At 34.5% G+C, this 72089-nt stretch overlaps 2 pseudogenes; both read left to right on the top strand.

Moving 5' to 3' along the window:
• Positions 1-25765: 25765 nt before the first annotated feature.
• On the top strand, positions 25766-28121 carry LOC114760813 (geraniol 8-hydroxylase-like; annotated as a pseudogene).
• An 8578-nt stretch (positions 28122-36699) lies between these two features.
• Positions 36700-48654, top strand: LOC114760816 (cytochrome P450 76C4-like; annotated as a pseudogene).
• The last annotated feature ends 23435 nt before the right edge of the window (positions 48655-72089 follow it).

Genomic DNA, 72089 nt, shown 5'->3' on the forward strand with positions numbered 1-72089 from the left:
TATTTCAGGTCAAACAGGACCCAAAAATAAGCCCTCACGCTCCCTCGCGTGCCCCAATAATCATTCCCAAAATTTTTTAAAAAAAAACAAATAAGGGAGAGAGTCGCCCACTTTCAGGACCGGCACGTGTCATACACGCACCGCCTTTCCGGTTTCTCACCGTTACCTAACCCATTCCATTTGATTCCTCACGTCTTAAGGAGTCTATACATGTGCTTTTTATGACCAAAGGGGCCCTAGGTGGACCCTACGCGCCCACAAGGTGTGTCTTAGAAAAAAAAATTTCAAAAAACTTTTTTTTGGGTTGGGTCGGTCTACTGACCCGATTTCCATGGAGGATCAGGGTCAAACAGACCCGAAACGCAGTGTTTCACTTTAAGTGAAATGCTGTGTCTTGGCCAGTCCAAAATAACACCGTTTTGGGCTGGTCAGGTTGTCCCTAAGCTCTAGCCAGGTCGCCCCAAAGCCGGCTGGAGCTCCGGCAGGTCCGTCACGACCCACCAGTTTCGATCCTCCATATCTTCCACCTCCGAGCTCCGTTTTACGCATTTTAGGTGTCTATGAACTCGTATTTTCGTGCTCTACAACTCTATGGGTTCATTTTCTTTAAAAAAACATCATTTTTAAAGACCCAAAAACTGGTTCGTACGGCCGACATTAGAGCTTTTGAAAAATGGATTTCGATCACGTTTTTTAACCTCACAGCATTACAGATAATGTTTTCGAGCTTCAAATATATAGGCAGAGTGTGTATTCGAGTTTAAATCACAAGCATATCAAATTCGAATGATATACGGGCATATTAACAGTAGTGGAAAAAAAACGAATAATATATGCATGCATATATATATTGAAAGCCTTAAGATCATCGTGGCTCTGATGCCAATGTTAGAATAAATAGACAATGGATCAAAAATGTATCGGGTCAAATCTTAGCTCGGGTCGGTCGGATCTCCTTAGCTGACGCTTAAGTTAGACTATAAAAGTCTAAGCTTTTAAGTGCACAATAGAGCACCTCTTTGCAAGAAAGAAATAAGAGAGAGAGAGAGAGAGATAGTAGGAAAGCTCAACTAGTGGAGTGATTTGAACTGATGGGGGAAGCCTCTATTTATAACTTTTGTCAGGGGTATTTTGGGTAGCCAAAAATATCCACTGAGCCCATTAGATAAAATCTGAGATACGATATATAAATATATCATTATCTCATAACATCATGATATTTGAATTCAAATCCAGAATCAATCACAATTAATTCTAAATATATATACTTAATATATATTTAATCTACACAATATAAATTAATTAATTTATTATAAACTAATTAAATTTATATCGTAACCGAGTGGATATGATTCAAGGTGTTTGACCAAGTCAAACATATCACAATATCGCTTGGATATTTGACTAGTATATTCTCTTTATACCCGGTCAGATAATCCGGCCCATCAAGGGCAGATCCAAGCCCAAAATCCAATAGTGGGATTAAATAGTACCATACGGAGAGATGGTATTTGAAATTTAATTATAGGATTGGGATTTCTTAGGCCAAAATGCTATCCCTTCCCTTCAAATAACAAGAGCATTTTTTATAATAAGGTTGTTATTACGATATGTTTGGATAAAATCAAACCATGGTTTAGAAAATAGCTTCCGATAAAAAAGCTATTTTGAGAATAAATTTTGAAATAATAGATTTTATCAAAAAATTATTTTGATAAAGTTGAAGTATTTGGATAGATGCTATCAAAATCACTTTTTTCATATGAAAAATACTGAAAAAGACATAAGTTAATATGCTAATTACATAAAATATATATTTTAATTTATATTTTTATTTGAAGTAATAAATTCATTAATAATATATTTTTGCCAACATAATAAATAATATACAAAAATTTTAATTAATTAATAATTAACATGTGCATACATATTTATAAAATATAAGATTAAATTAGTTAAAAGTAATAAATAAGTTAAAAATATAATCTTATTTCTAAGTATGCCCTTGTAATAAATGAGAAAAAAGATGAAAGAGAATGTGTGAGGAAAATGTGATATGTAAGAGAACATAATAAAAGAAAGAGAATAAATAATTCAAGATAAAATTAGAAAAAATATAGTAAATGTTACAACAAACTCAAATTGAAACTTATAAAATGGACCACATCTATTTTCAAATTTGAAACTTATATATAAGATCAGAAGGAGTATTTTACCTTAAAGAGTTTAAACATAAAATTCCATAATATTTTTCTTTTACAAAATTGAATAAACATACGTAAAAGCAATTTATTAATTATATAATTAATTAAATAATCAAGTGCCATAATTGTGAGGTTATAAGTTATAACGATATATAGCATCTGTACAACTTGTACTTTTAACAACATATTACAATGTAAAAAATAAATAAAATAAAAAGACATGACTATTAACCTTGGCCCTTATGTATAATAAACAATTTTATCTCACATATATAATTAGCCAATCTCCAGAAAGTGAAATTTTCTGGGGATGTTTGAATAGAAACAAAATTATGATTTTAAAAGTGCTTTGCGGTATACTTTTAAAAGTAAATATATAGAAGAGTTTATCTCGATTTGTAAAAAAGTGCTTTTAAAAAAACTTTTAAAAATATTTTTACTTTTCATGAAATCATGGTTTAACTTGGCAAATTGTTTTGGGGCCAAACCATGGTTTTATGAAAATGTGGGGTGTTTGGCAACTTTTTAAGCTAAACAATGATTTGGGCACTAAAAGTGTTTTTGACTAGGTTGCCAAACACTCTAATAGTCTTTTTACAATTTGTAATTAATTTACAAATAACATTAAGGTAATTACTCTCTCCAAATATTACTTCGCATCAAACATAATTGTAAAGTTCAATCTAACTCCTAATCCCACTTTCACACTCTATCCCATCCCCATTCCTAATCTCTTAAAATTGAGACCCACGTACCAAACATGGGCTAGAGGTTCGGGAAGATGGACTTTGGAGGGGGGTGTTTAAAGGGTGAGTATAATAAGGAAAGGGAGCTTACTTCAGCCTTAACATTTAAATCGACAGCATCTGCTTTATGGAGGGATCTGGGGAAATTTTGAGACAAGCTGGAACATCTGAGCTGGAAGGGAATTGTAGACGGGGCTTCTACATTCAAGGATATAGGTGGATACATAGTGAGACTTACGGGCAGAGCATATAACTGGAGAGGAGAACGGAACGGATTTCAGCGAAAGCACCCCTTTGCAGAAAATGGCGGTAAAGATAAAGAATTATTAAAAGGAAATAGCAATTGTAATTTCACAGTGAGGAGTGCTTCCACACTCCAAAGCCAGTCTAGTTTCTAGAAGTTGATTTAGGGTATGTTTGGCTCAATAAGAGGAAGGGGAGGGGAGGGATTTTAATGGAGGGAAGGGGAGGGGAGGGGAGTGGAAGGATTTTAATATTATCTTGTTTGGATTTATAAAAAAAGAGGGGAGGGGAGGGAAAAATATTTTAATATGGACAATTTTGTTCTTATTTTATTTAAGGCGTGGGTATAATGGTCACAACATGACAAAATATAGACATAATGGTCACAACATGACAAAATATTACTCTTTCCCTCCAAATCCTCTCAATTTTGGAGGGGAGGTTGAGGAGGGGAGGGGAGGGAAAATTTTAAAAAATTTTCCATCCCCTCCTAAAATTTGTGTGTTGCCAAACAAAAGGAAATGATTAAAATCCCTCCCCTTTCCTCTCCTCCCTCCCAAATCCCTCGTACCAAACACACCCTTAGGGATGGAACGAACCACACAGGCTACGCCTTTTTTGGTGGTTAGCAACAAATGGGAGATTGCGTATGTATGATTTAAGGAATAAGTAGGCACATAGGTTAGGCCGAGGCTTTAGCAAAATAGACGTAGCCCAGCAATATCTAAGGTCCAAGCCTGGGTTTGGGTCTCCCTATAACCTTTTTTTTTTTTTTTAAAGGCTTGGAGTTGAGCTTTCGAAAAGCTTGAGAAGACGTAAAACCATTTTAAAAGCCTACTTAATCAGATTTATATATAATCTTTCAAACCTATTTAAAAACCACTGTCATATTTTAAAAATTTAAAATCCATTCTCACTTGCAATATAAAAGTTTAGTAAGGGAAAAAAAGAATGCATAGTGGCAATAGTGGTCCTGAGCAAGTAGGAATAAGAAAAACTAATCATATCTTGATTATAGAGATATATTTTCTAAATCAACCAGGTACAACAAATAGCATATAAAACTGAATTATACTTTTTTTTGGTTTTTCGACAAAAACCATGGTAAACTCTTCCTTCTGATATTATAATATTTTATTTAGGTATTACTAAAATAAATTTACAACCATTATTATATTTCAATGAAAAATGCAAATCAGGGTAGAGGGAGTGAGCCAGGGTGCCATTTTGAGTAACAAGAAAGGAAGAGATGCAAAGGTAAATTATTGATGATGAAATGGATGATCTTATGTATAAATGTTGTGATGTGAAACTTAGGGTCAAGCCAAAATTAGTAATTTTATAAATAATTTATTAAATTAATTTAGATTAGATTATATATAATAGTGAAAATTAAAAAGATCAAATAAGGCAAGAAAAGATGAAGATGGGAATGAAAGAAAAGAAGAAAAAGAAAAAAAAAGAATTGAAATTACAAACCTGGTTTCTTGTGATAGGCTCTGATGCCAATGTGTTGTGGACCCAATAGGAACTTGTCCTAGAAAATCCAATAATCACAAATTGACCAATGAGTCACAGAAGCAATTAAGAAATAAAATAAAGATAATAGAGATGAAAGAAACGATCGAGACACTAGAAATCCAGTAAACACATATTTCTAAAAACACTGAGTATCCGAAACCCAACACCCGAAGGAAACAATGGCTCAAGAACTCCAAGTATAAGAAGCACAATAGTTTATCAATCTCTTGTGTCAGATAGTGTCCTCACAAGAATACAAGAGAGCAAGTATGTTGAATAATACTTTATTGAATTCTGATATGAAGAGGAGGATACAATGCTTAACTTTTGAATAGAAAACATGACTCATCACATGTTAGAAAACCCTAAAAGCCCAAAAAGCCCAATATGATTAGATATGGGAGAGTGAGGTGACGTCCCCTTAATAATCTTGGGGGATTGGGCATGTCACTTTTGATGATGATATGGAAAGATATTGGATTTTGGTGAGATAATGGATGAATAACTGAAAATCATATTTTTGGGGTAAATGGATATTTGAATATCCTTTAAATAATTCAAATGGTGTGGTAAAATGGTTGGTATTTAAAAGATATGTTTATTATAATCCGTTTAAATTAGATTTGGTCAGATTTAAATGAATTCAATGGCTATTGTAGAATAATTGGGTTTTTTTAAGCTAATTCCTAAAAAGATAAGTTAATAATATCCTAATTTGCCTTATTTAATCAGTTAATAGCACCTAAGACTCTTAAAAATATTCGGCTTTAAATATTTTTAAAACTATTATTAAAATATTAAATTATAAAAATGAATAATAAATTAGAAACTCTATTAAAATTTAATTTTAATGGTTTGCAAATACATTAAATATTTTTAAAAAAATTTTATAAATAATTTATAAAAATTAAAATATAAACTGTTAAAATATGTTTTTTTTTCATACACGGGAAAGCTAAAAGAAGAAAAATAAAAGGGAGAGATTAGTCTCCAAGGTCTACACTTAGCATCTATTCTGTGGCAGTAGGACCGAAAATTTGCAGACCTTGGGCAGCTGATAGTCCACCTTTGGCGAGCATGTCTGCTCTCCTGTTGTCGTCCCTTTCTATGTGGAGAAAAGAGACTTTCCAACTCCTCTGTATCATATCTTTGACCTCCATTATTAATGAAAAGTTAGCATGTAGATCAGAAATGTTACTCTGAATGAGTTTTAAAGCTTCCTGAGAGTCGCTTTTAAGTAGAATATTGTGAAATCCTACATCCGAGGCCCTCTTAAGCCCCACTAGGCAGCCCCAGATTTCTGAAGTGAGGGCATCACCTAACTAAAGGCAAAGTCGAAAACCTTCCAGAATGTTGCCAAGCCCATCAGTCAAGATGCCACCGCAAGCTGCATACCGAGTCATGTAAGAGTATGCCCCATCAACTTCAAGACAAGCGTCATACTTCTCACTTGAAGGTCTACTAGGGTCAAGCTCAAGTCTACGGTTGTTAAAATGTGCATTTTTGAGCTTTTCACAGGCGTTCATCATGCTGGCCAAGATCGTCTCCCCTCTGGTAAGGATGATGCTGAGCTCAAAGTTTTTGTTAGAGTGAGTACGCTTGTTTCTATATCTCCAAAGTAGCCAGAGAAGAATGATGAAAAGGGGCTTCCAGTAGCCACTTTTGATGCTCACTTTTTGCTTCATATTCAAACGAACCCAGTCCATCATGGGGCCACTAAAGAAGATAGCGTGATAGGATGGTTTTATTGTTAATTCCCAGAACTTCTTCTTTTCTCCACTGTCTCTGAGAGCATGAAGCACGTCTTCGTCACAAGTATTACAGATATCACAGACTCCTAAGGGGTGTAAGCTACGTCGAAACTTTGCTTTATTAGTGGTGAGGCGTTCGTGCATCATAAGCCAAGCGAACATTTTACAGCGTTGGGGGAGTTTCAAACCCCAAATTTCTCTCCAACGTGAGTCAGGCATAACCGTGTTGGGGCTAAGTGATTAGTAAGCTGAGCGTACAGTAAATCTGCCATTTTTTCCCCCTTCCAGCGGGCACACAAAGTACCGCTTTTGTCAGGGACAATCTGAATACCTGTATTAATTCTTTCCCAGTTACTCTTGATGCCATTCCACACGTTAGAGCCTAGCTTCAAAGAGTTTATATAAGGGAGTAAATCAGTACCACACCCGTATTTACCACGAACCACATTAGCCCAAAGAGAATGGCGATCATTCACGAGACCCCAACCTAGCTTCATCATGAAAGCTGGGTTCTGTTGCTTAATATGTTTCATACTGAGGCTACTAACCTTCTTATCAGTGCAGACTCTATCCCAAGAGATTAGATGCATCCTTCTTTGTTCATCGTTTGAGCCCTATAGGAAGTCTCTAGCTTTCTTCTCAATACTTTCACAAGTGGCTACTGGAATGTTGGTTGTCTAGATAGAGTAGATTGGAAGAGCAGTGACAACTGATTTTATTAGCGTATCTCAGCCTGCCATAGATATTCTTGAAATCTGCCAATTTGTTAGATGACTTCTAACTTTGTCCAATACATAATTATAAGTAGAGGAAGTGACTCGCTCATAATGTAAGGGGACGCCCAAATATTTGCCTAGGTTTGTTGTGCTTGTAAATCCTAGCGCCTCAGTTAGATGCGTGCTTCACATGTGGTTGACCTTCCTTGAAAAGAAAACCCTCATCTTATTGATGCTAACTTTCTGCCCTGAGGCTTTGCAGAAAATCTCAAGGCATTTTTTGATCACCGTTACTTGCCTCATACTTGCCTCTGCAAATAAAAGTAAGTCATCAACAAAAAATAAATGTGAGATAGGGGGACCTTCCTTACCCAATCTTATGGGCTTCCACCGCTTAGCGTTAATTTCTATTTGGATTAGGTGAGCTAGTTTCTCCATATAGATGACGAAGAGGTATGTGGATAGGGGGTGTCCCTGTCTTAGACCACGTTTGGGGTGAAATTGTTCAGCTTTACTGCCCTCCCAAAGTATCTGCATAGAGGGGGAAGAAATACAAACATATATGGCATTAATTAAATTATTTGGTATCTCAAGCTCATGAAGGCAATTTATACCGAAATCCCAACGGACACAATCATAAGCTTTTTCCAAGTCAATTTTAAGAGCCATGAATCCTTTTTTCCCATGCATGTTCCTCATAGAGTGTATCACTTCCTGAGCAACAATAATATTATCAGAGCTGGTTCTCTAAGGGAGGAAACTACATTGATTTGGCAATATAACCTGCGGGAGAAAATTTTTAATACGATTAGATATCACTTTGGTAATGATTTTATAGATAACATTATAGAGACTAATAGGACGAAAATCCCGGATGGATTCCGGATACTCCCATTTTGGAATGAGAACAAGGAAGGTTTGATTTATTTTCCGGATAGTAGATGGGTCCACAAAGGCGTCCTTGACCACTTGATTGACTGAACTCCTTAGGACATCCTATTGATTTTGAAAGAATAGAGCGTTTAAACCATCTAATCCGGGAGCCTTTAGAGCGCCCATACTGAAAAGGGTAGACTGAGCCTCTTCATTTTTAATATCACAATGGAGCTCGTCGATCATCGAGCTTTCCAAATAGGGAAGGATCTGCAAGAAACTGGGTAAGTTGGCTCCTAGTCTTCATTGTGAAAGAGATCAATGAAGTAACTGGTCGCAATCTATTTGATTTCATTAACATCATCCGTCTACTCATTCTTATCATTTTTAATGGCTTTAATTTTGTTTCTACATCTTCTGCCATTGGCACGAGCATAAAAGTATGTAGAATTCTTATCCCCTAAAGAATACCTGTTGCATTTCGCTTTCTGAGCCCACATGAGATCTTCCTTAATAAGAATGTCCTTTAGCTCCAGCCATAACCTTTTCTGTAACTGGTCAATAGAAGAGGGGTGGTTGGTCAACCCATAATTTCGTTTGATTCCTTCGAGCCTTCCTAGGATACGGCTTTTGGTACATCTGAGGTGGCCAAATCCATTGTAACTCCATCTATAGGCATCCATCATAAACTTCCTTATATTGTCTTCACAAGAAGCATTATTGTCCCAAGATGTATTAACCAATCTAGGAAAGTCTTCATGAAGGATCCAAGAAGTAACAAATCAAAAAGGATGTTCTTGCCTCTGGCTATGGTTATGGATATGACTTGAAGCGGAGAAGAGCACCGGATGATGGTCAGAGCCAAACAAGGGGAGGTGTTTAACAATAGCGTCTTGAAAACACTCCTTGAAAGCATTATTTGCCACCACTCAGTCTAGTCAGCTTTTGCAACCCTCTCTCTTCCAGGTATAGAATGGACCGTTGCAACCCAAGTCATTTAGAGCTAGATCTTCATACCAGCGACTAAAATCCCTATCCACAGAGGTAGGGTGCAGGGTGTTCGATCTATGTTTATGATGAAATAGAGTAGCACTGAAATCTCCTCTAGTATCCAAGGAGTATCATCATCAACTTGGATAGCCTTAAGTTCTTCCTAGAGTTGTCTACGCTTATTAACATTAGTGCTAGCATATATAGAAGTAACGTAGAGTTTCTCCGTGCCTTTTTTAATTAAAACATGGATGAACTGATCAGACTTCATTTCCATATTCAAGGAGGTGTTAGTGACATTCCAAGCTATCCAAATGCCCCTGCTACTCCTATTAGCATCAATGACTTCAAATTTATCAAAACCTAGTTTTTGACAGCAAGAACAAGCTTGGGATCCACTGCACTTTGTCTCAAGAGCGCTAGAAATTCAATGGAGTATCTCTTCTTCAATTCATTAACCAGCCTCGGTAACGCTTTGGAGCACGTACCCCTGCAGTTCCAGAAGAGGCAAATCATAAGTGAGCATTATGTAGGGAGACGATGCTTATAGGTCCCCGGGGTTCAGTTTATAGAATCTGGTTTGGAGCTTCTGCTTTTTGTTCCTCCAATAAAAGCACGATAGTTTGAGGTTTGGCGTCCCCCTCAAGCCCAGTAATATTCTAATAGTCCGTTTCCGCATTATTGCCTGCTTCAGTGTGGGAGAGGTTGGATGTATTGAGTCGTTCTTCCATTGGGCTATCCCCTGAGATTTGATGTATGGCTTGGAATGGGTTGGGGGAGTTTAAGAAGTGCCCACTGGAAGTTTGGGCTGATGCATTTAGAGGCCCAGACCTTGAAGGGGAAGTTGCAAAAGAAATCTCTTTGCCATAGGACTTTCTATCATCTTTGACTAACATATGTTGGCACATCGGGACCCATTTCTTCTGGTTACTAATTTCTTTGCCGAAGGGTCTTGTAGTTTTGACATTAGTTGCTGAAAAGGACAGCTTTTACTCCACGTGTATTGGAGTTGTATTCGTCGTATCTTCTTTCTCTTATGATTTGCTCTCAATGTTATGGAGTACGGCACTATTCCTTGTTTCTCGTTCATCGTAAACCCCTCGCGTGATTTTTTCATTTAATTGATTTGCAGCTCCTATGATTTCGGGATTCCCTGATTTGCGTCTGTGTGGCCATTAGACGAGGTTCCAAGCGCAAAACCCATCCTTCTGTGGTAGAGCTCCACCTACCTTTGCTCAAGGTTTGTTGGTCATTACCCTTGATCATTTTTCACCATGTGGCTTGGTTTCTTGCACCTCGACAAAATCAGCCGGTTGCTCCTCATTCACCTTTTGTTGCTTATCCTTATCTGTTTTGTTCTTGTCTTTTCGCAGATTTGCCGCTTTTGTGGGTTGTGCCGTGTTGGTGTCATATGAGGATTCGTTCTCAGGACAAGCGTCCTTATGATGACTAAATTTTCCACAGCAAAAACAGATAAGATGCAGCCCTTCATACTCGATGCGTCTTCTTGTGCCAAAAATATTGACCGCAGATTTCAGACGTTTCTTGGGATCGACTTCGACACATATTCTAGCGTATTGTCCACGTTCTCTTGTGTAGGTGGCACGGTCAATTTTCAGGGTCTGACCTAACAAAGAACCTATCTTCCTTAAACTCGCAGCGTTGAAGAATTCTAGAGGTAGTAGAGGGAGCCTGACCCACATTGCAATCTTCTTTTGTAGTTCAGCGTTCCAAGGATCAAAATTCGATCACCATCTTTGCACCACCAGATATCTATCAGAGACCATCCAGGGACCATTGTGATATATTCAGTTCATGTCCTCTTCATCATCGAAAGAAGCAACGAAGTACCCATTGTCAATGTCCCTTATGGTGACAGGATTGGTTGTCTTCCATTGGTGGGCTAAGCTAGTTCTTATAGCCCATAAGGGTATAGTCTTACCAAGGAGCTTCACTATGAGTGATTTTCTCCACAGGCTGCACCATTCCTCGTACTCCTCTTGGGTCACTTTTAGTGTTGGACAATCCTCGTCGTCAAGGTCACCATTTTCTTTTGAGGCCCCACCCTTGTCTCCTTCTTTTTCTTTGATGAAGTAGTTTTGGAGACCAGCAATGTGCTCTGCCCAGGCCTCATCAAAAATGCTTCTGCCTCTTTGATCTGTCGACACTGATTCATTAAGCCCCAATAGTGTGTCTCTGAAAGTTTTTCCTTTTCCTTCTTCGTCATCCTCTTTGTTCTGGTCTTCTTTTCTTGCCTAGGACCAAGGTCTAAATTTCTCCCTTGATCTCCTTGCGTTGTCGCCGCCTTCATCCATTCCTCCGTCGCTCCCTTCAGAGCGTTCTTCCATTCTTTTGTTGAAATATGTTAATCCAATGGTAGAAAAAGAAGAGAGAAGATGATAAAAAGGGACTAGGATGGGAAGTTGATGCATAGAGAAATAATAAAATATTGTCTCCCCATTACATCAAGCACCTCAGACCCGCCCCATCCTTCATATGCACTTTCTGGAGCGTAAACAGAGTGACAAAGATTGCTTAGAGTCAATGACAAATTGCACTAGTGCCAGTGCTACACTTCAGTAATACACTTGGAGATGGGGAGGAACTAGAGACATCCAAGGAAATGAGACGAGGAAGAAAGAAAGTGCTTCCTTGTATGCAAACCTGAATCAAAGCAGAGGTAAGAAAGCAGCGTCTTAGAGAGAGAAAGTGGAAGGAACACACCTCAAGTCATGGTTAACGTATTAAGATGATAGAAGAAGCTTGTGGGGGTGATGAAACTCCTTAATCACATTTTGCTTGTATAAAATAAATGGGAGTTTAGAAAAATTTTAACTGGAATTAATAGAAAAAAATGATATTTTGAGAGCCTTAATATTGTTTCAGATTGCAATTTTTTAGGGGCAAATTGGGAAAGTACTAAGCCAATTTTGGAGCAGTAAAATGTGGAGTTTTTGAAGAAAATCTGAAAGCAATTGTGCTGGCCAGCTGTATACAAAATTCAACTTGCATTGAGGGACACATGGGTAGTTCTTCTTTGCCCAAGAATTCAAGTTGAAAATGAAGTGTGGGGATCGAATGGAATTGGACGGAAATTAAAGAAAGAAGTGGGGGACCGGAGGATCTATGAAAATGATATATTATTATTAAAGAAGGAGAGATACACACGGGGGAAGGGGGACCACACGGCTTGACTTCATTCTTTTTCTAATTTTTCTCTCTCTCGTTTTCGGACTCTCTCACCTTCTCCGCCACATCTCCCACTTCGCACTGGTTCATCAATGGCGAAGCAAACTTCAGAGTCTGCAAGAACCACGCGTACAACCATGAGGAGCTAAATCTTCTTCTTCTTTGGGAGATTCAACCAAAGCTTGAGTCATGGAGCTTGAAAGGGAGTTTGCTCAGATTATTTCTTTTGGATTTGGAAATACTCTTCTCTGTTCAGGACGTGTGATTTCTGATCCTATTAGCTGAGTTTATGTACTTCTTTATGATTGTTAAATCAGGATTTCGAATGTGCTATGTGTTTAGGTGTCTAATGCTCTTTGTTTCAGAGTAGATTCAGTTGTGATATTTGATTTGCCCAAATCGGATTGTAACTGAGTTGATTAAAAACTTAATGGATACTATTAGTATTCATCTAGGAGCTCGGAATGCATTTCATGTTCTTAATCTGTGAAGGCATATTCAGATTTATCTTTCTAATCAATGCAAACGAAATATGAATAGGCAATGAAGGCTAGGGAATTCTTCGAAGGAAGTTTCTCAATTTGTTGATTTCAATTCTATTCTTTTGATACTCTGCTTCTAATCATTTTCTTTCTTATTCTACTCTTCAAAGGAATTTCTGAACCAACAATTTGCATAGGATAACTTTTCTTCAACTTAATTTGTTGAACACTCTTTTAACTGATTTTCAAGGAATCTTAGCTCCTCAAGAGATCGACCTAGGACTTGCACAATTACTACATATTTTTTGCAAACTAGAATTTTTGATAAGCTCCTACGACAGAGTCTATCAACTGGCGCCGTTGCCAGGGAGCTTTGTCTCCTTGGTTCTCAGTTGCTAGAGTGTTTTGTAATTTGCCTTGAATTTTGTTTGGTTAATGCTCGTGTTATTACTGTCTGAAGTTTAAAAAAAAAAGAAATAATAATAATAGTATTTTTTTCCCTCTTATTTCATTTGTTGGTCTATAGAATTTTTGCTTTTCAATCTGTTATAAAAAAAATTTCTGGTTTTTGTTTTGCTGTGATTCTGCTTAGAGTTGCATTATTTTAGAGATTCTGATTTTGCTGTCATTTAGTTTCATTGCTGCTATTTTCGAAAAAAAAGGGGAGAAAAGTTTATGACCAGAAATAGGGAACTTTTACCTTTAGATCCAGATCTTAATAAGACTTTAAGGGAATTGAAAAAGAGCAAACACGTAAGAACTGTAGGTTTGGAAAATAGGGAGGAAACATCTCACATAACACCCACTAGCCAATCAAGTGATTCTAATAATTTTTTTGACTCAGATTCTACTGCAGGTGAATTTATAGACAACCATTTCATTATGGCTCAAAGAAACAATGCAAATGAGGATGATACTAGAAGCATCAGAGACATAAACAATACTGCTGCCCATTGTACTCTTAAAGGTTTCTATGCCAATGCTGCAAATTTTGAAATCAAGGGATCATTGATTAGTGCTCTTCCAAGGTTTTATGGCCTGGCTGGGAATGATGCTTATCAGCATTTGGATACTTTATATTCAGTGTGTTCAGCCATGAAACCTCCTGAAGCTAAGTTGGAAGATGTGCTAATGAAGGTTTTTCATTTCTCACTAGAGGGAGGAGCTAAGGAATGGCTTCATACCCTACCTCAACATTATGCTACACTCACATGGGAACAATTGCAGAAAACTTTCTTAGACAAATATTTTCCAGCTTCACGTATCTCAAAGCTAAGAAAGGCCATTTATGGGATTTCACAAAGAGACCAAGAATCTTTGTATGACTATTGGACAAGGTATTTGACTCTTATTAATCGCTGTCCAAATCATCAGTGTAGTAAGTCAAACCTTGTGCAATATTTCTATGAAGGTTTACTGCCCTCTTATAAGATGATTATAGATGCTGCTGCAAATGGCTCTATTTTTGCTCTTACACCTAATAAGGCCTGGGAATTATTGGAGACTATGGCTAACAGCAATCAACAATTTTACACAAGAGATGCTGTAGGTGTTAGTGAAGTTACTACAGATAACTCTCAAGATATGTTGGTTCAGCTGTTGTCAAAAATGGATAAAAGGCTAGAAAGGCTGGAAAATGAAAGGCAACCGAAGGCTTGTAATGCTGTGAATACTTCCCAAGCTCTAGTGGGACCTTCTTGTAGTCACTGTGCATCACCTATGCATACTAGTGAGACCTGTCCTGCACACTATGAAGACCTAGCAGCCATGTATCCAAATAGACCAAATCAGTTTCAACAAAGAAATCCCTTTTCCAATACATACAATGAAGGATGGAGAGATCATCCAAATTTGAGATGGAGAGAAGGAGGGGAAAGGGCATCTCAAGGGCTGAATAGGTTTCAAGAGAGTAGAAATTCTGCAGAAAATCAAAGGGCTGTGGTACCTCTACAAGGAGCTTCGTCATCAAAGAATGATGAGAATTTGACCAAGATATTGTCAACTATGGAAGAATTGGGGTCTAAATTGGATTGTACAAATGCAGTGAGTAATTCTAGGTTTGCTGCCTTGGAGAATAAGTTTGATCAGTGGGAGACAAAGTCATCAAATCTGAATACTTTTGTTACACAAATAGCTAATACACTCAATGAAGTTCAAGCAAAAATTGGAGGTGCACTACCATCTAATACTGTAATCAATCCAAAGTCCTTAAATGCTATAACATTGAGAAGTGGAAAGCAAGTGAAATTTGCCACTGATGACAAGGAGGATTATAATTCTCAAAATGCTGCCCACTTTGATGAAGGAGAGAGTGATTGTGAAGAAGGCTGTATGAAAGAGAATAGTGCTCAGGGACATTTATTAAAGTCTGAAAGTGGAAAGGAGAATCAATTACGATCAAGGGCAACAAAGAGGATAAATAAATCTGATATGGATGAAGTTGAAGATTCTGAACATCAAACTTGCACACATCACCACTTCAGTAAGGATGAGGGAACTGTCACAGAAGAAAAGGAGCAGCAACTGAAGAGGAAAAATAAGGAGCAATTAGACTCTACTGCATCTGAAGCTGTCCAGAATTTAGAAAAAGAGGTGAGAATTTCAGAACTTCCATTTCCTAATTCCTTTCTACTTAATAAAAAAATTTCAAATGAAAAATTAGAAAAAGAGGCTTTGAATTTGTTTAGCAAGCTAGAAGTCAATGTTCCATTGCTGGATTTCTTGAAAAGCATGCCTAAATACATGAGATTCTTGAAGGATTTGTGCACTAATAAAAGAAAATGTAAACCTAATGAGATGGTGCAGATTGGTTCTAGTGTTTCAGCTTTATTCAAGCCACAAATTCCTGTAAAGTGTGCTGATCCTGGAGCATTTAGTATTCCTTGTACCATAGGTAAATTGAACATTGCTAGTGCCCTTTTAGACTTAAGGGCAGCAATCAATGTAATGCCTATGTCTATCTACACATCTTTAGGCATTGATTCTATTAAAAATACTAGCATGATTGTTCAGTCAGACAGAACCACTAGAAAACCTTTTGGACTGTTAGAAGACATATTAGTAAAGGTAAAAGATTTGGTTTTTCCAGTAGATTTTTATGTCCTTGACATGTCACGTGAGTCAGTCTTTGAAGGACCTTTAATCTTGGGAAGACCATTTCTTTGAACAGCAAATACAGTCATTAGCATGAAGGATGGGTATATTACAATGGAAGTAGGTGATCATGTAATCAAATTTAATGTCTATGAAGCAATGAGACACCCTTTTGAGGATTATTCTCTTCTTGATCTAAGGGTTATTGATGTTTTCATTGATGAATCTGTTGCTAAACATGCATTGACATTGTGTGATGAAGATAATTTGGAAATAGTAGAACCGGAATTGACTACAACTGAGATTGATTCCTTCTTCTTCTCTGATTATTTTTTGGACAACATTGATGACGTGTGTAGTATTAGCCAACTCTCGGTTGATAGCTCACTTTCCATCTCGCAGTCTTTTTCTTTTGATACTACTTCTTTTATTAGTGCCACTAACTCTTTACTTTCAAGTGATGATTGTGGAAGACAAATTTTAGCTGAGTTTGCAGAGGCTGAATCTATTGCAAAGAATGAGTTGAAAGACTTTAAAGCCTCTTGTGATGAAGTTTTAAAAGATGTTGTCATGGATGATTTGGACAAGGATAAGCAAGCAATTGTTTCAACAAGAGATGATGTTAATGACAAGTCTACATTAGAGCTACCTCTAGCACTGTGTTTAGAGAAAACCCAATCTGATTTAATGCTTGATTTAAATTCTAAAGTTCATTTCAAACTATTAAACACTTTTATGATTTACTTTCTGAATTTGTTTTAGGTCCAGAACAGTTTAAGGAGCAATTGGAGTTTGCCTCTGATGAAGTTTATTCTAAGAAGCAAATCAGTAGCAGAGGCATCAATAAGAAAACTAAACAGGACCTGAATGTTTTAAATTGGTTACATTCATTTGAGTTTGATTCTCCTCTAGATCACTTACTTGCTGTTTCTGATCTGAACAGGGTGAAAAAGTTTCCAGAACAGATGAAGACTTGGGTAGGAGCTTTGGAACCGCAAGAACTGATTCCATCAGTCATCAAACCACCAGATTTGGATCTTAAACCTTTACCTTCTAATTTGAAATATGTGTTTCTGGCTGAAAACAATAAATTGCCTGTTATAGTAGCTAATTCACTATCTGAATTTGAAGAGCAACAATTAGTCACAGTTCTGAAAAAAAATATGAGAGCTATAGGCTGGTCTTTAGCTGATATTCCAGGCTTAAATGCTTCCATTTGTACCCATAGAATCTTATTAACAAAAGGTGCTAAGCCTATAAGACAGCCACAAAGAAGATTAAACCCCTTAATTCTTGAAGTGGTCAAAAAGGAAGTGACTAAGCTACTTAGTGCAGGAATTATATACCCTATTTCAGATAGTGAATGGGTTAGTCCAGTGCATGTAGTACCCAAAAAAAGTGGCATAACTGTAATAAAAAATGAGAAAAATGAATTAATACCCACTAGGGTGCAAAATTCATGGAGGGTATGTATTGACTACAGAAAATTAAATGATGCAACAAGAAAAGATCACTTTCCTTTACCTTTTATTGACCAAATGCTTGAAAAGCTAGCTGGAAAAACTAACTATTGTTTTCTTGATGGATTTTCAGGTTATTTCCAGATTCCTATAGCACCTGAAGATCAAGACAAGACAACTTTTACTTGTCCTTATGGGACCTTTACCTATCGAAGGATGCCCTTTGGGCTATGCAATGCTCCAGGAACATTTCAAAGGGCTATGATGGCCATATTTCATGAGTTTTTGGGGTCATCCATGGAAGTTTTCATGGATGACTTCACTGTGTATGGTGATGACTTTAATTCTTGTTTAGAAAATCTGGATAAGATTTTAGCTAGATGTATAGAGAAGAACCTCATCTTAAATTTTGAAAAGTGCCATTTTATGGTTGAACAAGGCATAGTGTTAGGGCATCTTGTTTCTAGGAATGGCATAGAAGTAGATAAAGCAAAAATAGAAGTTATATCATCTTTACCATATCCTAAAACCTTGAAAGAGCTTAGGTCTTTTCTTGGTCACTGTGGTTTTTATAGAAGATTTGTGAAAGACTTTAGTAAAATTGCCTCTCCACTATCTAAACTTTTGCAAAAAGATGCTGATTTCAATTTTGATGAGGAATGTAAAATTGCATTTGATAATCTGAAGAATATGCTTGTTTCACCACCCATACTCACTGCACCAAATTGGGACTTTCCATTTGAGTTGTCTTGTGATGCCTCTCATGCTGCAGTAGGTGCCATGTTAAGTCAAAAGATTGATAAACTGTCCAAAGTAATTTCTTATGCTTCAAAAACTTTAGATAATGCTCAAATGAATTATACAACAACCGAAAAAGAGCTTTTTGCTATTGTGTTTGCTTTGGACAAGTTTAGAGCTTATCTTATTAATTCTAAGGTGGTTATATATACTGATCATTCTGCTATTAAATTTTTGTTTAAGAAACCACAATCAAAACCAAGGTTGTTAAGGTGGATGCTTCTATTGCAAGAGTTTGATGTTGACATTAGAGATAGAAGTGGAGCAGAAAATACTGTTGCTGACCATTTAAGTCGTTTACCACCTGGAACTCAGGGAGTTTATGCTCCTGACATAACCTGTGATGATTTTCCAGATGCTGTTTTGCTTGCTTTAGCAGTTAAGGAACCATGGTATGCAACCATGGTTAATTACCTAGCTACTGGACTGATCCCATCTTCTTTGTCTCGTTTTCAGGTACAGAAAATTAAAAGCGAAGCTAAATATTATGTGTGGGATCCTCCTTTATTGTGGAGATTATGTAATGATCAGATTATCAGGAGGTGCGTTCCAGATGAGGAGTTTGAAGGTATCATATCAGCCTGTCACTCACTATCTTGTGGTGGTCACTTCAGTGGTAAGAAAACAGCCAGAAAGGTTTTAGAAGCTAGATTTTATTGGCCTACTGTTTTTAAGGATTGCTATGAGTATTGTAAAACTTGTGATATATGCCAAAGATTTGGTGGTTTAAGTAAAAGACATGAAATGCCCCTTCACCTATGTTATTTTGTGAAATATTTGAGGTTTGGGGAATTGACTTCATGGGCCCATTCCCTTCTTCTATGGGTTTTATCTACATCTTATTAGCTGTTGATTACCTCTCAAGGTGGGTAGAAGCTGTTCCAATTAAGAAAGATGATGCAGCCACAGTTTCTAAATTCCTCAAATCTCATATATTTACAAGGTTTGGAGTCCCTAGAGCCATAGTAAGTGATAGAGGGACACATTTCTGTAATAAGGTTGTGGATGGATTACTTGCAAAATATGGAGTTGTTCATAAAATGTCTACACCTTATCATCCCCAATCTAATGGACAAACTGAAATTTCTAATAGGGAAGTGAAGCAAATTTTGGAAAAGATAGTTAAACCCTCTAGAAAAGATTGGAGTAGCAAGTTAAATGATGCTTTATGGGCTTATAGGACAGCATACAAAACCCCTATAGGAATGTCTCCATATAGGCTTATCTATGGAAAATCTTGTCATCTCTCGGTTGAGATTGAACATAGGGCATTTTGGGCAGTAAAAGCTTGTAACATGGACTTTGAATCTGCTGCAACAGAAAGACAACTCCAGCTGCAGGAATTAGAGGAAATTCGATTAGAAGCCTATGAAAACTCAAGGTTGTATAAAGAGAAAACTAAGGCTATTCATGATAGGGGTATCCTAAGGAAACATTTCACTGTGGGAGATAAAGTTCTCTTGTTTAGGGCCAGATTTAAATTTAAGCAAGGGAAATTAAAAACAAGATGGGATGGTCCTTATAAGGTTACTAAAGTTCACAATTTTGGCATGATTGAATTGTTGGATGAAGAGAGTGGCAGGAGCATGAAAGTTAATGGACATTTGCTGAAGTTGTACCATGAGAATTTGGAGCCTCCTTGATTAGGTTGCTTCTTTCCCTCATTAACTTTTCTTTATTTCTATAATTGTTGTGCTTTGTGCTTGTGCTTTTGTTTTTGTTTTTTTTCTTTTCTGGAGATAAGTGTGGGGGGGAGAGAGGCAATACTAGTAGAAGGTAACATAGTTGTTATTACATCTGTGTGAACTCCTTTCTTGATTTTGTTCAGCTTTGGCTTTACTGATTGTATTGAGGACAATACAATAGCCAAGTGTCTGTATAATTAGTACAAAAGGAGTGAGTATTCATAGCATGAAAGTTAGTCCATTGTGCAATTTTCTCCTGTTAATGGGCTGAAAGGAATTACCTTCATGGAAGGAATTTTGGGCCTATAATTGCTTTTAAATATTGAGTGACACTCTCTAGTACTAAGTTTCTCTAGAACTTGTCCCAACTCTTGATTGAGGCCACATATATACATTTGATGAAGTGTAAATGACAGAGGCATTCTTTTTCTAAACCCATTCAGACCCAACACAAACTAAAAACACTTTAATCCCTTGCTAACCACTTTGAGCCATTCATTCTCCTTCTTTCTCCATAACTGACCAAATTGAGTTGATGGCATCTTATTTTGTTTAAATAAGAGTTAGGTGTATAACTTGAATTTAGTGGATTATACTTGGGTTCATGAATATTTGAAGTATAGTTAGGCATGCCGTGTTAAAAAAAATATAGAAAAAAAAAAAGAAAAAAAAAAAGAGAGAAAGAAAGAGAAGAAACAAAATAGAGAAAAAAATTGAAAAAAAAAAAAAGAAAAAAAAGAACAAAAAAAAGAAGAAGAAAAAAAGAGAGAGAAAAAGGATTCTGGAAATAGAAAGCAATAAAAATACTAGCAGTAGTGTGTTGTTAGTAAATACCCAAGTTGGAGTAATTTTGTAAAAAAAAAATGAAGAGAAAAATTGGTTTATTGAGATTTATATTTCCTTAGATTGCATATGAGCTTGATTTGGTCAGATTTGCAAATTGCTTCCATTTCCATCTTAGCCTTTCCAACATTACAACCTATCACAAGTCCTCTTGATACATGGATTTAATGTTTCAGGGTGGTGGAGATATTAGAGTTTTGACAAGCTTATAGTAGGACTTAGACTGTGAGAGAGGAGTGAAATAACCCTTATACAAAAGAGAGGAGAGAAACACTTTTCCCTTGTGAGTCCTGGATGCCCATTACTAGTAAAACCATTGCTCTTTAGACTGGTTATTACGCTGTGAATGGTTGCACCTTGGTTGCTGATTATTAAGGAAAGGATAATGTGGTTAATGAACTCATGTCTGGGAATGTCATTGAGTTAATCATTGAAAACTGAACTATTACTTGAGTTTGATTTGCCCAGGAGTGCAAAGCTTTAGTGTGGGGGAATTTGATGAAACTCCTTAATCACATTTTGCTTGTATAAAATAAATGGGAGTTTAGAAAAATTTAACCGGAATTAATAGAAAAAAATGATATTTTGAGAGCCTTAATATTGTTTCAGATTGCAATTTTTTAGGGGCAAATTGGGAAAGTACTAAGCCAATTTTGGAGCAGTAAAACGTGGAGTTTTTGAAGAAAATCTGAAAGCAATTGTGCTGGCCAGCTGTACACAAAATTCAACTTGCATTGAGGGACACGTGGGTAGTTCTTCTTTGACCAAGAATTCAAGTTGAAAATGAAGTGTGGGGACCGAATGGAATTGGACGGAAATTAAAGAAAGAAGTGGGGGACCGAAGGATCTATGAAAATGATATATTATTATTAAAGAAGGAGAGATACACACGGGGGAAGGGGGACCACACGGCTTGACTTCATTCTTTTTCTAATTTTTCTCTCTCTCGTTTTCGGACTCTCTCACCTTCTCCACCACATCTCCCACTTCGCACTGGATCATCAATGGCGAAGCAAACTTCAGAGTCTGCAAGAACCACGCGTACAACCATGAGGAGCTAAATCTTCTTCTTCCTTGGGAGATTCAACCGAATCCTGAGTCATGGAGCTTGAAAGGGAGTTTGCTCAGATTATTTTTTTCTGGATTTGGAAATACTCTTCTCTATTCAAGACGTGTGATTTCTGATCCCATTAGCTGAGTTTATGTACTTCTTTGTGATTGTTAAATCAGGATTTCGAATGTGCTATGTGTTTAGGTGTCTAATGCTCTTTGTTTCAGAGTAGATTCAGTTGTGATATTTGATTTGCTCAAATCAGATTGTAACTGAGTTGATTAAAAACTTAATGGATGCTGTTAGTATTCATCTAGGAGCTCTGAATGCATTTCATGTTCTTAATCTGTGAAGGCATATTCAGATTTATCTTTCTAATCAATGCAAACGAAATATGAATAGGCAATGAAGGCTAGGGAATTCTCCGAAGGAAGTTTCTCAATTTGTTGATTTCAATTCTATTCTTTTGATACTCTGCTTCTAATCATTTTCTTTCTTATTCTACTCTTCAAAGGAATTTCTGAACCAACAATTTGCATAGGATAACTTTTCTTCAACTTAATTTGTTGAACACTCTTTAATTGATTTTCAAGGAATCTTAGCTCCTCAAGAGATCAACCTAGGACTTGCACAATTACTACATATTTTTTGCAAACTAGAATTTTGATAAGCTCCTACGAGCATTTTTTTTTCATTGCATGAATGTTAATTTGATTTAAAGAAAGGCAGTTGTTGAATTTGAAATGTTTTCATTCGTTTTGTTTTTTGGGTTAAGATACAAATTTGCTTTGGAAGTTTTACTTAAAAGTGTTAGTCACTCAGAAGATTTTTTGGGTACAAATTTGTCTTGAAAGTTTAAAATCGTAGTAACATTGTTCCTTACCATTAAAAATATTAACGATTAATGTTACTATTTTAATTATTAACGTTAATTTTTAACAGTTTATTAGGAGGCAAAATTTTTACAATTTTAAATTTTTGGACAATTTTGCGCCCAAAAAACTCCTAGGTATCTAGTGCCTGCTCTTAAGTAAAATCTTTTGGGACAAATTTGCATCTTATTAACCTTTTTTTTAGGGGAGTTTATAGAGGTGTTAAAATGCTACAATAGATGAGGTATTTAAGTGTTAAATGAATTAAATGCTAACTTGGTGTAAAACATAAGTGTGATCTTGCTGTATGAAGATGAATACTTGTTGGTTTAGATGTTGGAAGCTTAAATTAAAGAAGATGCCATTGTTTTGGAGCACCATGATATGACACAAGTGTCTCAAATTATTAAATCATACATGATATATATATATATATATATATATTTGTGTGTGTGCGTGCGTGCTCTCTTAGAGGATTCTATATTATGTTTAGTAATATTTAAGTTTGGTTTAAAAGTTATTATCGATGCTCTAAATTTACATAATGAAAATGAAAGGCTGTTTGATATTTTAAGAGGAATTAAAGCGAACAAATGTTAATAAGGATTGCTGTCCGAATTTTTAAAAGGTTTTGGTAAGCTCATAAGCCAACTAAATATGTTAATAAGGACTGAGATTTTATATTTATGATTAAATTGAATGTCAAATTAGTTCTTAGATTAAGGATTAGGTCATAATATGGTTTTAGTTATGTTTAGTGTTTAAGGTTGGGCTGCTCATAGAACATAATTTCTGAGTGCAGAAATTTGAAGAAATGCCATTGTTTTTAAGTGTTTCTAACATGGGATAATTGTAGTTGATGAATCACAAACACGAGTGACTGGTGGCAATGAGATGATTAAATTTTATAAACTGTTCTCCTATATGCCCCCTTTTGGACAGCGATGTTTGGCTAAGAAAAATTAAGTTCCTTTCTTCTTTTGAATTTAAGCTTTTCATTGTTCCTAGAAAAGAAATTTGCAAGATAAAAGACAAAAAGGCAAGAAAATCGAAGAGAAAAACAAAGCTTGAGAGCTAATTGCAAGGGGCAATAACTTGGGGATATGAGAGAGATTTATTTTGTTATTAAAATATATCAATATATGTATGTTGACGTTCCCCTACACACATGCAATTTATAGATTTTGATTTGTGCCCAAGCCCCTTCAAGAAAGCAACAGGAAAGAACTCAAAGGGCAAAGTGTTTTGGTGGAACATCTCCATCCTTTCCTCTTCGCTCCTGAACTTTGTCATGGCGTTATCTGAACCCGATAGATCTGCAGATGTGTTGCCTTGACGTCGTCTTCATTGCCAGCACAAAACCAAGCCTTTGGGTCAAGTTTTTGCTAAGCATAGATATCTTCTTATTAGATGTAATTCTGTTTGAAATATTATTAGGTACTAAATATGAGCACCTCTTTTAATTAAAATTTGAACCTTGATTTACTACGTTATGGTCTTTTCCACTAGACTTAATCCCCCAAGGTGCCTTTGGGTCAAGTTAATTAATTGGAAGGTCAAAGCAGAAATGATGAAGAAGCCCAAGAAATAGGTTGGGAGAAGAAATTCGGGAGATAGGTGTGACATGGCATAAAAAAATGGCGCTCTGGTAGCTTGGGGATTGAATTGTTCTATTATTTTTAATATTTTAGGGGTAAAATTACACTTAAAAATATTTTAGGATGCCAAGTGTACCTCAAGAAATAATTTAGGGTGGTTGGGGCGTCTTAATTCTTATAATGTTTGTGTGTGGATGTAGTTCTAGATAGATTGAGTTGTTAGGATTTGATGAGATATTTAATTATGTAGATTTCATTCTATAGATTCTTTGAGATACGCACAATTGTGTGTGTGTGGGGGGGGGGTGTGGGGCTCAGCTCACAGTAAATGAAAGGCCTTGAATCATTCTTTTCAATATTTTATATACCTCGTTGCAACAAATATAATTTGAATTCTCTCTGAAACCAAATAGCGAATATTCATGCGCGAATTATATTTACATGAGTATTGATTTTTGACTTACTGTATTGGTTTTTTGATTTTTTTATAAATGAATCTAGATATTTAGTAAATTTAGTTGCATATCTGTTAATTTAAATAATTCCAAATTTTATTATTACATATCATTTCATGTCAATAAAATATGTGACATATATAATCCTTTTTATGAACAAGTAGTTGAAGACTTCAAATGAATCAAATTAATAGAGGCAGGCAAATTTTTTTTTTTTGGGTGAATGGCGTCTTCGCTCTTCAGTTATGACATCATTATTACACAAGGGTGATGGTAGGTTAGGTTCGGTGCTGATTGTCATGTGTTTATAGTTGTTTAGATTTAATGTTTTTAATTTAGGATTAATACAAACTTTGATATTTCAAGTTTGCTCTCATTTTAGTTTTAGTCCCTTAAGTTTTAAACTATAAATTTTGGTCCCTCTAGAGGCAAAATGGTCCAAGTTTATAATAAAATTTCATTATTAATATAAGAGCTGGTTGAGAGTTTATTTTGATCTTAGTTATCATATCTCAATCTATTTTGTCTTCCAAATCTATAATATTTCCTCAAAATACTTCTATTGATTGTAAGGGTTAGTTCTAATTCACATGTTTAAATGGAATGGTTTAAGAAAGTCAACACATACTATCTCTAGTCCTTAATATAATAATCAGTTAACTAATTTGGAGAGATTAAAAAAGTTACTAAATTATTTTAAAATATTTATTTTTATCTTTTTTCTCCAAACTAATCTACCTCACTTATAAATTGATATATAATCTACTTATACATATAAATATTTTAGAGAGATTATGTAACATATGTTATAATTAAATAATCTAATAACTTCTTTAATCTTTTCAAATTAATTAACTGGATTTTATATTAAAGACGGATGTAGTATTTGTTACAAAAAACCAACTTAACTAATTTTCTTAATATCATCAAATTAATTATCTAAGTGCGAGGCAGCATTGTATTTCTTGGCATGTGTTTATCATTGTTTATATTTAATGTTTTTAATTTATACTAGTTTCATTAAAAAAATAAAATTACTTTTGTGATTTTGTCGTTATTCCCTCTTTTTTGTGTTTGGGCGAGCCAGCGAAAAGACATCACAAAGAAATTTCCTAGTGGAATGAGGACCCTACGAAGAAAAGAATGACTCTTCTTTAAATAGATTAGTGGTTAGCCAAAGGAAAATAACTGAAGAAGCCATGGACAACCCATCAACACTACTACTCCTGATTCTAACTTGCGTTCTCTTTGCATCCTTTTTCATCTTCCTCTCATTCACCAAACTAGCAGCGTCTAACAAATCTCTCAAACTTAGAGAAGATCATTTAGACTCAGTTCACAAGCATTACTCAACTTCGTCTATCTCATCATCATCTTCACACAAGTTCCCACCAGGGCCTCGTCCCTACCCTATCATTGGAAACATCTTAGAGGTTGGCTCAACCCTCTCTTATCTATCACAAACCTCTCCAAATCTTATGGACCCATTATGTCACTCAAGTTAGGCACAAGAACCATCATAGTAATCTCTTCTCCAGAAGTAGCCAAAGAAGCTTTTCAAAAACACGACGTAGACTTCTCTAGTCGAACATTTCCAGACAATGCTCGAGCTCTCGACCACCACAAACTCTCTGTGGCATGGATTCCTATTTCATCTCAATGGAGAGCCCTTAGACGAGCTTGTGTTACAAATATATTTTCCACTGGGAAGCTGGAATCTACCCAATATCCACGTCAAAGTAAGGTTAGAGACTTAATCAATCATGTCCATGAATATTTCATTAAAGGTGAGGCTATAGATCTTGCTGAGGCTGCCTTTACCACAATTCTCAATTCAATATCCAACATGCTTTTCTCTATGGATTTTGCTTGTTATGGTTCTGATAAGAGTCAAGAGTATAAGAAGTTGGTGATTGGGATTGGGCATGAAACTGGAAGGGCTAATGTTTCTGATCTTTTTCCTGTTTTGAGCTTTTTGGATCCCCAAGGCATTCGTGCCAGGACAACATCCCACTATAAAAAGTTATATGAGCTTTTTGATGATATTTTGAAAGAGAGATTGAGTTTCAGAGGTTCAAACATGGAGTCCAAAGATTACAATGATGTGTTGGATTCATTTTTCGATCTCATCCAAGACGATTCTTCACAATTGAGCCGTGCTGATGTTATTCATTTATTTCTAGTAAGTATTATATTTAAATTTAATTTGAATAGTCATCTCCTAAATAAGTTAACTTCAATAGGTTTTTCTTTTCTATAACTCACTTTGAAAATAATTTTCTGTACATAAATGACTTCTTTTATCAAAATTGTTGAAGGTTGTTAAAAGAAGTAACATACATTACAAGATTGATTTGTTCATTTAGCATTTAATTTATTAAGAAAGAGAGAATGAACGAAAGTAATTTCTTCCCTTTCCTTTCGTATAATTATTTTATCATATAGTCTACGTACTCAGATATCATTTTATATAATTCCTAGTCAAACTATTATTCATATGACAAATTAAAACATCTTCTTGAGCAAGTTAAGTTTGTTGATCAAGGTGGTTCCAAAATTCATAGCGAGCTGTTAGCGATTGTTTTTTCAAAACGAAAGTGCCCTTTTAAGTAACTGCCTTAATTTTTAATTACACTTCTTGCACCATCTGTGGCATGAAAGTCAAAAGAAATAGAACCTTCGATTTTTTCTTTAACAAAATTGAGCGGGTAATACTTATCAAATGCTCATCCTCTTAAGCCATGCCAACATCTTATGAATAAAGAAAGACACAAAGTGATGAGTGAGTCACCATGTTTAATAATAGTCAATAATAGTCTAACTTAATCATTTTACTTGATATATTTTCAGGATTTATTTGTGGGAGGGATAGACACAGCATCGAGCACACTGGAATGGGCAATGGCAGAATTAATACGAAACCCTGAAAAAATGGCAAAAGCCAGAACAGAACTGCAACAAGTTCTCGGCAGAAATATTGTGAAACTTGAAGAGTCTATGGTCTCAAAGTTACCTTTCTTACAAGCAATAATAAAAGAGACCTTACGACTACACCCACCAGCACCATTTCTACTACCCCACAAAGCAGATTGTGATGTAGAGTTATGTGGCTTTTTAGTGCCAAAAAATGCACAGATTCTTACAAATGTGTGGGCAATGGGAAGAGACCCAAGCATATGGAGTGAACCTAATTTATTTCTCCCCGAGAGGTTTTTGGAAAGTGAGATTGATTTTAAGGGTAGTGATTTTGAGCTTATTCCGTTTGGTGCTGGAAGGAGGATGTGCCCTGGCTTGCCCTTAGGTTTTAGGATTGTTAGCTTTATGTTGGCCTCTCTTATCTATTACTTTGATTGGAAGGTCCCAGGTGGGCTAAAGCCACAAGACATGGATATGAGTCAAAACTATGGGATTACGGTACATAAGGCTCAACCTCTAAGAGCTATTCCTGTCAAAGTGTAGTTGTAATTTATTGCTTTCATCTCATGAAGATCAGATAATGTTGATAAAAAGCTTGTGATGCTTGTTGATGCAATAAATCATTTGTGTTTCTTGAGTCAGGGTGATCATGGAATTTAATAACTTGAGTTGTCAATATATATATTGCTTTCAATTACACACACAGACGTCATCAACTCCCCTAGAAATGGTTAGTTCTACTGTAAAATAAGCTTTCACGTCGCCTTTTATATATTGGCAAGATAAAAACGGTCTGGAAAAAAGTGATCGCATTATATTTTTGTAATTTGGTTGAAGTCTAATAACTCATCAAAGGTAAAAACGGATTAAAAAAGACTAACCCCTTGTTTGGATTGAGTTTTCTCTTGCTTGGATAGGAGAGAAAATATGGAAGCAAGGAAAAGTGGGAAAGAAAATAAGGTGGGCTCTATGCCTCATTTTTACTTCACATATAGAGAGATCTGGGAAAGAAAACAAGATTTTTGTAATTGCACCTCCTCTCTTTTTCTCTCTATACTTATTTTCTTTTATTATATTTAAAAAATATTCGCTTTTTATTTTTTATCTTAAAACAATATTTTTATTAAATAATTTGGTTTTAAAATATAATGCTAATTTTAGTATAATTTTTCTATTGTAATGTTTAATTTAATTTACTTTTAAATATGATATATTTTGATAAGGATATTTTAGTTGTTTAGATATTTGCTCATTTTCTTTCCTCATTATTTTCTCTCATCTATCCAAGTAAGAGGGATGATAATATCTTCTCTCTAGTTTTTCCTTCTCTCCATTTTTTTTCCTTCTATTTTCTTTTCTCCCAACTTTTCTTTCCATCCAAACAGAAAGTAACGAACAGTTTTTCAAATATGACTGTCTTCAATAAAAAGATATCTATGCGCAGCAAAAAAAAGCTCATTAGAATCACGAGCATTAGGGTGTTGATATCAAATTTTGATTATCCATATTAAATTTAAATACTAAGAGAGAGATACAAGGTCAGTTGTCACTATAACCATTGTAGTTTTGCTTTAGTGCATTGCTTTTAGTATTAACCGATGTAATAACTCAAAGTAAAAAACCTAACAAAACTGGGATTTTACAATTTCACAGTTTTAAAACTTCAATTTTCACTTGCATGGCACTCTCCTTTGCCGCAACCCCTCAAAACTCATTCCTTTGCTCATTATTAGTGATTCCTAGTTTTTGTTCCTATCTTCACCCCCTCATCACGCATCGTTGCAATTGGGTTTCTCGCATTACTCGCCGTACGTTGACCACGTAAGCAGCTCTCCTTCTTTCTTATGTTGCGTTCTTTTCATTTGTTGGTGGTTTATGCTTTTAAACTTGAATAGATGATATTTGGGTAACTTTTATTTGATTATTGAGACATGATTTTTGGCATTGAATTGGATTTTTTGATAGTTTATGTCTTTTGGAGATGTGTTTATGTGAATTTTGACTCTAATGAAATTGGGATTGGATTTGATTGTGGTTAATTGGCTTGGGAAACCTAATTATTTATTGTGGTGATGCTTGAAATGATTGTTGGAGCTTGAATATATGATTATATTTTGCAAGTTATATTGGTTTTTTTTCATTTCTGAGATAATTTTTTTTTAACTTTTGGGTTATTTTTGGCATGAGTTATTTGACAATTACTTGGGTAAGGAAGTTATTCAGTTAACAATTTTGGTTAAGAAGTAACTTACCCCTAAAGTTTCATGGCAAATAGATTGAAAAGCCCAAAAATCAAAGGGTAACCGGCACGAAATGTATATAAGAGAACTCATATTTTTTAAACTTTAAACATATAAACAAATGCGTGACATATTTTTAATAATAAAAATATTAAGCATTTTGTAGAAATTAAATTTTGGCGGATTGTCACTGTCCTTCATGAGTAGGACTTCCAAAAAGTTCTACGATAACCTGCAAGTTCAATACAACACACAATGGTTTACTCCACAATGGCATACACACACATCTAAAATAACAAAAGAAGGCACGTATCCTGCCTATGGCTCTTCAAGAAATTTGCAAGAGACTTGTTAAAGTTATAGGCTTTAAGAAAATCCCTTGACAAAACAAGTTGCAATCTATTATAGCCGCTAATGTCATTGCTGAAGATCTTATTGCATTGACTTTTTTTTTTATGTACTTCTGATCATATTTCTTTCTTTTCGAACCCTATTTTATAAAACAAGAGTTTATTATGCTGTATATTTTTAATTTAACTTATGAATTGCTTTCTATTCAAGGAAAATAAAAAGGGTTTTTGAATAAATAAGCAAGGCCTACAGTGACACAAAGTATTGAAACTGAACCTAGAAATAACTTTTTTCAAGTTTTACATTTAATATGAAATAATATTATTGGTGTATTTTATAATTTAAATTATCCGCTTTTGAATAAGTTGATGGGTAGCGAGGTATGTAGTGTGATCCTTTTTCATTTTAATAGAGATTGATTTTCCTTTGACAAAAGGTATTATAATGATTAATCCTTAATATAAGAGCTAGATAATTAATTTACGAATATTAAAAAAAATTAGTAAGTTAGTTATTTGTAATAAATAAGTATTATTTTCACTAGATACCCATATTAGTCATATGCATTGAAATCACCCTATCATGAAATTTTTAATATGTGTAATTACCATAGGAGCCACTTTGAGGAAAATGGATAAGAATAAGAAGCAAACTAAATTGAGATTTTATATTATAAATTGAATTGGATTTTCAGTTAGTTCTTATACTAATAGTCAAAGAGGTAGTATAAACCCGTATCTTGTTTCTTTGGACAAAATTTTTGTGATAGGTCCACAAAATCTTTGTGATGCTGAGAAGAATAATAATTCAAAGAAAATATCACAAATAAATCCAAACTCATATCATTCTCCCCAAGGCCCCTGATACAAGACGCCAACCAACATCCACATAATTAAGAACGCGTTGCGATCATCCTGTATACATTAAACACGCAAAGCTAATACTTTTAATTTTATGCTCTACACAGCCTCTTATCTTTATACACGCACGCAAACATTTACTCTTTTAACTTTGGATAATGTTTCATTTATTTCATTAATTTTATAGAGTATTTTTTTAGTCCTTTTATCCAAACATCGTTAACCAAAAAATTGATGATATTAAAATTTTAAAACATTGACAAAGCATTCTAAATACTGCATCATTAAATACTAATAGTGTTGATTGAACCTAATTCTTATGTGTTATTTCATATCCCTTTGGTCATAAATGTAAGACCCATTTTGTAGTGTAAATTAAACTATAAAATGAGGTTTACATTTAGAATTGGAGCAGTATCATTTTAAGGGTTTATACTAAGTTTTATAGGCTACATAGAATTGTACATATCTTGGAAAGAGTGCTGGCATGGAGTTAAGCTTAATTTAATGTTAAAATTATCATAATTAGTTATTAACTATATTTAATTGATTTCTAGAACAAGTATTGTTTCAAATTGTTGGTTTTCATTGCAGGACACTTGATAGCATACCATGAGGTGTTTAATATGGAGGTCATAAAGTTCATATAGCACTCGTTCAGTTAGAGACCCAACAAGCCTTCTAGAGTATTTAAGAAATTTATAACTTGAGAATGTTTATATGGAGGAGGACATGGATCATTGCTTGGATGATAACATAAACACATGCGGAGCTTAATGTGACACATAGAAGGCCATCTCGAAAGCCACCATAGCATGTGAGTCATTGGAGTATGAATATTTGGACCTTGAAGAAGACAAGAACACGTTCTAAGAGCCCAAAAGAAGCATTTGAAGTCAATTCCCACCTTATTAAAGGCCCAACACAATTATATGTGCATGAAGGAGCCTGTTGGAGCTATAATCTTTTAAATTGGGGTCCAACCATATTCAAGCCCAAATAAATATCTAAAAGGCCTATACTTGCTTATAAACGTGAATAGCATTTATGAATATCTATTTGGAAGGTTCAAGAAGATTCAAGAAGTATCAAGATCTTTTATGACATTAAATAGGATCTTGTTTGTTTTAATTAGTTTCTTATTTTACAATTTCCTATTTTGTATTGATTGTTTCTTGAAGGCAAAGACTTGCCTAATATGTATTTCATTAATTAATAGAGTCATATAAGATCCTTCTCATTAATGATGGGATCCTTCTAGGTAGTGTGTGATCTAAATTATTCTATCTTGACTAGTAAGTTAGAGTATTCTCAAATGTCTTTTGATTTTCCTAATTTTGTTATATTTTTGCATCTATTTTTGATGCATTTTATTTAGTTAGTGTTTTAGACTCTAATAGCTTATAATGGGCTTTTAGGGTTTTCATATCATATTCAATAGTTTTAGTTTATAAATAATTCAGTATGTACTCTTTTAAGAGAGAGATGATTTGAATAATTAATAATATGAGAATTTTATTTTTCTTTGTATGAGCCTTGCTTGCATCCTCGTATTCTTGTGAGAATACTCGACAGTATCAAAGGAGTGATTAATCTTGTGGTGTCTTTATGGCTATGGTTGTAAAAGATAAGTTCTCTTAAGGTTCTACCTAGATCAACCGTCTGTTCGTTACTTGATTCTGGCTAGTCCGTACGTCTGCCTCATATCAACATTTGAGAATTAGAGCCAATATCTAAGACCAAGAGATTACAAAACACAAGGACCAAGAAATTACTAAAAATTGAATTCATTAAGCGAGGGAAGAATGTTAAAAGTAAAGGATAGGTAAGTTAGGAATTATTGTAGTAAAAAAGGTATTTCCTCCATCTCTTTTTATAAGCAACAACTATCATCCCCTTCTTGTCTTCAAATATGAGAAATATTTGCAAATTGTTTTAAATTTTTTATAGCAAGTTTCCTATTTTGCCCCCATTAAGTACTTATTTTAATATTCAATATATTTATTATCTTATTTTCCAAACCATCATCTCTCTTTATCACACATTCTCTTTCTTTCATAATTCTCTGCATTATAATAATTTTTTATTCTTTCTTATACTTTCTTTCCTATAAATAAGAGTATTTTAGAGAAAGAACTTTCAATTTCTACCCATTTATTGTTTTTAACTAACTTTTTTATCCAGATGATGAAGTCCAAAGCTGCTTATAAAAAGGGACGGAAGGAGTAATGTTGAAGAGCAAATTGAAAGAGCTACATTTTGGGATTATGGGAGAGATGAATCATGCACCGAAGATGTATCAAATCAAAGTATGAGTATTTAATTTGTCCTCGTGCATGCGTGAATGAGAGATTATTGGTAGGTTTTGACATTTGCTATCAAGACAGAGGAGAAAGCAAAAAGTTGCTAAATTGGAAGATTATGCAACGGCAAGGTAGCTTGGCCTTTTATTTCGCATATACTCCCTCCGGTTCTTGTGCATGCTTGTTTGTGTCATATTTGATGTAGCCAAACCTGAGAACGTGTAAATTTCTTGCTCAAGACTTGTAGGGAGAAGTTTTGGTTCTAAATATAAGTTGCTTATAGCATATTTAATATTTTTTTTATATTTTATTTTTATTTAATTCTTATTGGAAAGAGAGAAAGAAGGGAGAAATATGAAAATAATTTGTAAATAGAAATAGAAAACTTTAGTAAGGGAAATTAGAAAATTTTATTAATTTTTTGTATTTTTTTTATGCGAAAATATGTTACAAATGACTTATATTAAGGATTAGAGTGATATTTAGAAGGGGTGCTATTATCTATGTTGTGACTGATATATATAGCATGCTTTAAACGGTATGTAATTAACCTCCATAACACTGCAAAAAACTTGATTTTCAGCGGTGACAAATAAAGTCGCCGCTAAAAATATGACTTTTAGCAGCGACAAGAAGTGTCGCCGCCAAAATGGTAGTAACCGCAGTTTTTATTGGTTCACTGTAGGTTCAGCTTTCATGGCTACAAAATCTGTTGCCGCCAAAAGGTGCACACTAGGGCGGCGACAAAGGTGGTCACCACAGAATGTCTTTTTAGTGGCAACAAAAATTCGCCACTGAATATTACTTTCAACGACAACAAATAGTCGCCACTGAATATTGCTTTCAGCGGCGACACTATTTGTCATCGCTAAAACACGCTTTCAGCAGTGACAAATAGTCGCCACTGAATCTTCTTTCAATGGTGAAACTGTTTGTTGTCGCTAAAACACCCTTTCAGTGGTGACAATTAGTCGCTGCTGAAAGTTTTTTCACGTTTTTTTACTATTTTTGATTTTTTGTAAAAGGTTTATATGATAATCTTTTATTTGTGTTGCCACTGAAAATGGTAATCAGCGGCGACATATCCAATTAGCATTTCAGTAGCGACATTTTTGTCACCGCTGTTGAGGTTTCACCGATGACAGAGATTGTCGCCGCTAAAACAAGTTTCAGCGGCGACATTAGTTGCCGCCAATCTTATGTTTCAGTGGTGACATTACCTAGTAGCAAACTCATCACCTTTTAGTGGTGACAAAATATCACTGCTGAAAGGACTTTTGGTGGCGACTTTTTGTTGCCACTAAAAATACACTTTTAGTGGCGACTTTTTAGTTGCGGCTAAAAATAGACTTTTAGCGGCGACTTTGTTATGTCACTGTTGATAAGTTTCAACCACGTCTACTAGGACAAGGACCTAGTGGCAATAAAATGTCACCGCTGAAACTTTTCAGCAGTGATTTTTGGACTTTCAGCGGTGACATTTATCGCCATTGAAAGTCAAATTTTTTGTAGTGTAAGGAGGAGATCGAAGAAGGGTTAAAATAAGCCCAAGGTAAGCGCCATGTGATAATCATGGTAGGAATGTGTGGAATTAGCTAGATAGAGTTATCATCATGTTTTGTGTGAGCATTCGATTAGATGATGCTGAGAAATCGTAAAAACAAGTTATCTAAATTCCCAAATTTGATTGAGGAATAGTAAACATCTTAAATAGCTTTAAAACATGTTTTAGGTCATTATTTTTGGATGTGAAATTTGATTTTTTAAGTCGACCCACAAATCTAGAAAATGCTTGCGAAAATCACTGTACAGTGTAAAATAGAAGTTTTGAGAAGAAGAGGGCCACAGATGAAGTTGAGTCTTATTTTAATTTGAAAAGAACTTTTCAAGAGCTAAAAATAGAGCTTTATATCACTATTTTTGGAATTAAATTGATTTAGTTGTTAATTTTCAAAGTTTCAAGAAAATTCATGTTCTTATTACCCAAGCTCTGAGAAAAAGTTGAGTTTTGGTCTTTTCAATGGCTGAGTCACAAGTGATTCTTAAATGAAGTGAATCTAGAGTAAGGAGTAATATCTTGTGCTGATCCCCTTAAAAGGGATTTTTAGTGCAAACACCCAAATGAAACATCACACACACACATATGTAAGTATGTATATGTATGTATATGTATGTAAGCTATATCGTGGCAAAATAACTAGTATGAAAGAATGAAGAGAAATAGATTAGATTCGTAACATCAAATCAATAACTTTGTTTTTCAACTTTTCTTTCTTCTTCCCAACTTTTCTCCCCAATCCAGATGGAGAAAGCCTCACACTTTTTTTAAAAAATTTTTTTCTAGTTTTCCCCCCTTATTTTCTCTCCACGGGGTTAAGGGGATTAGACCTTAACCTAACTAAAAAAGTGGGCCATATTTTCAGATAAATAAAATATATGGGTTGTTTTCAAGTAGTTTTGTCCTGACACGTAACATTACTCCGCTTTCAATTGCATTCCAAAAAAGCTACGTGTGTATTAGTATTTTTACCACAAACACAATGTAATCTACTATATTTAGAATGTTGACACAATCTTTAGAAATTTCTGACTAGCATTAGTTTAAACTATTTTGAGTCCTTTAGAAATTTTCGGCTAGCATTATTTTAAACTATTTTGAGTTAATTAGGAAATAGTTTTATGATGCATGGACTAGTAACGCTATATATCCCAATCCATCACGTATAGTCAATAACATGCGACGGTGACGAGTGTATGTTTCTGTGCCACATCTTATGTATAATATAGGGAAAATTAATTTGAAAGTCCTTATAGTTTTACTCCATTTTGAATTAGGTCCCTAAACTTATTTTTATTTTTATTAAATCCTTTAATTTTTTTACTGTTAAATTCATTACTCCCTACCGTTAAATATGAAGTAACACCGTTACAATTTCCGTCCGTGACATTGAAACATCTCCTTCTCTCTCCTTTTGCCATAACCTATGGTTGACTGAGCTCCTCTCTCTCCTCCACTCATTCCTCCAATTATATTGTATTCATTCCCTTCTTCTATGATTTCTTTTTTCACCGTCTATAATCCTCTTTCTCTTTTACATATGATGAAAGCCCATAAACACAGTGCAATTAAAGTGACGACAACTAAAATTAATAAAAGAAAGAAAACCCATCAGTATCAAAACTCCAAATGATCAACCCAAAAAAGCTTTCAAGGTTCTCTTCATCATCCATATGTACAGAATAAATCTTTTAGGAAGACCGATCATGAACTCCATCATTCAGCAGCACTCAATATACCTGAACACACATGATCAAATCTTAAGTTCTACTTCTCAGGAACTCATCAAGATTCTATCTACGCCAATTGAGCTCAGGTGGGGTGTGAATGGGTAGGGATGATAATGGTGGGTTTTGGCGTGAACAAAAGGATACAAATTCAGTTTTCTTAGAGAAAATTCAATGGCTTTGGATGAGGCAGGTTAAATAGTGGCTCTTGTTTCCATGGCTTTGGTCGCAAAAGAACTTACATAGGAAGTAGCATCTGTAGGTGACGGCAGCAGAATTGTTGGTGGCCACAAGAGGGACAGATGGGTCAAGTTAGTGGGTGGTAATTGCATGAAGGATCAGTTTAAATTAAAGTAGTCTTCAAAGCTCTCAGTTCTTGAAGCTCTTTGTGAAGCTTTCTATTCTCTTCAGTTTTAATGTCTCACAACACCTCTTCTAACACTACCTCTGTCTGCTTCAACTTCGTCCTACACATCTAAAACCCAGAAAACCAGTTTGATTATCTCTAGCACAAAAAGTTCTTTTTTTTTTTTTACTAACATGCTACAAACAATTTTTTGAAGATGATCTTGATGTATGTGCGCATAATAAATATAACTTGTTCTTCTATTTTGCAACTGGACTTCTACGACTTCGTGGAAGGAGAGAAGAGACCTTTCTGATGTCACTAACAGAAAATTGTAACACTATTATTGATATTTAATTGTGGGGATTAACAGATTTAACTGTAAAAAGTTAATGGATTCAATAAAAAGGAAAAAAAAATTCAGGGACCAATCAAAAATCAAGCAAAACTAGGAGGACCTGCAAATTAATTTTCCCTATAATATATTATAGTAGTGTGAATTGTGAGTATTTATCAATTCAAACCCTATAAGCATTTTAAAAAAATATTTTCGTATAATTCGAGATAAAACTCTTTTCACTTATTTACCTTGAATACCGTAAAATTATTTTTAAAAAAAAATCCATCAAAACTGTCTAAGTAATTATAAATAGTCAACCCCTATAAGCATTTAAAAAAAATATTTTCGTATAATTCGAGATAAAACTCTTTTCACTTATTTACCTTGAATACCGTAAAATTATTTTAAAAAAAGCTAATCCAAACTGTCTAAGTAATTACCTCCGGTCCTTAATATAGGACTCAATTTTTGAGTTGGTTTTGGTCCTAAATATAAGACCCATTTCTCATATTTATCAATTTTCTCTAAATTACCCCTATGGATACTCCCTCAACTATAATCAAGTAGAAGAGGGAGAGGTGGTATTAATAAAGATGATTATAGTGTTTTAGGAAAAATGTGTCACTTTCCTTATAATTAACTAACTTACCTAACTTCTTTAATCTAATCAAATTAGTTAAATGGGTCTTATATTAAGGACCAGAGGAGTATAAATAGTACTGGTTAGCCAAAGGAAAACAATGAAAGAAGCCATGGACGACAACACAACACTAGTCCTCTTTCTAACTTGTGTTCTCTTTGCAACGTTTCTCATCATCTATATCACCTTCATCAAACGAGTGTCGAACAAATCTCTCAAACTTTAAGAAGATAATTCAGAATCGAATCACAAGTGCACAATTACTTCTTCTGTCTCTTCTTCATCTTCGTCTTCACACAAGTTTCCACCAGGGTCTTGTCCCTACCCTATCATTGGAAACATCTTAGAGATTGGCTCCAACCCTCTCTTATCTATCACCAACCTCTCCAAATGTTATGGACAAATTATGTCTCTTAAGTTAGGCACAAGAACCATTATAGTAATCTCTTCTCCAAAATAGCCAAAGAAGCTTTTCACAATCATGACCTAGACTTCTCTGGTCGAATCTTCCTGACAGTGCTCGAGCTCTTGACCACCACAAATTCTCCATAGCATGGCTTCCTATTTAGCCTCAGTGGAGAGCCCTTTGACGAGCTTGTGTTACAAATTTGTTCTCCACTCTAAAGTGTTACAAATTTGTTCTCCACTCTAAAGCTAGACTCTACCCAGCTTCTACGTCAAAGCAAGGTTAGAGACTTAATCAATCATGTGCATGAATATTCCATTAAAGGTGAGGCTATAGATTTGGCTGAGGCTACCTTTACCAGAGTTCTCAATTCAATATCAAACATGCTTTTCTCTGTGGATTTTGCCTGTTATGGTTCTAATAAGAGTCATGAGTATAAGAAGCTGGTGATTGGGGTTCTGCATGAAGCTGGAAGGGCTAATGTTTCCAATCTTTTTCCTACTTTGAGTTTTCTGGATCTACAACGCGTTCGTGCAAGGATGAGAGGTTACTGTAAAAAGTTATATGCGCTTTTTGAAAATATTTTGGAAGAGAGATTGGGTTTTAGAGGTTCGAACATGGAGTCCAAAGATTACAATGATGTGTTGGATTCGTTACTTGATATCATCCTAGATGATTCTTCACAATTGAGTCGTGTTGACGTTCTTCATTTATTCATAGTGAGTATATTTAATTTGAATATTTCGTCTCCAAAATAAATTTGCTTAAATTCCCAGCTTTTATTTCCCAAACTCACTTTGAAAATAATACTAGAGGGAAGTTTACCTTTATATATAGCATTGCAAGGGGAAAAAAAAGACTTTCAGTAACCACTTTGAGCATCGACTTATTGATAACTACTAAATCAACAACTTTTTGCCTACGCTCAAAACCTTAAAAATGACGTTTTGACTTTTAATGATGATTTTTGTCATGTTAAAAGTCAATTTTTTTTTAAAATAAATGTACATGTTTAATACTCAACTGTGTTTATTCATTATTGCTTGATATTATTTCAGGATTTATTTTTGGCAGGGACTGACACAACATCAAGCACATTAGAATGGGCAATGGCAGAATTAATACGAAACCCAAAAAAAAAAAGGCAAAGGCCAAAACAGAACTCCAACAACTTCTTCATAAAAACAGTGTGCAACTTAATGAGTTGATGGTCTCAAAGTTACCTTTCTTGCAAGCTGTAATATAAGAGAACTTATGACTACACCCACCAGCACCATTTCTACTACCCCACGAAGCAAATTATGATGTAAAGTTATCTCGCTTTTTAGTGCCCAAAAATGCACAGATTCTTACAAATGTGTGGGCAATGGGAAGAGACCCAAGCATATAGGAAGGCCCTAGTTTGGTTTTTGGAAAGTGAGATTGATTTTAAGGGCAACAATTTTGAGTTTATTCCTTTTAGTACTGGTAGGACGATGTGCCTGACTTGCCCTTGGCTTCTAGGGCTCTTGGCTTTATGTTGGCCTCTCTTATATATCACTTTGATTGGAAGCTCCCATATGGGTTAGAGCTAGAAGAGATGGATATGAGTTAAAACAATAGGATTACTTTGCATAAAGCTCAACCTTTAAGAGCTATTCTATCAAATTGTAGTTGTTAATTTGTCGCTTTCATCTCATGAAAACAATATTGATATATAAAAGACATGTGATACTTGTTGATGTAATATAAACCACTTGTTTTGCTTAAATTGTCGTCATCTTACCCACTTGAGTAATTAAAGGTTCTTATAAATCCTCATCATCTTCTACATTAATTAAATTATAAAATTTATTGTTGCAAGAGTCAACTATTAATTCCAAGAATTCATATCGGGTCCCTTACCATTGTTTACACAATCCCAAGGAGTCCACACAACCCACCACCCAATTGCTCAAGATTCCCCAAAAGAATTACTTAATACTCCCTCTGTTGTTTTTAATGAGAAATATTAGATCAAATTATATTGATTAAAAAAGTTGGTTAAAATTAGTTACAAACAATAAATATATTTAAAAAACTAATTTTTCCCCTCAAAATACCCTTATTTATAGAGGAAAAGTGTGTGAATGAAAGAGGGAGTAATGTTTTGAAGGTTGTTTGATAAAAAAATATATTGATATTAAAATGAGTAATTAAAGGGGAACACAATAAAAAATTAACAAAAAAATTAAGACGTCCTCTAAATATTTCTTACAAATAGAAACAAGTCTCATAGGAAAGGAATATACTAATACCTAGAAGTTGCCAAATAGTGTTTTCAAGATGTAGCCATGGCAAATACATCAGCAAATTCTCACCCAACCACATAAGCAATATTCAGTGCTTGTTTAGCACAACTTATTTTGAGGAGAAGCCCGATTGAAAAATCAGATCCTGTTTGACACAGCTTATGGGCTATTGAGCTTGAGGGCCACAAGCTGGACAACTATGCGTTTGAAAATAAACTGTGGGAGGGAGCTTATTTGAAGAGCTTATGGACTGTTGTGTGTGTCAGAATTATTCTCTCCTTTATTTTTCTCTCACTCCTACCATTATTCCCTTATTATTCACTCTGTTTTTTTTACTAGAGCTGACCCATGACCCCTCTCTGCTGTTGGATGAGTTGCTGTCGCTATCTCCAACTGAGGTCACCGCCGTCTATCGGTGCATGTGAGCTGTGAGTGGAGATCTTAGCCTCCTAATGGAATATACTGTCCGATCTACCTTTAGCAGCCTTCGTTTGAAAATAAGGCTTGTTTTTTAAGCTTTAAAACAATAGAATGAAATAGAAAATATAAAATTCAATGGTAGAAATTGAGATTTTATACAATTTAAATAAATAAAAAAGAATTTTAACAATCATCATTAATGTGAATCATCAATTGATATTAATATAAATTTATCAATATCATATATAAAATTAAAACCAAAGTTGATGTTGGTTTTTCAGTTGTATTCAAATAATTTGCAAACCTTTCTTTTTTAATGAAAAGTTTGAAAAAAAAAACTACACATTTCAATTAAGGTGGGCATGCTGTCTTTGAACAAAACCATGTATGATGAATTTGAAAGCTACTCTTGAAATAATGTTTGATATATGGCATATAAGGTATATTTTATTACTTGATAAAATATTATCGTTATTTGTTAGATAATAATATTTGAAATGCAAAAAGAAAATAACACGCAATGTTTGGAATTCTTTATGTCTTAGGATTTCTTCTGAAATTTAGGTGAGCAGACTATGCAAGTAACATATATTTTTATTTGGTACAACTTATTTCTTACATAATATAGCTTTTACATGAACATTTTTTGTGCTTTGCATTTCATAGAGAAATGGAAAACGATAAAGGAAAGGCGACATGGGATCCTTACACAACTAAAATTCCAATCGATGTTTGTGCTGAGCAAATATTGCAAAAGAAATGATAAGGAACATCATTTACAAGGGCTAGTTGGACTAAAATTGAAAACAATTTTAAGGAAAGGAGCGGGAAAAATTATGATAGGAAACAACTGAAGACTAGATTTGACATATTAAGAAAAGATTGGAAGTTATGGGAATCACTGATGTCTAGAGAGACCGGTATTGGTTATGATACAACCACAAATAGGGTGTTGGCCTTTAATGAGTGGTAGCAATGAAAATTACTGCTAACTATTTTCGTTGGTTGAGTTTTAATTTCGAATATCAGTTTAGACATTTTTTGATTCTGCCTAATTCTGTTAATGTAAGTGAACCCCGATTTCAAGAAATTTAGACATCAGAGTTAATGTTTGCATCAGATTTGATGAAAATACTCAAAGATGTTATGGCTTTAGGAGACTATATGTACGCACCATCAGCCTCATAGTCTCAACCAATACATGCCCTACAGACTGACACAGAAGAGGAGGAGAATGTTTATAGAGTCTTTTTGGACCAAGAGGAAGGGTCAGGGGATAATGAAGATGAAAATTTTGGTGTTAGGCTAACAGCCAATGCAGGGATGACAGATGACTTGGCTAGTTGTAACTTAAACAACCCCATGAGTAGTGGACTAGGTGGTTCGGGAAGCTATAGAAAGAGGAAAAGGGGTGAGACATTTGATGTGAACAAGAAAAAAAAATTGTTGCCTCTACTAAAATTATTGATAGCTTTAGTGTCATAGCAGCTGGTTCTGAGCAGCGAGTAGTAATCTTGAACGACGATCCCCACTCAAGTGACAAAGTTTAGGCACACCTAGCTAACCTTGAAGAGCTTAATGATGATAATAAACTATATCATGCATGTGCTAAAATGCTTATGCGGTTAAGGTGGGCTAGGTAAGCTTATATAATATTTATGCATAATAAACGCAAGTTGTTGAGGTGGTTGATACCGGCAGTACAAGACCCAGACACATGGAAGGGACCTGGAATTTAGGATTTACTAATTTCACTATTGCTATTGTACTTGTTAACTTGAATTGATTTGTGTTTTAACATGAACTGATGTGGCCTATTATAAGACCTTAATTAATCAGTATGTAATATATTTACGATAATTTTGACTTGTCATTTATGTATTTGGTTTATCTGTTTATAGTATGAAAAATATTTAGTTGCTAGTTATAATGCTTACCCTTTCTCCTGACTACAATTACAGGGTTAATTATACAATGGCCAATTGGAATGATAACTCACTATGGAATGAAGATACTTTGGGGAATTGGAATAATGATTTATAGTGGAATGAAGGGAATGTAGATGGCCATTCAACATGGTTATCCATGATTAATAATGAATTAACACAATATGAAGTAGTAGGTGCATTGGTGGGTCATTATTGTGAAATGTACATGTTTAAACAGCCCTACAAAACTAGTGAGCAGATAGGAAATTTATGTGTCGAAGGCATTTTGGCGGGTCACGATGATCGATATCATGAAATGTTTAGAGTGGATAAATATGTTTTCCACCTCTTATGTGCTAAATTGGAGGAACATGGTTTATGGAAGTCTAAGTACATAGGAATTGAAAAAATGATTGCAATGTTTTTAAACACGGTTGCATGGACAATGTAATAGGATGATCTAAAAACGATTTCAACGTTCAGGGGAAACGGTAAATAGGTAGTTTTACAATGTACTGCAAGCTTGTCTTAATCTATCAAGGGAACTTATTTGACCTGTAGATCCTACATTTCATGAAACTCACAGAAAAATTGAGGATGATCCACATTATTATCCACTTTTTAAGGATGCAATCAGAGCAATTGATGGCACTCATATACCGTGTGTTGTCCCTGCTACAAAACGAGACAAATTTATTGGCAGAAAGGGAATTCCAACACAAAATGTCATGGCCATATATGATTGGGATATGTGTTTCACTTTTGTGTGGCAGGATGGGAGGGATTTGTACATGATGCTTGTGTATTTGACAATGCTATTACAAATTCAACTCTAAATTTCCTTCATCCACCTCCAGGTATATATTTATAAGCTTCAATTAAGCTAATTTTTAATTATTTTATATTTTTATTAATTTCACAATGTCACAAATTATTTCATGAATCAGTAGGGAAATATTACTAGGTTGATGCGAGATACCCAACACCAAATGGATATCTAGGTTCGTACAGATATGAGCGCTACCACCTTCTAGACTTCCAACAACAGGTAGGATTCCGAAATAGTAATGAAGCCTTCACTTATTATCATTTCACTTTAAGGTGCACAATAGAAAGAACATTTGGTGTTTGGAAGAATAGATTTCAATCTTACAAAATATGCATAGTTACAAGTTCCAAACACAAATGAACATGGTTTGTGTAACAATGGCTATTCATAACCTTATGAGGAGACATTCAAGCTTCGACACCTTTTTTGTAGAAGCTAAAAATAGTAATATAGTTGGTGAATATGATCAGGCTAAAGCTGGTCAACCATCATCTTCAAATGTAATATCACAGTTTTCATCACATATGAATCGCATCCGTGATGCAATTAGAGACCAAATTATCCATCTCTTATCAGTTAATTAATTATGTAATATTATTTCATTTCACCTTGTTACAATACGATGAATTAGAGTTCAAAAATTTTTTATCCATTGAAATTATGTTTCACTTTATATTTACAATAATTTTTTTATGATTTCTCTAATGTTTTAAAATTTAATTCACTCATTAAATTTCACTTCTTCATATTAAATTAATTTAAATTCATTGTATTATGTAAATTCATGTTTTTTAAATCATGTTTCACTTTATATTTAAAATAGTTTTTTATGATTTCTCTAAAGTTTTAAAAATTAATTCACCCATTAAATTTCACTTCTTCATATTAAATTAATTTAAATTCATTGTATAATGTAAAATCATTTTTTTAATCATGTTTCATTATTTATTAAAACTCATACCCATTTTGATAATTTTACAAACAAACTTATTTTTACGCAATCATAATCCAAACAACTTTTTATCAATCTTACTTTTATAAACTAACCTTTTAAAACTCCAATCCAAATACAATTCACCTTACCCAATTTAACATTTATCCAATCTTACTTTTCTAAGTTATATTAAAAATAAGCTACTTTTTTCACTGCCAATCCAAATGGATCATTCATAAGTCAACAAGCTTATACTAGCAACACCATCGAGTAAACTTTTATCCATTTACATTTGTAAGCATATAAGTGAATGCCTAATGCAACATTTGATATAAATTTTGCACATATAATAGTAACGTACCCACTAGGAAAATACACATTTTGGGCAGAGATTTTAACTTTAACCACTTTAAGAACATAAATAATCAAGAGAAGACAAAGTTTTTGTCAACTTCTGTTTAACATGGGAAAATCACATTAAAATTCTTGTGACAAGACTTATTTTCATTAAATTCGCAAAGCATTTGGTAATTACTCTACAAGACCAAAAGACCACTATGTTCCACTATATTACTACATAATCAACGAGCATAGAGTCTATTAAATTTATTTTAAATTTTGGCAATGAAGTTGCTTTTGGAAGGGATGAAAACATGGTTCCTAATTTCAATATTATTAGCCCTAGACATGAAAAGACTCTCGCAAACAAGCCATTGGGGTTAATTTTTATTTTCAACTTGGCTTTATGGTTCCTAAATTTACTTCTTTTCCTAAGAATTTTTCAGAGTAGATTATTCAAATATATTGTAATAGATGAATAAGCAAATTGAAAACAAAACAATTGTACTAGCCTTGAACATGAGTCAATGAATGGTTTTAGGAGATGAATAGAATGAGTTTCCAGAAATTAGCATTAGTTCAAATAGAACAATATTAGACAAATATTGCTCATTAAACGAATCCTCAATGATGCGATGAGTAGACGAATATGACATAATAGACAGACCTCAATTTCGAAACTAATTTTTCTCATCAAATCATTTGGCATGAATAAACTAAGAGCATTGAGAAAACATTTGAGTTATACATAAACTATTTACCATTACAAGTAAATAAAGTAAAGGATAGTTTAAATTAATACTCTTCATATTCTCTCCTTCATGAGAGCTCTCCTTTACTCCTTTCCTGTGTGAATATGCTTTAGTTTTCTGGCACCTTGCCAAAGAGAAGGTTGTTTGGCTAGGGTTTCTCAATTTTAAGGGTTTGGTTTTCTTTCTTTGTTTTCCTCTCTTTCTTATTAGTGCTTGTCAAATCTAAAATGATATGTGTAAGGTCGTCACTTACCTAATTAGAACTAACCACGATAGAAAAGAATAAAACCAATAGACATAGTCTATCACGGTTATTTAGAAGCAATCACATCTTTACGGAGCTAACCATGATAGAAAGGCATTCAACTTCAATTAAGGCTATCATGGTTAGGGAAAAAAATAACTTATCATTTGTAATCAACATGCATTATCATATAGCACATTCACATACAACCCACGTTAGGAAAGATTAGACATAGCTAGCCTAGTTATAAAACAGCACACCCTTGATTGATAAATTATAACAATAGTTCATATTTGACTATCTCAATTGACATTAACAAAGACTAAACTTAATAAATTACCATTATCACATCGTAGATCCACAAATAATCCCATCACATTCAACCTAAGGGCCTCAAGCCCACTACCAGCACTCCAAGCCAGTGTCCAGACAAAATAAACTAACTATAGAAGGTGCAATACATTAATCAAGGCAAACAACATAAAAGTATGATAAAGTAAAATAAGTTCCAAATGAATGCAGTCCTAATATGTAGCAATATACTAAAAGATTACATAAAGTAAAGCCCAAAACCTCTACATGATTAGCTATAGCTATTAGCCTCAGGAGTTTTCTTTGAAGGTCCTGCTGACGTATTATTTCCTGAAAATGGTAAAACAACGGGAGTGAGGAAACATCTCAATAACTAAATCCCTACCTATCATACATACTAGCATGGGCTAATGAGGTATCTGGGGAATATGCTTTTTTGAAACAAACATATTTTCACTTAGCAGTTAGAATATATTTACCATATTTATTAGCCAGTCTCAAAATATCTTGGTCAATCTCAAAAATAATATAACTACTATCTTATCCACAAGATAGTAACTCAGGAATTGATCAATCTAAAAAATAATATAACTGTTATCTTATCCATAAGATGGTAACTTAGGAATCATTCAAATTAAACATGCAAATATAACTCCCAAATCCAACTTTATCTCCTCCTTATTTCTGTTGACTGAACCCATGGGCTAAGTCTTGTCATATGATTGGCTACTCTCACAAGCTTGCCAATGTCTATAGAGCACTTAGTGGATCATGGTTTCCCTCTCGAAGAACTAGTGGGGTGTCGCAATCCCTTAGAGAACTAGTGGGACAAGAATAGAGGCCAACCATAAAGCTCCTTATAGAGGCCAATACCATGTGGCAAGTATATAAATCTTAGTAACTCCAGTCATCTCCTTCCCCCATCTAAACTAGATACATAAGGTTCACAATAACATATTTATATGCATAATTAACCGAATTCCAGAATAATACCTCAATAATAATCATTAATTTCTAACAACACAAACGATTTTAATCTTTTTCAAAATAGCATCCCCTAAGACAATTCATACAAAAAATAATATATGTATACAAAAATTGGTTATAAAACCACTCCCTAACCTCATACTAGAGCATGTAACAGATAGAAATTTAGTTACTTGGTGTCCTAGCTAACAGTCAAATACAATTAAGGTGCAACTTTGAAAACACCACAATAGGGTTTATATCTACAAATAAAATTAAAATGTTATCTCTATTGTATTAGAGTAAGCTACTCACAAAATCCTAGCCTCTAACTCCTCCTCTAAAAGCTTCAACTTTTACTAAGAATTCTAACTCAAGAGGCATTTTTCTAAGGTTTGGAGTGAGAACATATATATATGATTTAGACTTATTTCCTAAATTTTTCTTAACTTAAATATCCTTTAATTATTGGATTATCTCGTTAGAATCATCAAATTCATAACATAGATAGAAAAACCCTAATTTATAATCTATGTTCTATCTTTGAAGGACTTAGATGAATAAATTTAATGCAAGCTAGGTTATTCTCACTACAAAAGTTAAAATATTGATTTGATAATTTAATTTAATTTTATATCTATCATGATTCTATTCTCCAAATTATGGCTCAATCTAACGGTGAATAAATTTAAAAACGGTAATTTACTATTCAGGACTTTATCTACCAAATCTGAAAAAATAAGTTGAAAATTGAAAATATACCTAATAACTTGGAACTTAGAGATTGGATTGATGATCCAGTTGTTGAAATTGATGATTTAGATGTCCCAAATGGGCTGACCAATTGTAGTCTGATCTAACGGTTAACAAACTCAAAACTAGCACTTTTCTGAGATTGCCTCAGAGATGTATGAAAATTGTTTACTCACTCCAAACTTCACCTACCACCTCCTATATATAGGCTCCTCAGGCTCTCTCATTCTAGTAATTAGTCGATGTGGGACTTCTATATTGTGCTATAGTTATTTATTTCTGTAATATCACACACACACATTCACACATAGACAATCATGATTAATTCAAAAATAATTTACCTATATTTAAATTTCTATGAATTTGATACTAAAAGATATTTATTTATAAATTTAATTAAATTATGGGTATAAAAATAAGGATGTTACAATACGGCCACTAACAGTAATGCCACGTTGGATGAAAAGCTATGAGAAGATCGATGACTCTCAAGGTTTCATTATCTCTTCATGAAGGCTCCAATTCGATACATTTTCTAGATCCATGTACCTTGTTCTAGTATGGTTGTCAATGGGATGCTGGTTCTCTGCTCAGATTTGATGGCTTTGGATCTGGGAAAGTTTGATGGGCGATGGTTGGAGTTTTATTAGACTAAGATGGTGTCATTGTTACTAGCAGTGGTTTTTTCACTGTGATGGAAGTTGCATGGTGGTGGGTTTGCTCTCATGGTAGCAGATGGTTTGTTAAAAGGGATAGGATTGTTAGGGTGGTTCTATGAATCCTCATCCCCTATTTTAGACATAGTTTTTAGTGGTTCTTCTTTTTTCTAGCAGTGGTAGTAGTGATGACACAAGATCCTTCTAGCTTTGACCTAGGGTTGGGGTTTGTGTTGGGAGTGTTGTTTGGGGTTAGGATTTTGTTGCTTGGGCTTTGATCCTTTTGATAGTTTGGTTCTTGAACTTTGCTTTTATTTAATAAAATATAAATATTTCTTTCCAAAGAGAATAATAAAGTAAAGGATAAAGCTAAAATTTAAATTCCATCATCTTCAACACTTGATTTGATATGATCTATTAAACATAATTTTTAAAGTTTTGTTATCTATCATCAAATTCATAATTCTTCACAATTTTATTATTATAAAAAGAAGGTCATTTAACATAATGGTCACAAATATTTTGGTGAACCAAGAAAGCACATGTTCCAATCTTCTTGGCCATAAGTTTTAAAATTACATAAGGAGTATTTTAATCATTGAACCATAATAATTAATTTTAAACAAGGACCTTTGGACCTACAAGATTTCATAATTTCTTGGGCTCTTCATATTAATATCATGCTTCTGGAGCCCTAAATGAGATTCTCCATCATGATTTTGTAAATGGAAGGTTATATGCATTAAAACGGGAAATTAAAATCTTTTGTTAAGTTTTAAAGGTTAGGATCTTTTGGGGTCATGAATACAAGCTAATTCATTAGTTGTGCGTCTGCCCACTAGAGCCTGCGGGTTGGCTAAATGCCTATTTGAGCCTGCCAGGACGAGTTGGCAAGCTAAATAATATATATATTATTTAACATCAAATATGTTGATACCTTTAAAAAACCCAAAATACTTTTGGTTTCAAAGATCTCAATTTTATCACTAGACCAAATATTTTTTTCTAGTGGATCAAGTCCCTTAGCTAATAAGATTAGTCAACTACAGTGTATCTACCTTCATAGGACTTCAACAAATGTATCCATAGTGTAAAGACATTATTCTGGGTAATCTTATCTTCATATACCGTAATGACCAAGTGACCATTCAATTAATTTTTTAAAAATGCTGAGTTTTTTTTGCTCATATAGAATGATTTTTAGGCACTATCACTACATAATTACTAAAACATTTTATTTTTAAATATTCACCACTAGTAAGTTTTCTCTCATTTACCAAAGTCAACTTCAAGGAAAAATGAAATAAAAATGGAGATGTTTATCTTTTTGCACCAGCCTACGAGCCTAACAATGTGATTGAAACCAAACTATTTGGCATTTGCGAAGCTTAGCCTGTCACCTTTTGCTGAAGATCGTTTTATTAGAGATAACTTGCATGTCCGATCATGATTTTCCTACCCCTAGAGAGAAAGGTCCTCCCTTTTTTGGCCGGTTGTGGGCGAGAAGGGATTCGAACCCCTGACGCCGTGGTTCGTAGCCGCGTGCTCTAATCCTCTGAGCTACAAGGCCCACTCCTTTTTCACTGGATCTATTTCCCAAAGTATCCTAAAAAAAGGAAACCTTTTCTCTTACTAGCCATTTCAGCTTAAGAAGTTGTGAAAGCGCCTCTCTCTCTATATAAAACCAGGAGTTATAATATTTTTTATTAAAATAAAAAAGATAATTATCACATAATTGTGGTTAAAATCTTTTAAAATTAGTCCCAACTCAAAAAACAAACATGGTATCTGGGTTTTTTTTATTGTTTTAAATTAGGTTATATTACAACCATGAAATAATACAAGGGTCTCTAAAAACATAATTATCTAGTTTAAACTTTCATTAAACCATCAAGCATAAGTTTGCTTAAGATTACCCTCCATTAATCTTTAAGTCAAATATTTTCATGCCTTTTCTCTTGGAAAAAAAAAAAAAAGAAATTAGCATGCCTTCTTTATTAGTTTCAACTTGTAGTCTAGGATTCTAGTGCTTTCCACAATGATATAGAAATGGACCGAGGCTTGCAAATAGTGGGGCAAAAAGTTTTGGCTAGAAGTAATGGAAGCAATCAAGATTTGGAGGATAATGGCTATGTAAAGAGAAGTTACGAATTGAGTACGATATCGATGAATATAGCTATGATTCTCCATTTTCTATGGAAATTTTCTTCTATCCTTTTTGAATAGCTTCTTCCCTTCTCTCTGAATTCTTCTTCATTGCTGTAATTTTCCTCTACAGCAGCCTTTGACCGAACAGTGATTATTAAATATATATATGCATTCAGTAGATTTTCTTCCTATTTTTCCTTATTTTTCATTTACAATTGAGAGTCCTTCGTTATGTTTTAACAGAGCCCAGCACATTTCATACTTCATATTTTTCAAAAAACATTTACTCAGCATGGGCATAGAAATCTGAAGAGAAAAAAAACACCTTACATGAAATATGGAGAGATTCCACAACAATGGTTATGGCAGCAATAGACCTTCAAACTATAGGTTTAAAAATTCCTAAAACATTTCCTCTGTCATTTCAACGTTCCATCACATTTAGACATTGTAACAGTACGTACGTTTTTTCTTAAAAAAAAAAATTGTTTGCAATAGAATTTTATGTTAAAAAAATACCTAAAACATAATTGTATGCTTAATAAATACCTTTGCCATCTGGTTAAAAATGTGAAATGAAAGTTAAAAGTAAATATTTTGTAACATTTTAATAAATAATAAACAATTTCATTAGAATTTATTTTTATGATGTTTAAAATTTTTTGATGAAATTGAAGAAATCACTCTCTTATTTCTATTATGATTAATTAACAAATTTTATTTAATTATTTATACTTCTAAGCCATTTTTTTACATATAGAATTTTATATAAAAAATTGTTTAAATAATCATATCTTTAAAGATTTTATAATATTTTGGTAAATAATAAATACTTTAGATAAACCATCACATTGTCATAAAAAAAAAGTTTATATTGTTATTAGAGATTATATTTTCTTCAATTGTCATTAAAATAAGGAGATTCATAATTCATTTGGACAAAATGTGAGCTTTACTTCATAATTTTATAGGAAAATAGCAAATAAAGACCCCTAATATGTGAAATTATGATTTGGGACTCCCAATTTAGAAAATAGCAAATAAAGACCCGGTCTCATATTGTAAATGTGAAATCTTGGTGAAATGTCTGAAATGCCTCTCGACTAAGCTGTGATTTGGTCTACTGAAGTTGTCATTCGCTAAAATGAACTTGTCATTTCCCATAGTCAACTTGTCATTTAGCATACCCTCAGCTAAATTGTGATTTGGTCTACTGAAGTTATCATTCGCTAAAGTGAATTTGTCATTTCTTATAGTCAACTTGTTACTTGGCCGAGGGGTATTTCAAACATTTCATCAAGATTTCATATTTGCAATATGGGATCGGGTCTTTATTTGCCATTTTCCAAATTAAGAGTCCCAAATCACAATTTCACATATTGGGAATCTTTATTTGCATTTTTCCTAATTGTATTGGTGACAATGATATACTAGTGTATTTGAACCAACATTTTCGAGTGATGACAGAAAAGGTAAGCATTGTCATTCATGTTTGAGAAGTTGATAAATTATAATTGTTTACTTTTCATTTTATGCTTCTTAATTATGGAATAACAACATATAATAAACACATTAAGCAAATGGACAATACAAAGATATTTGGATTAAGACTGCACAAGGAGGCATTAAACAACAATGCACTAAAGATGTCTTCATTATTAATCTAAATCCCAGTTCACAAAAGCCTTTAATGATAAGTTTTTTCTTTTCCTTTTTTTTTAAAAAAAACTCATAAAGCTTAACAATGAATCCTGAAAGGGGGAGAATCATTGCCCTTTATACTGATGAAACATTTCTTAGGCATTTGACTTCATATGGGTAGAAAGAATTGGACCATGCCCTTGTTTATTATGGTAGAAAAAAATGACAAAACAATCAAAGATTTAAAGTACCAGAAAGTTGGGGAACAAATTTTAATACTTTTGGTTTCAATTTCTATTGCCATATGCGGCATGGTCTTAAGCAACCTTCCCTATCAATTCAAATTGTATGGCTCAACTAAAAACAAATACAACACCAATTAGTACTGCCTCCTTGTAACCTCCACGACATCACTTTTTCGTACCACAATCATTTCATAGAAGCATCAAAATAAGTTCCAGTTGCACCAGAAAGTTTTGACAGCTCAGCAGAATTACAGCCAAGAATCTAATCAAACCTGCAACACAGCCAAAGGAAGCAAATAAGACAAGATCCAATGGTTGAGGACATCTCATAACTATTTTAAGTATGAAAATAAGACATCTTTGTCTACATTGTGCAAATTAAGAGTAACATAATCTTCTATTCAATATACTGCATAACCAGCTATCCTTTTTTTTTTTTTAACTGAGCATAATCATCTATCTTTAGAACTCTTCTGGCTATAAGCTTTTCTTGACAATGCAATCAAATATGGAGAAGAAAGACATTATATCTACAAGCAAAATTTCAAGGTTATCTATAATATTCACTATTAGTTAAGTTCATAAAAGCTTCAAATAAGTGGCTTTAGTGAATGCCCCTAGTAGCATCTATCCTTACATGCTTATCTTTCATCTATCCAAACTTTTGATGCACCATGGAAGGAAGGGAACTACAAAAACTGTAAAGGGATGAGAATGAAAAAAATGCAACCCAACAACAATGACAACACCCTTATTTGTTATTTGTATCAACCAAAAAAAAAACATGCTAAGGGGACTTTAAACTAATGAAGTAGAGCCAAGGTAACCTTGTTGCGTATTGAAAATTCATATTTGAGAACAAAAAGTAAACATTTGCAGACTTGCTTTCCTGCTCATTTTATGTAGTTTTTGGGTTGACCTAAGCACTTTGTACTGTTTCACACCTTCTTTTTAACCTTTTCATAAACAAAAAATCAAATGAGCATCATATAAAAGTAATAGGAAGGCTAGAAACTCATCAGTATTATAAGCTTCCATTAAAGGCATGGATGTCTTGACTTTGCTTTTATGGCGTTAATTAGTACTTTTGTGCAATTGGCATTTTATCACCCCTTTTAAACATCCGATTTTCTAATTTCCTAAGCAAAAGATAAGAGCTCATAGCCTAAGACGACTTTAAGAGGAGAAGAGATATCTAACAATGAGAGCATGCTTTGTTAAGTTGATCTTTACAATTACTATATAATTGCAGGACTTCACAAACAATAAAGATGACATTGTTATTATTTATGTGGTTTCTTCTGTGTTGAAAGGGAGAATGCAAAAATAATGTTTCATAGCATTCATAAGAATTCGATATATAGTTTTTAATTTGGAGCAGTTAGCACTCTACTTTATCTCCAGTTATATTTATAAATTATATTTATAGATTACCAATATACACATTCATTGATTCAAAACATGATACCACAATACTCTATTTGATTCTATGGTTTCAATGGCATATACTCCCTTATATTCATGTCAGCTAGAAAGTACATTGAAATGATGAGCATTTTACTACATTGAAATAATGAGCAAAGGTTGAATGAAGGCAATATATCTGCAAGCAAAATTTTAAGTCTACTTATCATGTGTCATATTTCTATTAGCTTCTCACTACATGGCTATATATGCATGACCAAGGTTTTTATGCAATACCATTGATCAGGAAAATGGAGTAATTGATAGATCAAGTAAAGAGCTACAAAACACGAGCCATTTAGAAAGGTCAAGCAAAAGGCAAATAGATCTAGTTGCAAGGTGGCAGGTTAAAGTGCACTGATTGATCATTGATATGATCGTTGGTTAGATGATATCATTTTAATGAGGGGAAAATCATAAAGTTTCAAATAACTAAAGTCTTCATCCAATGGCTAGTTAAAGATCTACTCAAAATTGTTGTGCTCGAGACTTGAAAGTACTTGCCATGAAATAGATCTTAAAGATAGGATTAAATATCAAACTTACCAGTTAGAGAATTGTTGGCCATGTTCCCTTATTGTGATATGACCACATACTACAAATAGTAAATAAAAGCTAATCATAGATAACCATAATCTTTGCATTTTTAATATTGATTGGTAAAATAAATTAGACAACCACAATGTACAATAAGTAATGCCAATGATGGAGTAAAAGGGCTGTTAAAAAAAGCTTAAGTTAATAGCATTTTGCATTTATTATCTTTATGTATAGTTTATTACTAAACTGAAATCATTAGTGTGTGGTTTCTTTTTATTCTTCAACTTGAGTTTATTATATGGGTTGAAGATTATATTAGAATAGGACAACAGCAATTCTGAAACAATTAGTAGTTTAACGAGAAAATTGTCCAAGATATGGCAAACTTATTGACATTGTATTTATCAAAAAATTAACCTTTCTGCCACCCCTTTCTCTTTTGTGCACTTGAGTTAACAGTGATATTTCTCATGGCTTGATCAATCGTAAAAATCAATTTGAAGAACAATAAACAAAAGCAAAATTAATGAAAAGAAAATAGCAAATAAAGGGTACACAAGGAGGATAATTTGATAACTCAAGGGGTACCTTTAGTTGTGTTGTGCTTTAGCTACATCAATATGGCTTTAAACAGCTTCAATGGCATCCTTTTAGTTCTTAAAATATTGCTTAGCCTTTCTTTCCTTCCCTAACTTTAACCGAGTCATCTATGATATGATGAAAAGTTAGGGGGATGAAATAGTCAGAACATTTTCATTAAGATACTATTACAAAATGAAAACAAAGGAAAAGGAAGAAGGGAGAGAACAAAACAAAGGAAAGAATGGAGGAAGATTACAAACCTCTTTAGCATTCTGGGGAAGATGAGTCCGTTGTTGAGAAAAAGGACCGTAAACCTCCTCGTTATTCCCTCTCTATCACTACCGTAGTCGGCATCTTGCTTCCCTGTCAACACATAGGTACCTATTTATATCCCTTTCTCTTTCCTGGTGGGAGAAGATTTTTAATTTTGAATATAAGATTAGGACGAGGGAGGCAGAAGGGGGATAGTGACATGAGAGAGTAGAGGGCCTCAAGGAAAAGGGAAAAAGGGTAGGGAGGAAGCAAGGAGTACTCACATGGGGGAGAGGCAAGGTAGGAAAAAGAGATCACACAAGTTTTTAGATTAGGATACTACTATATGTCTTTTGTAAAGCCCAATGCAAGAGATTAATTACAATCAACTAACACAAAGCCCAAAGCATATGTAATTCGACTTATGAATAGTAAAATGAGTCTAGAGCCAATGATAAGTCATATTTTGAGCTGGCTTGGTGGATGAGTTATTAATGATACTAACACGTGCTTCCCCATGCGTTGCATAGGGAGCTTGTAAAACAAACATCATCTTATTTTTATTAAAGTTAAGTGAATAATTTTCATCTAACATATAAGTAACTTGATTTAAGTTTTTTTTCAAAATATAATATCTATAACAAAGCACTATATCCACAAGTACAATTGGGAATACAAGCCAACCCGCCACAACCTGCAGGTTATGCAGTACAGGCTGGAGTAACATGTATTTTAGTGGGCTGAAAAAATTCCAACCCTAATCTGTCATAGTAGGTTGGCAAGCCAGCCCGCCATCTTTTTTTTTTATTATTCTCAATTTTTAGATCTTATTTTAATTTAATTTTTCAAATTAATAAATAGTTATCCAAAATTTCAAAAGCAATCACAAGTACTATCTCCGGTCCTTAATATAAGAGTTAGTTGACTAATTTGAGTAGACTAAGAAAATTAGTTATGTTAGTTATTTATAATAAATAAGTGTTGTCTTTCCTAAAATATCCTTACTAATCAAGTGTATTGCAATGAGTACCATTATTATAAGGACTATTTTGAGAAAAAAATAGATAAATATGATAGACAAAGTGGTTAAGGTCTTATATTTAGAACCAAAATAAAGATCAAATAAGCTCTTATATTAAAGATTGGGTTAGCATAAATTATGTTTAACCACACTTAAAGGAGTCAATACAAATATGAAATAATACATTACAAATATTTTAGATGATTAACATTCAACATCAACTCATTAAGTCATAAATTTTACAATTTTTTCATACAAAAAATTTTAGATTTTAGATTTTTTTTATATAATCATCACTTGAGACAATACCTCAATTTTTAGGAAAATACTCTTCCATATATCACTTAATTATGTTTAATCTATGCACAAATAAGCAACCATCTTAAGAAATTAAAAATAATCACAACTATACATATTATAAATGGATTTTAATTCCCTGTTTGACAAATATCTCTATTGATGATGGACAAAAATTCATTAACAATAATATTATTGGTCTTTGGCAAGTACGGCCATAGATGACTGCCGAGATCACTTCTCTAATTGCCATCATCCCTTGACATTTTATTTTATTCTCATCTGATTAGATATTAATATGACATTATATATGTAAAGACTTCTCTTAATGTCTATAAAAAATTATGCACACTATGGTTCCATTGTTTTTTTCCCTCTTCAATGCCTGTGATCAATTTACACATACTAATAAGGATTCGTTGACAACCTGTGCCCTCCTCAAATGATGATTTTTCAATTTAGAATGTTTCTCTCAAATTTAAGAGAACAAAATCACACTAACAGCTAAAGAAAATTGGTGATCACGATACTTAAAAAAACAAAAGCAAACACGTAACATTAATTACTAGAGAATAACAGATTGCACATAACAGAACAGATACTACAACTTCACTAGGAAAAAGAACTAAAAAGTAAAAGTTCAACTTGAAAGTAACTTAACAAACAAACTACTTCCTACTCCTACACCACCGCAATCTTCCAACATCCCTCACGCATCTTTCTCCTCCTTGATTATCTTTACAGCCCTCTCAAGACCATTAGAGCTAGATGAAGATTTATCTGACTTATCTTCATCATCCTCCACAACAAACTTCCTTCTAACGCTTTGTTTCTTGCCTTTTCTTGTTGGAGTTGCCATATTTTTGCACAGCTCGGACAAAAGGATGTTATTAGCAATATCACCCTCTTTAGACTGAGGCTCAACAAGTAAGCTATCCTCAACATCCAGCTCAATAAGAGAAGGGTCATGGATAAGCGAGTTGTTCTCACCATTAGGAATTGAGTCCTCCACGTTAAGGTCTACAACACTCTGTACCAAAACCATTATAAATCAACAATCTATAGTAAATTGATATAACAAACTAACCCCAGCTTGAATATTATTTGGACGTTCAACATACTAAAATAAAGTAACAAAACATGTTAGACAATAAGGGAGGTATTTCTCAAGATTTAACAAAACATGTTAGACAATGAGGGAGGTATTTCTCAAGATTTATTAATTCACTGGGTTATTAACTAACTACTACCTTAGCAACTTTAGTGAATTGTTCCATCAGATTCTCACACAATGTGTACTAAACTACACTGATGCTAGAGTGAGGGTACTTTTTATTGTAGTCATTTAACTTTAGTCTTAGAATCACTTTCTTCCCAATAGGCTCACCAAGTTCATCCAGAAAATCAAAAGCACGACCATCCTACAATGAACAAATACAAAAATATTTATCAGAACTTCAAGTAAAACACATGTCGTCATATAACAACCAAAGTGAAATAAATTACATTTTCCAATACAACTTTCAAATCTGCAGCACTGTTCTATATGAACTGCACAGCCAGTTTATCCCAGAAAAGAACAGAAGTGATTCCAGTCTCATCAGCAACCATATAATGAATTTTCATCATGAAATCATGATTATTTATCACATAGAAGGATCATAATCAAACACATAAATTGTTGATCCAACAACAAATGTTTTCAGTTATGAACATTAAAAGAACATGAATTTAAGCTTCATATGTGTGCCATTACTTTGGTTCAATAGCATCTGGACTCTTCTTGCAAGTAAGACAGAATAGTCCACAATCCTGTGTCCTTGGTTTAGTAGCACACCTTGCACAACCATCATAAATCCAACCATATTGTGTCTCTAGCCTATGAATTGAACAATAAGCAATAAAAGGATCCACCTAGATAAAACAAAGAAAAATATTTAGTATTTAGAATTCAGAATATTTAGTATCTTATGTTAATTTGTGACCTGTATGGAAAAATGATACGTACAATATTTTGCTGAGGGATTTTTGATATTGTTATCTTTTTTGTTATTATGCATCATAGTTGAAGTTGAAGCTTAGGAACACTAAGATGGTATCAGATGACTTAGAGATGATAGTGTGAAAATCCCAAAATAACTCCCTAATCTTAGGACCATTTATTTCAGTTTATTTGATTCTATTTGATTCCCTTATTGATTGATTCTTCACCATTGTATCATTCATTACATTTCCTTTTCTGTCTTGTTGAATCAGTGTATATAATGCTGTAAACTTTCCTTCAATATATAAAATTGAAAAATTCCTCTCTATTCTATCTCCCTACTCTCATGGTATCAGAGTAGGAGGAGGAGAATTGCCTACCATGTCTTTAGTGTGCTCTACGCACGATGCCCACAGAGTCGACAGACTCGATAATAGAGTTTGGCAAGTTCGACGGCTCCAACCCATGCGTCTTGACATCAAACCCAACACTCCCTAAAAAACTCACCGGTGATAACTACCAAGAGTGGGCATAGTCAATGCGACTCACTGTCAAAGGCAGAGGGAAGATGGGCTACCTGACAGGGGACGCTACTTGCCCTCCATACCCACAAGTGACATGAATATGGAAGGCCGAAAATTCCCTGGCAGCATCGTGGTTAATTAACATCATGACTACCACCGTGAAGAGAAGCTTCGTATTCTTACCAAGTGCGAAAGAAATATGGGAAGCCGTTCGCGAAGCATATTCTGATAGGGAAAACAAAGCCCAAGTCTTTGAAATCAAAACTAAACTCTGGCAAAGGAAACAAGGTACGCGGAGCCTGAATGATTATTATCTAAATATGACCACTTTATGGCAGAATTAGAAGCACAGAGTGAAGGAGGTTGAAAGTGTTCTGAAGATGCAACTTAATATGAAAAATGAGTAGAAAAAGAAAGACCTTTTGAATTCTTGGCTAGAGTAAATGTAGACCTAGATGTGGTCAGAGGTCACATTCTAAGCACAGTTCCCCTCCCTACTGTTTGGGAAGCTTTCGTAGAAGTAAGAAGGGAGGATTCTCACAAAAAGGTTATTTTACGATCTCTCCCAAATAACTTAAACACTAATTCTAAATCTTCTAACCTTGTTTCTCATACTACTAACTCAATAAGTTAGAAAACTAAACTAGTGTGTGAGCATTGTAAGAAAACAGGCCAGATGAAAGACACCTACTGGGATATCTATGGAAAACCAGCAGATTGGAAACCAACAAGGGACAAGAACCATGGCTGACTTGCTGAAAAAGAGGGAGCCAAAGCATCATCATCCTCTAATATTTCTAATAAACTCTTAAAACTAGTAGAAATACTCTCCAATCTCCAGCCCTTTAGACAAGTAGCACGTAGCCAGCCCATTGCCATAGTTGTCCACAAAGGTAACTTTATGCACGCTTTGAATGTTATTCAAAGTTTGTGCTTAGGTAGATGTTGGATAATTGACTCTGGTGCTTCTAACCATATGAATGATAATCGTGCCCTATTTATTACTTACACTCCTTATGATGGATCTCTAAAAGTAAAAATTGCTGATGCTTCTATGTCCCCTGTAGTTGGTATAGGTAGTATCAAAATTTTAGATCACATTACCCTTTCTGCTGTCTTACATGTTCCTAATCTTAAACGCAACCTATTATCTGTCCACAAACTTACCAAGACAAAAAAGTGTCATGCTGATTTTTAGGATACCTATTGTTTATTTCAGGACCTATCAACAAGAAGGATGATTGGCTATGCTAAAGAACTTGATGACCTTTACTACTTTGACGAAGCCTTTATAAAACCTAGCAGTTGCAACAACATTTGTCTCCGTATTAATAACGATCTCTTCTTATGGCATAAACACCTTGGACACCCAAATTTTCAATATTTAGTTCAAATGTTCCCCTCACAATTTTCTAATAAAGATATTTCTAAAGTTTATTGCGAAATTTGTGAAATTACAAAGTATTAACACACTACTTTGCATCAAAATGCTTATCAACCTTCTACTCCGTTTTCAATGATTCATAGTGATTTATGGGAACCAAGTGGGGTTCCTAATAGAACAAACAATAAATGGTTTATAACTTTTATTGATGATCACTCCAGGGTTTAGTGGACATATTTGTTGAAAGAAAAAATAAAGGTTTCTTCCATTTTTATCAAGTTTTATCAAATGATTAAAAACCAATTTCAAACTTCTATAAAAATCCTTCATATAGATAATGGTACTGAATACATCAACAAAACCCTTACTGTTTTTCTCTAACAAAATGGAATTATTCACAAAAATTCTTGCCTCTATACCTCTCACCCTGATGGTATTGTAGAACAGAAAAACTGACACATTCTGGAAGTCACACACACTCTTCTTCTCACACACAATGTCCCAAAATTTTATTGGGGAGACGCCATCCTAATAGCCACCTTTCTCATAAATCGAATGCCAAGTTGACCCTTATCCTTTCGAACTCCCTTTGAAATACTACAAAAGACTCACTATGTCCCTTACCTCCAAAACAATCTTCCTCTTAGAATCTTTGGTTGTACTGTGTTCGTTCACCTTCACAACCAAGGCAAACTAGACCCACAAGTAGTCAAATGCATTTTCTTAGGCTATTCGCCATCTCATAAGGGCTACAAATGCTACAATCCTAGCACCAAACAATTATTTATCACCTGTGATGTTACTTTTCACGAAACAGAATCCTTCTATCCCACCATAATTCAAGGGGAGAGTGTAAAAGAATTATAGTCTATAGAGAGGACATGGATCCTATCCAACCCTACCTAGAATACGAACCTCCTATTTCCCTTGAAACCTTTGAAACCGAAACACACCTCAAAGAAAGTGAGGATCAGACTCAAACTAAAGGAGAGCAACAAAATCAAAACCAAACAAATGTTACAGTAGACGAACCAAAATCAATAGGCCTCATATTCCGGACCATTGCCAAGAGATTGAACAGTTAGCAGTTTCTGAGCCCAAAGAATTTGATGAGTCTATTGCAAATAATGTAGATAAGATAGGAACAAATCTAGATCTTCCAATTGCCTTGAGGAAAAAACCAAAGAGCTGTACTGAATACCCAATTGAAAACCATATCTCTTACAAGGCCTTGTCACCCTGTTATGGAGCATTTATCAGCAATCTAGATAGTATCAAGATACCAACAAACATTGAAGAAGCACTAATGTCTCCAAAATGGAAAGAAGCTATCTTGGAAGAAATGAATGCTCTAAAGAAAAATGACACATGGGAAGAAGTTGCCCTGCCCAAAGGAAAGAAAGCTGTAGGATGCAAATGGGTATTCACAGTGAAATACAAGGTTGATGGAATTATTGAAAAATTCAAGGCAGGACTTGTGGTAAAAGGGTTCTCACAAATCTATGGAATAGATTACACAGAAACATTTGCACTAGTTGCAAAATTAAACACCTTCAGAATCCTAATGTCAGTTGCAGCCAACTTAGATTGGCCTATCTACCAGTTGGATGTCAAGAATGCATTCCTAAACGGCGATCTAAAGGAAGAAATATACATGATAACTCCACTAGGTTTCCTAAACAAACAACCCAACACAATGTGCAAGCTGAAAAAATCTTTATACAACCTAAAGCAATCACCACGTGCATAGTTCGAACGATTCACTCAAGTCCTAAGCAAAGAAGGGTACATACAAGGGCAAAGTGATCATACCCTATTCTTCAAACACAGAGGGGAAATGAAAACTATTTTGAGTGTCTACGTGGACAACATAATCCTCATCGGAGATGACTCGAAAGAAATTAAGAGGATCATAGAGGCCATGGCACGAGTTCCAAGTGAAAGACTTAGTGGAAATGAAATACTTCCTAGGAATGGAGGTTGCTCGGTCTAAAAAAGGGTATCTACATCTCTCAACAAAAGTATATATTAGACCTACTCAAGGAAACTAGTATGTTGGGATCCAAACCCAGCTCTACCCCTATTGAAGTCACGACCAAGAGAAAGAAGAAAAAGAAAGATGAATCCTAGACTATGTAAGAAGCCAACGACAATGATGAAGAAGGTGAAGAAGAAAAAGAAGAAGAAAGTGAGGGAAATGATGTTAATATGGGCTAGTACCAAAGACTAATAGGAAAAATTATTTATCTCTCTCACACAAGACTAGATATAGCATTTACGTCAATGTAGCAAGCCAATACTCACATGCTCCAAAGGAAAAACACCTCAAGGTACTCTACAAAATCCAAAATACCTAAAGGGCACACTGGGCAAAGGAATATTATACAAGAAATGCAAGGAACAAAGTGTTGAGATATTCACTGATGCCAACTATGTAGGTGCTCATGATGAAACCTAGTTACTTGGAGAAGTAAGAAACAAAACGTAGTGTCATAGAGTAGTGAAGAATCTGAATATTAAGCTATAGCACGACAGATATGTGAGATCATTTGGATAAAAAGAGTCTTAGAGGAACTTAAGATGAAGATGGAGTTCCCCATAAAACTATTCACAGATAGTATGGCTGCCATGAACATGTGTCTTGACCCATTACAACATGACAAAACCAAAAATGTTGAAGTAGGCAGACATTTTATTAGAAAAAAGATTGACAATGAGTTGTTAACCCTCATACATGTACCCATATAGAGACAAACAGCATATATCTTCACAAAAGGCTTACACAGAGAGAAATTTCAAGACTTAGTGGGCAAGTTGGATATGATTAACATATATGATCCAACTTGAGGGGAAGTGTGAAAATCCCAAAATTAACTCCTTAATCTTAGGACTATTTATTTCAGTTTATTTGATTCCCTTATTGATTGATTCTTTACCCTTGTATCATTCGTTGCATTTCCTTTTCTATCTTATCGAATCAATGTATATAATGTTGTAAACTTCCCTTTAGTGTATACAATCAAACAATTCCTCTCTATTCTATCTCCTTACTCTTAGATAGTAACGGTGATGACCTCTCTTTAGCACTATAAATTACATATAAAGAACATAACCTTGTGATAACAGCTTCATCAAAATTATGTTTAAATTTCCTAGTCACATCTAAATATAATAATACCAGCTTAATGTAACTCACCTTTCAATCATTTCTTTGACTTGTGTAATCTGTGGGTTAGAGTAAACCCTAACGGCATTAAAAGAGCTACATAATTGTGGTATACCTGATACATAGCAAATAAAAGAAATAATGAATTGAACATCATTCAATCTAATAACCAATTAACCCTACCATATAAAGCATACATAATAAATGGCAATGAATATGTAAGATATGTACCTTTATCAGAGAGCGCAACCCTGCAAAGATTAAGTAGTACAATAACAGGAGATTCCATGTTTTCTAAATATGTCAGGTAAGCATTTGTTAAATACTCATCTAATAGCACACACTCAATGTCATTATCCTTGTAATAATAGACATGATTTAAGACCAAGAAGGAAAACAATGCATAAATGTCAGCTGCAAGAAAGGTAAAGATGAAAAAAAATACTCAGTGTCAACTAAGACCATCCACAGCTTATTCTTGATCTCATTGTCCTTGCGATATTCCTCTACATATCCAATGTTCTTCACAAAAGCAAGAACATCTACATTAAAGTATAAAATTTAGGTTAATGAAACTCATATAACATGAAATCATGACTGAACTATATACATTTCAAGCATGTACCATACCAATCAAGTAGTTAGCATGGTTTCTTTTAGTACTTTTAAGAATATCAGATACTACAAAGAATGAGTATGGGAAAGTTGATATTTGCATAGATTCTTCTCAGATAAATGTCTGTGGAGTGAATGTGGTCTCCAAAGCATGTGTTGTAGCTCTATACTGAGAGATGTTTAGTGATACAATGAAATTGGCTAAAAAGTATGTTGTACCCTCAGCTGGCTAATCCTTATATACATCAAGCAAGGCCTTATTCAAGACACTAGCTTGTATTTTATTTCCCTATGTACAAACATACTAAAGAAGTTTAGAAGTTTACTTCAAAGTCAAAATATGGAAAACTATGAATAAGAAATATAAACCACAAACTACATATATAATATAGAATATAAAAAATTAAAAAAAATATAATATATGATACATATATATAATATAGACAAAAAAATATAAAATATATCATATATAACATATATATAATATAGTATATAGTATATAATACATAATACAAATATAATATATAATGGATCCATAAGCTGTCCATATAAATTATAATTATATATTATATATTATATAATATATATATATAACTAAAGGTAGAACATAACCATATAACATATACCTCCTCATCCATTAATATCCTAGTAATGCAGAAAATATCATCAAGGGAAGATTTTGAAATAAACTGCACTTCTCAAAGATAGTGGCAACAATCCTCCATCTCTCAATATCTTGGTTAAGATCTGTGATAAGAGAAACACCACACATGATTCAACTAATGCTATGTCTTGAAGAAGAAAGGATATGGATGAGACTATTCGATGCCCACCAAGCTAGAATCAACATCTATATATAGGCAATCTAATAGGCTATGGCTTATTGGGTTGTAGCCCACAAACCAATATCAAACTGATCCACCATTATCATATAGATGTCCATGACAAATGTAATTCATCATTCATCATTCATCAACCTAGATATATGTGAATCAATAATCAATAATTGACTAAGACCTCCTCCTTTATTACTAAACATAGATACCTAGCAAAACTGTCATCCTCATTGTACCTACTGTTAATTTCATAGTTAAGGAATCTACACTGGCAACTAATCACTGTATGAAAAGCTCTGAGGGGACAAAAAAGGATAACATAATGAATGATATTAGTCAAAAGCATATTTCCACCATTATCACATAGTATATCATCAAGACCATCAAAACCGATAATATAAATGATAAAGAAAAAATTCATTAATTCATTAATCGTTAATGGAACTAATAATTTTAACTAAGAAGTCCAATGACAATTAATTAAAAAAACAAAATCCTTTTAACCAAAAACACACAATAAATGACCTAGTTTAAAGGGATCAACATCAACTGTATTGACTTAAAGCTCCTTGAGAATATACTAATGATGTCTATTTAACCAAAAAAAAAATAGATAGAATTAAAGTAACAGTAGCATTGTTTTGCGCCTAACATTAAAATTTTTACATATGAACAAATTATTTGATAGATTTGAAAACCTAGACTTGAGGCATAATAAAATTTCGTCACTATCACATGTAACAAATGAGGTGGCCAGAAGTAAATGATATTGACACTACTATTGAGGACTTTTGGCTTGCTTTGACCATCACGCATATCATATAGATATCAAAAGCACATATCAACATCAAAATGTTGATAGCAAATAAAAACACATGATTTTGATTTTCCAGACTAACCAAAAAAACTTTATTGTCGTTCATACATAAATAATCAATAATCACTTGACTAAGACCTTATCATCATCATACACACAAGTAGATTTAGACAGCTTATTAACATAGATATATGTAGACCAATAATTGACTAACACCTCCTCCTTCATTACTAAACTTAGATATACTTGGCAGAACTATCATCCTATTGTACCTACTATTACTTTCATGGTTGAGGAATCTACAATTGCAACTAATCACTAGATGAAAGTTCAGAGGGGAGAGAAGAGGATAACGTAATAAATGTTCTTAGTCAAAAGGATACTTCTAGTAACCACTCACATATAGTAACCATCCATACCATCCAAACCAATATTAAATTGGAAAGTCCATGGTATGTGCTCTGACTGAAAAAACTGATAAGGCAAAAAATAACACTCTACCTCTCCCTCACAGTAAGGATATCACTATAAGCAAAGAAAATAGCCCAAGAGAATCTCTGAAATATTGAACTGAAACTACAATTCACTCATATGTCAGCTAACAGGGCGGCTAACATATTTATAGAACTACATGACACTTGCAATAATCATGAAACAATGAAATATCCCTAGATTCTCGGGATTACAATGAAAACGGGAATAACAGAATGGATCATGACTGTCCTTAATGATCCTATTATTTAGCTAACTGACTCCATAAACAAAAAGAGAATAAAAGAAAATAATTAGTTGAAATGAAGCTAGAAGGACCGAGTCAAATTAAAACTGAATTCCTTTTATTTCGCCTCTGGTAAGTCATGGTTGGTTTACTAGGAATCCTATCATTACTCCCCCCCTGAAAACTCGACTTGTCCTCAAGGCGAAAAGAAGGAAATTGTTGTTGTAGCAAATCATAATCCTCCAACTAGCCTCCGCTTTTGGTTTGGACTTCCAGGTAATTAACAGCTCCAAATGGGGACCTTTCTAGCGATGGAACAGAACTTTTTTCAGTTCTAAGAGCAGCTCATAATCATTTGAAATAAGCAGGTGAGCAGGAGGGTCAGCTAGCTATTGTCCTAGAGCAGGGCGCAATAAGGACACATGGAAGATAGGGTGAACCTTTGTAGAATCTGGGAGTTTTAATTCATAAGCCACAGGCCCCACCTTTCTTATGATTTCATGAGGACTAAAGAAACGTGGTGAGAGCTTGGTGTTCTTCCTGTGGGCCAATGAGTGCTGTCGAAATGGTTGAATGCGTAAAAACATAGCATCTCCAACCTTAAAACTTAGCTCACGGCAGTGTTGATCTGCATAACCCTTCATTTTTTCCTGTGCTTTCTTCAAATTATCCTGGAGCAACCTGAGCATATGATCCCTATTTTCCAATTGGTGAGCCAATTCCGCAATCTGAGTTTCTCCGTTGACAAATAGGTGGAGAGGAGGTGGGTCTCTGCCATATACCACTTTAAATGGGGTGGTATGGGTAGAAGTAAGGTAGCTAGTGTTAAAAGAGTATTCTGCCCGGCAAAGATATTTGCTCCAGGAGCGAGGCTGTTCATGTGCGAAACACCTTAAATAGGCCTCCAGACAGTGATTGACGACTTTCGTTTGCCCGTCAGTTTGAGGATGGTATGCTGTGCTTATTCTCAAATGAGTCTGGCTCAATTTAAATAACTCCTGCCAAAATGCACTTAAGAAAAGAGGGTCTCTGTCTGAAATAATGGAGCAAGGTATGCCATGCAAGCAAACAATCTCTTTACAGAAACTTACAGCCACAGATTTTGCAATATAAGGATGGCATATGGGTATGAAATGGCAATACTTACTTAGTTTGTCAACTACCACCAGAATAGTGTCATAATTTCCAGATTTGGGCAACCCCGCAATAAAATCAATAGATATATCCTCCCAAATCTGTTCAGGGGAGGGTATAGGTTGTAGTAACCTAACGAGAGATAAGGTCTCATATTTATTCTTTTGACAAGTAAAACACTATTGAATGTAAGATTTGACATCAGATTTCATATGTGGCCAATAAACCGTACCAGAAAGCCTTTTCAGGGTCTTTAGGAAGCCCCCATGTCCCCTAGAGGGTGTAAGATGAGCCTCTTCAATTAATTTAACCCGTAGTGGTGAACTCTGGGGAATGACCAAACATCCTTGGAAGAAAAGTTTTTACCCCACCAAAGTGTACTCTGGTTTGGCAATGGGATCTTCTTGTAATGTAATGACAATAGGGGCCGTAAATGAATCCTGTAACAATGCCTCCTCTAGTTCTAGGAAGTCCGTCGGTAAGGGCACCACCATATGCAAGAAATCAGCATGTTGAGGCCTCCTGGAAAGTGCATCAACCCTAATATTCTCCCTGCCAGCCTTGTAAACGATAGAGAAATCAAACGAGAGGAGTTTTAAAATGAGGTGCTGTTGATGGTTTGTGACTACCCGTTGATCCAGGAGGTTTTTGTGGTCTGTCTTAATGGTGAAATGTCGTCACAACAAATAGTGGCGCCATTTCTGCAAAGCTAACACCAATGCTAAAAGCTCACGGTTATAAGCATATTGATATCTGTTAGAAAAGGAGAAACCTTTGCTATAAAAAGCAATTGGGTGATCCTGCAGCAATAAGATAGCTCCCACACCTTCCATAGATGCATCACATTCAACAGTGAACTTAGAATTAAAATCAGGTAGTTTCAAGACAGGGGCAGATATCAACGCAAGTTTTAGCCTTTCAAAAGCTTTCTGTGCAACTTGGTTCCACGAAAAAGAATTTTTCTTAATCAAATCAGTAAGGGGTCGAGCAATTATACCATAATTCTTGACAAACCTTTGGTAATATCCAGTGAGCCCCAAGAACCCACGTAACTCTGTTACATTGGTTGGTACTAGCCATTCTCGTACACTGCTAATTTTTTTCATAATCAGTTTCTACCCCTTGTGCTGAATTCGATGACCTAAGAAAACAACATGAGACTGTCCCAGAGCACATTTCTTGAAATTGGCAAAATAAGAATGTTGTTGCAGTGTCTGAAACACCATCCGTAAATGTTGCTCATGCTGCCAAGGGCTTGAACTATAGACCATAATATCGTCAAAAAAATGCCAACACAAATTTTCTTAAATAGGGTCTAAATAGATCATTCATGGCAGCCTGAAAAGTGGTTGGAGCGTTAGTGAGGCCAAAAGGCATCACAACATATTCATAATGCCCACTATGAGTCTGGAAAGCTGTTTTGGGAATGTCATTAGTCAAGACTCTAATTTGGTGATAGCCGGAACGCAGATCAATTTTGGAAAAATAAGCAGCACCATGTAATTCATCAAGAAGCTCATCAATGTTAGGAATGGGATACTTATTTGGCACCGTTATTTTATTTAGTGCCCTGTAATCGACACACATGCGCCAAGAATCATCCTTCTTCTGACCAAGTAGCATGGGGCTTGCGAAGGGACTTAAGCTGGGCCTTATAAACCCTTTTTGGAGTAGTTCTTCAATCTGTCACTCAATCTCATTTTTCTGGAAATAAGGGTAACAATATGGCCGTAGATTTAGTGGTTGTGCGTTTGGCAAGAGAGGAATGGAGTGGAAGTGTTCATGGAAGGGTGGTAGGGTGGTAGGCTCCTGAAAAACAGCATCAAATTCCACATACAAATGATCTAAGTCAAGAGCACCAGTACTGTTTGACCCCAATTTGAGCTCCGTAGAGATCATTGAATGTAAGCCTGCACCCGAATTTTCAATTCATGGGACCCCCTGCAACTTGTACTTCTTTCCGTCAACCCAAAAAATTAAGAACATCTCATTCCAATTTGCTTGGATGGTGTTTAAAGAGGCCAGCCATTTAATACCCAAAACCATGTCAGAACCCACCAAGGAAAATGGGTAAAAATCCTGTTTAATGTTCAAATTGGGTAGCTTAACTTTAAGGTCCTTACACACACGGTTGCAACGAACCACACTCCCATCCCCAATCTGGACGCCAAGAGTAGCAATGGTGCTAGTAGGTAGCTCTAATTCATTGATCAGTGAGGCGGAAATGAAATTGTGGGTTGACCCACTGTCAACCAGCAGCAAAACCTCGCGGTCATTAAGCTTACCACGAGTTTCATCGTAGCAGCAATGGGATGTCCTAGAATAGCATTGAATGAAATTTCAGCAGTGGTAATTTCCCCTTCTCCCATCTCTTCCACGGGTTCTTCAGGTTCAGGCACTGGGTTACCCTCATCATCAATCTCCATCAAAGAAAATGACCCGGAGCAGCGATGTCTGGGTCTGAATGGCGTGCCACATCAGAAGCATAAGCCCTTCTCTTTCCTTCACTACCGTTCATCATCTATCAAAGGGCCTCAGTTCATCGCGAGTGTGTGCGCTGACGAAGGAGACTGGTTCAGTGCTGGTAGTCGGCTTGTGCTGGGTAGTGAGAGCCCCTTCCCATCTCAAGCATGGTGGGAGTTTGGGCTAGAGAGACTGGTGCGATTTTGGGCTGTCAAGAGATTGGGCCTCAACCCACGGGAAGAGACCAACTTCCTCTCAAATTCAATCGCAAGGCTGGATTCTTTATACACTGTTCTAGGTTTCTGAATCCTTACATCAGATCGGAGCTCTTCCTTCAAACCGTTCAGAAACACCCCAAGACGACAGTGCTCCAGCCAGTTTTGCACGTGAGAAGCACACCGTGCAAACTCCTATTGGTATTCCTGCACAGTCCCAGTTTGTTTGATGGCGTAAAAAAATTCGTCAGCGTTCTGGAATTCTGGTGGCCCGTAATGTTCCTGGAGAGTTTGGACGAGTTCGTCCTAATACAGCAAGGTTCGCTCTGAACTCCCTCCAAGTACATCGATGCTACATCCACTTTTAAATCGTCTGGAGTCTCATAATAACGAAAGTATTTTTCTGCTTTGAGTATCCATCCCCTCGGGTCACCCCTATTAAACTTGGGAAATTCTATCTTCGTGTGAGGCGGTTTGGGTCCCCTTCGGGATACTTTAGAATCATCATCACTGTCATCAGCAAAGTGGCACTGTCTTCCCCTTTCCCGATCATTCTTAGCAGTGGCAGCCTCTAAAGTTGCTACTCTTTCAACTATAACGTCCAAAGTTTCCAGTTTGGAAGCTATGGCAGCCAAAGGGTCCGCAGTAACAGGTTCGTCCTCTGTTTGGTTTCGAGAAGAGCGTGTCTCAACCATGACTTTGATGCCAAAAATGGCATGTGCTCTGACTGAAAAAAACTGATAAGGCAGAAAAATAACACTCTACCTTTCCCTCACAGTAAGGATCTCACTATAAGCAGAGAAAATAGCCCAAGAGAATCTTTGAAATATTGAACTGAAACTGCAATTCACTCATATGTCAGCTAACAGGGCGGCTAACATATTTATAGAACTACATGACACTTGTGATAATCATGAAATAATGAAATATCCCTACATTCTCGGGATTACAATGAAAACGGGAATAACAGAATGGATCATGACTGTCCTTAATGATCCTATTATTTAGCTAACTGACTCCATAAACAAAAAGAGAATAAAAGAAAATAATTAGTTGAAATGAAGCTAGAAGGACCGAGTCAAATTAAAACTGAATTCCTTTTATTTCGCCTCTGGTAAGTCATGGTTGGTTTACTGGGAATCCTATCAGTCCAAAACTCATTAACAAAAAAAAAATAATAGTAACTAAAATTCTTCTTATGATCTACTTAATAAAAACAAACTGCTTATCCATAAATCAAATTTAAAATCTGATAATGTTAGGATAGTATAATGTAATAACTATTGCTGTCAACTAATAATAGATAATATTCCAAACAACATTAATGCTTTACCTCTTTCAATACCTCAGAATTAAAAAAAAAAAAAGATAAAGCCATCATAG

The sequence above is a fragment of the Neltuma alba genome, unplaced genomic scaffold, assembly GCF_004799145.2.
Source record: "Neltuma alba isolate B1F8T4 unplaced genomic scaffold, ASM479914v2 tig00011023_pilon, whole genome shotgun sequence".
Lineage (NCBI taxonomy): Eukaryota > Viridiplantae > Streptophyta > Magnoliopsida > Fabales > Fabaceae > Neltuma > Neltuma alba.